Source organism: Pavona decussata, unplaced genomic scaffold (genome assembly GCF_977016875.1).
Source record: "Pavona decussata unplaced genomic scaffold, jaPavDecu1.1 SCAFFOLD_98, whole genome shotgun sequence".
Lineage (NCBI taxonomy): Eukaryota > Metazoa > Cnidaria > Anthozoa > Scleractinia > Agariciidae > Pavona > Pavona decussata.
The window spans coordinates 3,495,654-3,567,742 of record NW_028145514.1 but is presented as its reverse complement, the minus strand read 5'-3'; the positions used below and the strand labels follow the sequence as shown (position 1 = coordinate 3,567,742).

At 36.2% G+C, this 72,089-nt stretch overlaps 3 protein-coding genes and 1 pseudogene across 16 annotated transcripts in view; 3 read left to right on the top strand and 1 right to left on the bottom strand.

The window, feature by feature from the left end:
* Positions 1 to 10,320, top strand: part of LOC146472729 (uncharacterized) — a 70,163-nt gene extending 59,843 nt beyond the window's left edge. For all 14 annotated transcript variants that reach the window (XM_085119450.1, XM_085119437.1, XM_085119449.1 and 11 more), the window contains 14 exons: positions 18 to 82; positions 1,201 to 1,270; positions 1,712 to 2,041; positions 2,692 to 2,822; positions 3,263 to 3,316; positions 3,667 to 3,792; positions 4,358 to 4,381; positions 4,484 to 4,516; positions 4,598 to 4,732; positions 5,534 to 5,617; positions 6,084 to 6,200; positions 8,075 to 8,185; positions 9,253 to 9,336; positions 9,775 to 10,320. In XM_085119450.1, coding sequence (XP_084975576.1) covers positions 18 to 82; positions 1,201 to 1,270; positions 1,712 to 2,041; positions 2,692 to 2,822; positions 3,263 to 3,316; positions 3,667 to 3,792; positions 4,358 to 4,381; positions 4,484 to 4,516; positions 4,598 to 4,732; positions 5,534 to 5,617; positions 6,084 to 6,200; positions 8,075 to 8,185; positions 9,253 to 9,336; positions 9,775 to 9,864 — 1,454 coding nt within the window. In that variant the 3' untranslated portion in view covers positions 9,865 to 10,320. The remainder of the gene's footprint in view (positions 1 to 17; positions 83 to 1,200; positions 1,271 to 1,711; positions 2,042 to 2,691; positions 2,823 to 3,262; positions 3,317 to 3,666; positions 3,793 to 4,357; positions 4,382 to 4,483; positions 4,517 to 4,597; positions 4,733 to 5,533; positions 5,618 to 6,083; positions 6,201 to 8,074; positions 8,186 to 9,252; positions 9,337 to 9,774) is intronic.
* An 8,546-nt stretch (positions 10,321 to 18,866) lies between these two features.
* On the top strand, positions 18,867 to 43,935 carry LOC146472728 (uncharacterized; annotated as a pseudogene).
* A 10,236-nt stretch (positions 43,936 to 54,171) lies between these two features.
* On the top strand, positions 54,172 to 55,356 carry LOC146472727 (uncharacterized). The gene has a single exon (XM_085119510.1). The coding sequence runs from the start codon at positions 54,237 to 54,239 to the stop codon at positions 55,203 to 55,205; it is 969 nt and encodes a 322-aa protein (XP_084975636.1). The 5' UTR covers positions 54,172 to 54,236; the 3' UTR covers positions 55,206 to 55,356.
* A 965-nt stretch (positions 55,357 to 56,321) lies between these two features.
* Positions 56,322 to 58,095, bottom strand: LOC146472726 (adenosine receptor A3-like). Its single transcript, XM_085119204.1, has one exon. It carries the CDS (start codon positions 57,665 to 57,667, stop codon positions 56,774 to 56,776), a length of 894 nt encoding a protein of 297 aa, XP_084975330.1. The 5' UTR covers positions 57,668 to 58,095; the 3' UTR covers positions 56,322 to 56,773.
* Positions 58,096 to 72,089: the final 13,994 nt, after the last annotated feature.

Sequence of the window (72,089 nt, the reverse complement as noted above, 5' to 3'; positions counted from 1 at the left end):
TTTGCGTTTTATTTCAGGTCAAACAGGATTTGTTCCTGGTCACTTGGTAGAAGAAGTTTCTTCATCTTCCTTCCTTCAGCCTGTAAGTCCAGTCCGCGTCCTCCATTTCCCTTTACCTTCTTGTAACGGGTACTTTTACCGTGTGTAAATAATGTTTTGTTTTTGGTCAGTTGTTATCGTCGTATGTTTTCTAATGTTTAAAGAAACTTGGAGGGGTTTATTCTAGAGTGCATGATTGCGGGATCACCTTAAATAAAAAAAATGTTACCGCATAAAATTTGTAGAAATGGCTCAAACATTACAGAAACCTGTAAAACTTTAGAACAAAATTTCATCTTCCAAATCGGTACTCTTAACGAACGCTTTTCATTCGATTAACTTACAGTCGACTCCCGATAACTCGAATCTTCAAGGGAAATTGAAAAAGGTTCGAGTTATCGAGGGTAAAATTATATAGAAAATGACCTGAAAGGAACGGAAAATTGGTTCGAGATAGCGCGAGGTTCGAGTTAGCGAGGGTTCGCCGAGTTATCGGGAGTCGACTGTATTCTTGTTGTCCTCGTTACCATGCTCCCACCAATAGCGTAGCTCCACTGCTCACCATATAAACACATACAACCTACAATTCCTTAATTCGCTCTGATGAAGGCCTAACGTCTGAAACCTCAGCACTCGAACCTCTTTATGATGGCCAATTTACCTTTAGTTATCAACTCTGTTGTTAAACCGACCAGCCAGCCGCAGCACTGCAGTTCCTTTAGAAACTAACCACTCAAACGTCGCCTGCGAGAGCAAGCGCCTTTTTGAAGCATTAGCCGGAAAAAGTGTCTGCTCTCACAGAGTAAGGTAAACATGGCGCACACATTTCGGGAAGGCTATGTTCCTATCATGGTAGTATTCTTTTCAAATCCTTCTATACTACACATGCACCTGAAAATGCTGCGCCACAAATGCTTTCTACTATCAAAGCACTGACAAAAAGTTCCTATCTGCTAAATCTTAAAGTATTAACTTTACAGCACCAATTTAACGTTAATGCTTACCTTCTGTAGTAGAAGCTGAAATGTCTTTGGTCCCTTTTAGTGAAAAATCCCCTCTTAAATCTCCAAAGGAAGGAGCTTATGGGCCCTAAGCATCTAGTTTCTAGAATAAACCCTGAACTTGTGCCCGTTTTGACTTCTTTCTTTCTTTTTCTATTAGACCAACAGCCGAGCTCCAGAAGAAATTTTAGGAATGCTGGACAACATCCAGGCCCGGAGACAGCCGAAAGGTTGGTTAAAACGGGCTGTTGAAACTGGTTGTAAGCATAGGTAGTACTGTATCTCTTTATGCACATGTCATGAAGTGATAGTAAAACAATAAAAATGAAGAAGCTTAACGCTAGGGGAAGGTGAATTATTGGTCTCGAAAATTCTTAACTACAAAGGGGTTCATTATACATCAACTTTTACGTTGAGATTGCTGTTTTAGCTTAGCCAATTAAATTCAACGACTTACCGCGTTAAACGTTTGTGCAGAAAATGACGAAAGTTGAAAACTATGAAAAGAAGACTTCCAAAACCCTTAGGCTTATGCTAGATCCTCAGAGGGAAAAATCGTCTATTATTGTTGAAGGAAAACAGCTTAAACTGATTTCATAGTCAGTTTTCAATGTACTTTTTAATTCTTTACTGTATCGTTCAATTCTTCTATGTATCTTTAAACTTCCTAGCCTCTACAAAAGACATAGTCACCCCTCCTGCTGTCACCACCAATGGCTATTCAACGCATGCGCACGGTGACGCTGCACCACCTCGTCACGTTCGTCTTCCCGGTAGCCCTCTGCCAAACGTCGGTTTGACAAGATTCAAACCATCACCAGAAGTGGCGAATCTAGGCCCTTCACCAAGAACGCCAGTTGTACCTGTGAACTCGACCCAGTCTCCTCAACGGCCTGTGCCGTTTGTGGTGGCGCAGAAACCAGTGACAACACCTTTAAAACCGTCGCCTTCAAAAGAGCTTGTTCCTGTTAGCTCAAACAGGTCTCGCTCTTCCAGGAAAGGTGCGTAACATTATGCATGTTTTCAAGGATGTCATTTCAAACTCCGCGTACGCGTTTTCGCCGAAGGTTATATTTTGGGCGATTGGAGGTATTGTAGGTTTTGCGGGTTCCAAATTTCAAAAAATCTTCTTAGAAAGAGGGATTTCGTAAGGGCATTCAATTGTTTGTGGTGGTGGTTCCAGTTGGTGATTGGCTAATGGTGTCCACAGTACAACATAGCTCAGCTTCTCTGTTCGCAAATTCTTGTATTTTCTTCAAAGTCCTAATATTCCCATTACTTCTCTCCTTATATATCTTATGGTTCTAGTTGGGAGAATCTGTGTAAACATCAAGACATTTTATCTTCAATGATTATTTCTTTATTCCTTTGTACCTGTGTTTTATTTAAATAGTGATATTCCGAGGAGATATTATATACTTGTCGCTATTGGAGCTAAAAGAGTTAAAATAATTGAGTTGTTGCCGGTTTCTGAGCTTAAGGCTTAAGCTGTTTGTATGTGGGCAAATTACCAAGGATTATTTTCTAATTTTCCTGAAAAAAAAAAAGCGGAGTTATACTGCAACTCTTAAAGAAAAGGTGGTTATGTGGTTGAAAACTGATCGAATTCCAGGTTTCAATTTCAACTGATGTGCTCTTTGTCTTCACCCAGTTCGCCCCAGTCCTCCAGGCTTCTTTCGAGTTCTGCGGCCAGTAAACCATGATGCCATGTTGTTGGCCTGGACACTACCGGAAATGGACGAGTTTGGGAGAAGCAATGGTCTGCCAGTCAAGGGATACAAGGTCAGGAAGCACCCCTTCGAGCGTTTGATATACGCTTCTCAAACCATTAAAAATTCTTGGAGAAAGCAGAAGTTCACCAAATTTTATGACAATTGGCCATTTCCTAATTGCTGTGAACCTCGTTATCAAAGCGAGGCTAAGTGCAAAGCTTTTCATATGAAAACTAGTTTTGTTTACATATGAAGGAAAACTAATTTTCATAATGAAAGCTTTGCACACTTTCATAATGAGGTTCAAAGCAACTCGGAAATGGGCTATTAAGATCACGTCTCCAAACCTCCTTCACGGTAGTGATTTCCTTTGTTTTCTTTTCACGAATTATTGATGAGTTTGAGAAAGTTTGATATAGCACAGTTTGAATAATTTCTTCCTCGGCTTCTGTTTCACCCGTCGCGAATCTCATTCGAGATTGATGATAGTTTGTTTGTCATGTCTTCCAGATCTATGCCAATAGTGATGTCAAACTGGATGTGCGGAGTCCTTACATGGCTAAGGTAACTTAAAATTGTGCTTCTTGTAATCGTTCTGTGTCGAAGCACTATTGATGGATGCAAAATTAGGAAGAAAATTAGGCGCCGTTCGTTGGTATATTTTGGTCAGCTTTAGATATTTAGATATGCCTGGATATGGCACCGAACCTGGAAATTGTTTAATTTGTTTTTACCTATTTCCCAATCACACCTGTTATTATTATTATTATTATTTATTTATTATTATTATTATTATTATTATTATTATTATTATTATTATTATTATTATTATTGTTATTATAAAAAGCTAAATTACTGTTGTTGTTGTTGTTTTTCGGTGTAACCAATCTTGATTTTTTTGCTTCACTATTTAGGCTTTAGTGGAAGATCTTGAACTCGGATTTCCCATCAAATTCAACATTAAAACTGTGGCTGAAAATGGCGTTTCGTCCGAGGCCGTGTCGACTACGTTTAACGAAACAATCAAAGGAAGTATAATGGTAAGGAAACAGGAAAACTTTTAAAGGCAGTGAAACATTGAGCACAAAATAAGTAATGTTCAACAAATAACATTGCAACATTGTCTTGTTATGTTGAACAAAAAAAAACCCTAACCCATTAAACATGTCCAACTCAACCGAATGTTCAGCATGTTGAACGTGAATATTAAGAGGTGTCGGCAAGCAGTCATGTAGGCGCAACATTGTTCAAAATTTGTGGTGCAAAGTTTACTAGAAGTACCCAAAAGTTGATGATATTGCTGAATTAATAAGATTTGACCTGAGTGGTTTTGAGCGGCTATCCTGGCATGCATTGCATGCCTGTTGTGATCAAATACAACCTTGATTTGAACGTGAAATTTTAGGAACGTTAAACAACGAGAACGTTAGCCGTGTCCTTTTTAAGCGCGCTCACGGTTAGGAAAACCCAGCTGTGGGTGCACAGGCTACCGTCAGAGAACGCAGAAGGAAAAACGACCTACTTCTGGTCCCATTGTTATCGTCCGTTGATGCTGTTGTTGAAAATAATGGTGATTTTGACCCATTTTTTTTTCCTTTTTGGCAGGATTCATATGGAGAATCATTTGAGGTAGGCGTTCTTTCCTGCAAGGTTTTGGGCAAAACTAATAAATAGAAAACATTTAGACATAATTTGCACAATATTCATTTGTTTTTCTCTCTCCCCTTGAAGGATTCGGGAGACGAACAACAGCGCTATAGAACGGTAAGGCGTTGTTGTTTTATTATCACGCTATCCTTTTTTGAAAGGAAAAAGTAAGGCATTGTTGTTCTTTTGTTTTTTTAGTTTGTGGCCCTGTACGACTACGATCCATTCAAAAGCTCGCCGAACCCGAATCCTGCGAGTGAATTGGCGTTCAAAGAAGGAGACATTCTGAGAGTGTTTGACACATCAAGGAAGGATGGCTTCTACGTAGGAAAGGTATTGTTCATTGTTTTGCGCTGAGAGTCAAACCTTGGAAGTGTGGCATTGTAGATGAGCGCATTGATAAGTGGTTGCGTTTGTAACGCTATATAAGGTGGTTCTAACTTTTGAAATCCTAAAGAGAGCGTTGCATTAGATGGTGAAGTATGCCCACCCAAGCGTAGATATCTGTACAGTACTCACTTATGGTGCTGTTTTATTGTACTGCACAAGATGAAAATACCTTTCGTGACAAGCCGAGTATACTTTTGTTCTTGTTTACGTGTGTTGCGTTTCTTTAAGAACTCTTGTGTCTCTTCGAAATCTGCTTCTATTTTACTTATGGGCGGGGTGTTCTATTAATTTTCGCGTCGGTTTTTGCATATGAAACTTCCTTCACATTTTCTCTTCCTGCCCAGTCTCTTACCCAGCGTCCTCAGTGAAATTCTTTGACCAGCGGCTGGTCGCCTGGAGAGAACCTGGGGTACTGGAATTTGATAGTCCCTAGAGTATCTCCAGGCAACCAACCGCTGGCTAAAGAGCCTGAGGACTCTAGGTACCAGATTGCTCTCTTCCCAGTTCCAAATGGTACCGGCGACATACTGCTGGGGTAATCGTGCGATGGACTAACATATCCTCTTGGGGGGAGGGGAGGGGGAGGAGGGAGAGGGATTAGGAGTAGTTCTCTTAGTTACTTCATACTATGGAGACCGACGCTTATAACGCCAGTAGCTGTGGGACACTAGGGTTCTGAAGACTCCATTTTGCTGCTGCTGCTGATCCTGTGTGTTTTGTTGACGATTCCTTTTGTATTGACAGCTTAAGAACAAGAGCGGACTCATACCATCCAACTTTGTAGAGGAAGTAGCTGTCGCTACGCCTCGCAGACTGGCGGCTGCTAAGGTAATCACTTGACATTGAACACTTCGCATTCCTGTTAAGCCTGCCTGTAGTTAAGGCTGCAAAAGTAACTCCCCATTTCTTCTTCTTTTTATTTTCAGATCAGTTGTTGTTCAGATATTCGATAGAAGTCTGTGTTTGACGATTGTTTTGTTCATAAAACTGAACAATTTTCCACTTGCAATATTTGCAGTTAAGTGCGCACCCAAAAGAAAAAAGTTGGGTCGAATGAAAACAAAACGAGGTGTAAATCTTAGTCAAATTTTTTCTGTTGTTTCGAACACTTTGGAACACCTTTGGACGAAGGATCACAGTCGGCTAACATTCAAACCTTTTCAGAAAATTCGGCCGCTACATTTCTGAGCAAAGTGAATAGATTTTTCACGTTACAAATTCGTGTACATACTGTAGGCAATAAGTAAAACAATTAATGTTCCCAACTCTCTCTAATTTGGACATTTTTCTGCAGAAACGACAAGCAGCTCTCCCCAGCCCTACTCGGCCCTTCTCAAGAGAGAGTAGTTCTAGTGGAGGTGTCGGTTCACCATCCCTCGTAACAAAAGATTCCGCGCCACCCAGGAGAAAGGTAAACAAATCTGATTTAGTTTGAGGGATTTTTTTTCTTTCTTGTTGCGTAGTTAAGGAAAACCATAGATAGAGGTGCGACACTTTGTCTTAAAGGACCCTAGTCAGCCTCCGCCATTTTCGATGCCATCGAAATTATTGATATTGCATGGTGAAGCAAAATCTTATTGCTTAACTATAAGTTGTGTTCCTGAAAGTATGTTTCATTATCTTTAGTAGTTTCACAGTGATTTCTTTCATTTCGACACGCTCCGAATAAAATATAATAGCCAAACTCTCATAAAACAAAGATAACATATATTCATATATAACAAAAACAAAGGTGTGGCTGACTAGGGCCCTTTAAGTGGGACAATAGAGACCTTAAGATTGAGGTTTTTCGGCATTTCCCGCGAACCGCGAACGTCAAGAAGTCATGTGACCAGTGCCTTGCCGTCAGGTTTGCGGTTTGAGGTTCACGTTTGTACGGCAAGACCACGCTCTAGAGGTAAGTGATTTACCGCAAGTTTTTGTGCACCCTAAAACATCACAGTCCCACGTTTGAGAGGAAATACTACTATTTAGGACTATTTCGCTTATTAATTATCGAGTTCTTTTTCATAGAAATGTAATTTAGTTTATACTGCCATGTAGTGTCTTAATAAACGTATCTATCTATCTATCTATCTGAAGACGATTTCTCAGCTAAGTGAACGAACGAATGAATTGAAAACAACTGAACATGGCAGCCGGCTATTTGTTGCTGGAACTGTTTTGCCAGCCGGATTACTTTGTGGTTAAACTACGATAAACAAAGTAAAATAAAAGCAGATTTCTGATGATATGTGAATGTATACTAGAAATAAGAAATCGAGATCTTCATCGCTCGAAGACGAGCCTTCAGAGCTGCTATCATCCAGCTGCATAACGTCCAGCAGATCTTTATAGTCTTGTCTGATTTAAAGAGGGTCAGTGATTTAGTGTTCTGCTCTCATTAATCAATAAAATCCAACAAACACATCAAAATTCACATCTCTCCTTCGAGCAGCAGCCATCTTGTTTTGCACTAATTTCTCAGAATTCACCGGTGCTATCACCCGTGGATCTTAAGTCTCAGAAATGGTCAGACGGCTAACGTGAAACCGCTAACCGCAAACCGCGGTTTGGCGTTTGCGGTAAGATGGCCAAACCTCGATCTTAAGGTCTCTAATTATCCTCGTGGGGCGCCTCTTCACGCTTCATAAAAAACAAAGACAAAAACAACACTTTTCAGTGGTTGTCCTTCGTTTGTGGGCGCATGCGCAAACGAATCTTCTGGTTTTAAGATCCAGAAGTGATCAGTATCTTCAGGGCCCACTTGTTCGAAGCCCGATTAAGCTAATCCTGGATTAACGCGAACTTTGATCCGAGTTTAATTACTAATCTATAAAGATTCTTCCAAAAGATTTTTGTCCTTCTGTACTGACTTAGACTTTTCTTTACCTTAAGCTTGACATTAGCCTATAAACCCTTTTTTTGATGAAATCCTCGATTAACTTTCAATCGTTGATTAGCGTTAATCGGCCTTCGAACAACCGGGCCCTGCAGGTTTCTGTCAATATCTCTACGGTTGTGTTGTACGATTACAACCCAGGTGTTAATTCAGTTTCTCTCAATATCTCCTGTGATAACCAGTGAGGAGAACTTGTGTTTTGATACAGGGGCTTAAAGAATTTTGTGCGTACATAATACTGCTGAGCTCGCGAACAACTGAAACTCTGACTGTGGTTCTACTTTCGTTACTTGTATTCTTTGAGTCCTGTGCACCATTGTGCTAGTTGTGAAGCCACATTAATTTGAGATGGAGACTCTGTAGGAAAAATTAATCTCAGGCTTGTATTTTATCCCTGTTTTCAGGTAATGGTTGCGTTGTATGATTACAACCCAGAGGTTCAATCACCGCAAGATAACCCTGACTCTGAACTGCCTTTCAAGAAAGGACAAATGCTTACTGTTGTTGGAGAGATGGTGAGCGGGCAATTACTCAAGAAAAACACCGTTACATATATCTTATCAGATGGGTTATTGTATAGTGTTGCTGTATATTTTAACGAGTTATGCTGTCAAAATATAACAAAGGAGTTAAAATATTGCGGTGATACTAAACACCAAAACACCTAAAAAGAGATTTATTTCTATCTTAAGTTCTTCTTTTAAGTAGCAAAGAAATCTATGGGGAAAACTAAAGCAAGATGAGCGAAACCGAACCGGTTTTTGACAGTACAGACAACTAACTGCACAAATATTGCGTCTTATTATTCAACACATTGTAACACTGCTGTAATGTGGTCATGGTGCTCTCAATATTCGTCGTCCGCACACAACAGATAGCTTGCGATATGCGTAATTTCGCGATTTCTAAGTATCAGGCAATATTACGCGCGACTTAGCAGGATAATTGTTAAATAGTTGTCATGGTTTTCTTTTGGGCGTCATTCAAAGAGTACTAGCTGGAGTTGGTTAATGATAACATTTACTTCACTTAAATTACAGTAAATGAGCTGATTAGGCGAAAGATGGTTTGTCCTTAGTAAGATCTGTGGTTCGCATCCCCCCCGCCCCCCTGAATAACTACGAAATACCAATTTAATTTCGTTAGATATCAGATCTAGTCAAATACGGTATGCAAACTACGTCATGCACAGTGCTTTACACAGCCGACTCCCGATAAGTCGAACCTTCAAGGGAAATTGAAAAAGGTTCAAGTTATCGGGAGTTCGAGTTATCGAGGGTAAAATTATATAGAAAATGACCTGGGAGGAAAGGAAAATTGGTTCGAGTTAGCGCGAGGTTCGAGTTAGCGAGGGTTCGAGTTATCGGGAGTCGACTGTGTTACTCAGTGTTATTCACTCGTTAGTGTGTATAACTGAAAATAAAACTTACTGGTTGGCTGTGCTCTGTCATTTATTCTATGCTACTACTCAAGTCGTGAATAAAACTCGCAAGTGACTACTTTCCATAATGTCACCTCAATAAGAGGAAAGTTTATTATGGGACAGTATTGATGCATATTTCTTTTCTCCTCTCCATTTCAGCGTGCGGATGGTTTCTTTCACGCAGATATGAATGGTCAGCTGGGGCTTGTTCCAGGAAGTTTTCTCGACGAGTTTATCAACGGGGTATGATTTAACAAAAGAAACGCTGATTTCGAGATCTAGCTCTGTGCGCCTGGCCTATTAACCAATTGAAGGGCTAAGAGCATAATAGTCTTTTGTCGAATTTTGGGCCGATTTTTTATTTTTCTCAGATTTGCCTGAATGTTAGCATGTGGCTTTCAATTTACTCAGACAACATCGTTCTGTTTTTTCTTCTGGTTTACGCTTAGTTTTCGAGAAAACCCAGGTCAAAATACCGAGTCGACGTAGTCAGTGAAATAAAAGAAAGCAAAGAAGCGGAGCAACAGATGCTTTGCAGGGACAAAATACAGCGATGTTCTTTGTTATGTTAGGCGCTGAGTTTCAGATTTAGCGCGGTGCTCCTAGCCTATTAAAAAAATAGAGTATACACCACATGCTTTTTATATAATGGAGTCGCTTAACATTTTTGTTGTTTTGCAGGAAATCGACAGCGGTCTGGAGTCAGGAAGACGCGTGTCATTTGAAAAAGGAAGAACGCAACGCCTTCTTGGGGAACTGAACCGAGTGTAGACCATGCGTGTGTCCTAAAAGAGTTCTCATTTCCAGTAAGACAAAGTATGGCTTATACTGGTTGTGATTACGGACAAACCTCCATCATTGAAATTAAGATTGAAGAGTAAGACTTTTGCCAGCTCTTAAAGAGTTGAAAATGAGCAGTTTTTACAAATTTTAATTCCCGTTTTTTTTATATCTGAAAACTGCTTTACAGGCTGTACATTGCAGTGGTACGTAAATAGCATATAAATAGGAAAAGATTTTTTATTCTGTACAGGAAGACATCTTGATATCACAACAATCGGTGGATGTAAAGACAGTTTACTTTAGAAAGTGCTTCAATATTATTATAATATATTATGACATTTATTGCAAAGTTATACGGTAAACGATATTTATGAAAGATGTCAATGAGCGAATTTTTAAAACCAGCCACGTTTTCTTTTATCAGTAAAGAACTAATTATCCGCTCAGTTGCTTGGTTTATTACCTTGTAATTTTATGTAGAAGTTATTTTTTCGTTTTAAATTTTTATTGTTTGATTATTCATGAGCGATTTTCTCCATCTCTTCGAGAACAATTGTACAACACGCGCTCTCTTTTTAACACGCCACATCGTGGCAAATATACCAGAATTACTAAGAAATCAACGTATTTTAAAAATTTCTTTATGAGCTTGATAAGGGATTATTGTCTTATGCCAAGCTACAACAATTTACTTATTTGAAATGTTCTATTGTTTGAGTAACATAACCTATCACACTCTTGTCCACTTTCTCGCATGCTTAAAACATCCCGTGAAATCCCCCTTTTCATTACTCAGAAACCAACGCCTACTCGAGCTATATCAAAGCCATCGAAGGGTGTCTCGGCGTGTTAAACAGTTATCAATTCTTTTGCCAAAATTAAAGTCTTCATACAGTTCAATCCTTGGGGAAAGCGTTTATCAGAAAAAAAATATAATGAATACGTACAACGAAGTTTGGGGAAGAAAAGGGGTCTTCACCTTTGCAAAGTAACAATTGAGACAGCATATAGTCCCCATGATCTGGCGTTTCCAATGAAGTTTGTTTTGTTTGATCAGCAAAATCAAAAATTTCCTTTGAAGTGGGGTGAATCTCTTAACTGTAACAAGAAAAGATATTTTGCATTATATTGATGACAGAGTGTCTAATGTGTCCCATCTTCCAGCGTAAATCAAAGGGTTTAGCGATGAATTGAGTAGCATCACCGTGAGGGAGTAATACAAAACATGGAGCTGAGTGGTGTTAGGTCCAGAGACAATCACAGCAATATTAATGCAGGCGCCTGGTAAGGGTTAGCGATGAATTGAGTAACACCATCGTCCCAGAGTAAAGAATAATATGTCTTGTAGTTATGTTCGATCCAGAGATGATCTCAACAATATTAAGGCAGGCGCCTGGTAAATAACAAAGCAAAAACACCAGATAAACGTAAAATGAACCAACGGCTAATTTTACATGCCTTGCAACAGTCGCCATCATTTCCCGGTCCTGTCCTTCGTCTTGCTGCGATTGTAGGGATCGAATTTGATTTCTGTGGCGTCGAACAGTTGAATAGATCTTCAGTAAACGACTGTGTTCAATGCTAGACAGACAAATTGAATCGCGATATAAATTTTTCGCCTGTCGTGTGCCGGGATCCACCAAGGGAAAGACGAAGAAATGAGGTGAACATCATTATTAAGGTCACAACAGCAACAGCACGCTTGTGATTGACAAACTCCTGATATCTGAGTTTAAGATGAATGGCTAAGAATCTGTCAACAGTCAGCGCCAACACACCAAAGTACGAAGCCCAGGATAAAATAATACTAGTGGACATTAGAACTGCGAAAGACGTGTTCCTTAAGGCTGCATTATAATTATCTTCCGCATTGGTTTGTTCCAAACCCATGGCAAGGAGTGCGATATTTAAAGGGTGAGCCAGTAACCCAACACTAAGATCAGGAACAGCGAGACTAAGGAGCAATGTTTTCAAAGGCTTTGGTAACGATGAAGTTTTTCTTATGGCGTGGATTGTGATACTGTTCAACATGATGGCGGTATAACATAAGAAAGCGTTGAAAATGATATTAACAACGTATGTGAAAGAGAATTCTGCTTTGTTCATTGTATAGAACGTTCTAACAGTACAGTGATCGTAAAGATTTTTAGAAATCCAGTTACTTTCCAAGTTTTATATGCAAAGTGAGAGTTTAAGTTACGTCTGTGAGTTTGGACAAAAGACGATTCCCTTCAGGAGCCCGCAGATGGTTCAATAATCAATGATATTTCAAAAATTATAGTTGCAAGACATCGGATTCGTCAAATTTCTGTGGGTTCTCTGTGTCGTTCACTTCGACTTTGTTAAATCTGTAGCTACAACTTCGCTTCAATGCAACGCAACAAGGAACTTGTTCTTTGCAGTGGCGTAGCCAGCCTATAAGCCATTAAGCCCGGCTTGACAGGATTCTGCATGATTTTATGCTTTCGTCAGCCGAAAGGCTCACAATTCAATAGTGAATCCCCCTCTCTTTCAACACCGTATTTTTTTTGTTACTTTTTCTGCTCACCATTCAATCGTAAAACCCCGCTATTATCAAAGTGTTTTAATTTTCTTTTGACAAATAAAACCATAACTTTAAAAACAATATGTATGAAAAAAAAATTGCTCAAAGGTTGTACTTTAAAGAAAGCAAAGACGAGTCACGGAAAGTCAGTGACAGTTACGCTCAAGATGTTTGTCATTAACGAAGGCCGTTATGAACCGTTACTTTTCTTGTTAATTCATATAATCCGAGTAGGAATCAGCTTTGCTTTTGTACAAAGCAAAGGATTAGATTTTCGACTGTCAGCGATAAAAGCAGTATAACCACCTGTTCAGTGCATCATGACCATATTTGGGCAGTGTTACAATGTGTTGACTAATGAAAGTTGATATCAGGCTAAATTTTCGCTGTCCATCAAAATAAAAAATAAATAAATATTAAAATATGAAGCATAAATCTGTCTGGATTTTTAAGAAAGTAGCTAAAGAAATTTCAGTTTTTGTTTACTTTTCTTGAGATATTAAGCATTTTCCATTGAATTTCAGGTCAATAAGTACATAGAATACAAGGGTCATTAGTAGACGTTTCCAAAATAGAGATATCCCCCCCCTCCCCGCTCGTCCCTGTATATGGACTCATCTGTTTTACTCAGTCAGCCCCATTCTCTCTCAAGCGTCTATAAACTCCACAACGGATCTTGTCGGCGCGAATAAAGTCATAACATCTGTTTTTTTTTTGTTTTTGTTTTTGTTTTTTTTTGCTTAGTATTTTTACTTGGGTGTCCTGTAGAGCCCAATTTTTTCGTAGACCTCAATAGTGCAATAGGGCTCTACTGCGCATGCGCTAAATGTAGGCAAGAATGGGCATGTACTGAGCCGGTTACTGTATCTGTTGATGGAACGCAAACGTAACAAAGTTTAAGTTGTCGTATAATTTTTTTAGAAAAAGTGCTTAAATAAGTATTTTCGAGTGAGCATAACTCAAAAACGAGCTTGATGACCCCATTTTTTTAACATGTATTGTAATCAGCATGCCAAGATGCGACTTTTGTCACCAATTTTTCGGTTTCTGTTTGGGAACTGTTTATCATTATTATGCAGCATTGTAAACATCTATATGCTGATGATCCTTAAAAGGCACTATAGGGCGCTATAGCGTGACCTAAAGGCAATTTTTCCAGTGAAAATTTTTAAAGTTACTTGATAGATAAAATCAACCGAATCCTAATTATTATTATTATTATTATTATTATTATTATAATTATTATTATTATTATTATTATTATTATTATTATTATTATTATTATTATTATTATGACATTTATGGCAAAGTTAGACGGTAAAAGACATTAACGGTGAGCGAATTTTTTCTTTTTAGAATTACCATCCACTGTTTCTTATCAGTAAAGAACTAATTATCCGCTGGGATACTTGATTTATTATATTGTAATTCCTTGGTGTACCAGTTTATTTTTCTTTTCAAAATTTCATTGCTTGAATCATGAGCGATTTTCTCCATCCCTTCGAGAATACTTGTACAACATATTTACTCGCGCTCTTTTCTTAACAGGCTTTCATTATCGTGAGATTACTAAAACAATCAATCCATTCGTACATATAAAATAATTAATTATGAGCTTGATAAGGGCCCACTTCACTTATGCTTAGTTATAACATTTTACTTACTTACGACATTCTATTGTTTGAATATTCATGACGATAGTCTCCGCTAGTACAAGAGCTCTAACGGTGTTACCTATAAAACATATTTACACGCCTTCCCTCCTCTCTAACACGCTTAAAACATCCCGGGAAATCCTCTTTTTCATCACTCAGAAACTGACGCACACCCGAGCTATGTCAGAGCCATTGAAGGGTGGCTCTGCATGGAAAAAGCAGCAGCTGTGAAAAAATTCTGAAAACTGCATTTCCCGCGATAATCAATACAATGTGACCGAAAACCAATACATTGCAATGTTTATATGAACAAAATTTAGCGGACAAAATTCTCACCTTTTTTGACAGCGTTCGTTCTCGAAACTGTTACACAGTTACAAACTCTTTAGCCAGAATTAAAATCTTCATGCCAACCTCGGGAAAGGCTTTATTAGAAGAAACATTGTAATGAACAACTACAAAGGAGTTTGGGCCGGAGAAAAGGTGGAGACAGTCACCTTTGAAAAGTAATAAATATAGACGGTATATACTCTCCAAATAAAGAACAAAGTCTCCTAAAACACGCATGCGAACATAGCCCAAGTGAACCTGGCGTTACCTTTTTCGAAAGGTTTTATCCGTTCCTCTGGCAAAAGTAATAATTTCTTCAGAACAAAATAAAAGTAAATAGAAAATTTCAACACACAGAGAAACGAATTAATTTAACAGCGAAAGATATTTCGCATTATGTTGATGACAGAATGTCGAATGTGTCTCATCTTCCAGCAGTAAATTAAAGGGTTTAGCGATGAATTGAGTAACACTATCGTCCTAGAGTAAATAATAATATGTTTTGTAGTTATGTTCGATCCAGAGATGATCTCAACAATATTAAGGCAGGCGCCTGGTAAATAACAAAGCAAAAACACCAGATAAACGTAAAATGAACCAACAGCTAATTTTACATGCCTTGCAACATTCGTCATCATTTCCCGATTCTGTCCTTCGTTTTGCTGCACTTGTAGGGATTGAATTTGATTTCTGTGGCGTCGAACAGTTGAATAGATCTTGCTGTAAAGTAACGCAAGAATTACAAACGAGAAAACATCAAAAGCGACATAAATTTGTTTATATTTTCCTGAGATCCACCAAGGAACAGACGAAATAAATGAGCTTAGCACCAATATTGAGATCACCACAGCAACAACACGCTTTTGAGTCACAAACTCCTGATATCGTAGATGAAGATAAATGGCCAAGAATCTGTCAACAGCTAACGCCAGCACACCAAAGAACGAAGCACAGCACAAAAAAAATGCAACGATCTTGAATGCGATTAACGTGTTCCTGTGAGTTGTATTATTTTCAGTGTTTTGTTCCAAACCCGTGGCAAGATACGCAATGTACAAAGGGTGAACCAGTAATCCAGCACTAAGATCAGAAACAGCGAGACTCAGGAGCAATGTTTTCAAAGGCTTTGGTAACGATGAAGTTTTTCTTATGGCGTGGATTGTGATACTGTTCAACGTGATGGCGGTATAACATAAGAAAGCGCTCAAAGTGATATTAACAATGTACGTGGACGAGAATTCTTCAGCTTCGTTCATTGTATAGAACGTTCTAACAGAACAGTGATCGTAAAAAATTCCAGAAGTGCAGTCACTTTCCAAGTTCAATATGCAAAGCGAAAGTTTGACTTACGTTTTAGTGTTTTCGACAAAACAAGATTCGTTTTAAGGATCAAAGCGCAGATGGTTGAATGATGATGTTTCAAAAATTTCCCTTGGCCAAACATCGAATTCATCCAATTCTCTTAGGCTCTCTGTATTTTTCACCTCGACTTCGACGGCCGCAACTTCGCTTCAATTCAACGCAACAAGGAAATACAGTTCTTTGAATCTATTCAGTAAAAGTTGTGTCCGCCTTTGCCTAAAGGAGATGGTTACAGACGTCTTGGATGACACCAACGACTAAAATTTTAGAGGTGATTGACATTTCCTTTATCTTTAATAAACATGAGACACTCGAGGCCTCAAAATAGCATTAAAGCTTTCTCAGTGAGTAGGCAGCGATATTTTGTTATACAAAAAATTCTAAAATATGGACGCAATTAGGACCAATTAGAGATAGAAGAGACAGTATGCTGATACCGTCGTTTGAAAAAATAGACTTCAATCATTTCTTGTGTGTTGCAAGACCCTCACGTACTTATACTAAAACCTGAATCCGCTTCGGATCATTTCTTCTAAGTTTTTTCGGGTTTCAAGGGTCAAGGTTTAAATTTAGCACAACATTCAAGTTGAATTGAACAAGAACTGACAAGTGAACTCTTTACCGAAAAACAAACACCATAGTAAGAGATATTCTACCTTTTAATTTGGGAAAGTGACTTTTATATTTATTGAATGTTAATCGAGGGAATAGCAAGACTTTAATGACATCACTGTCAAACCAATTGATCAATCAACTGAAAACGGGTTATCTTTCTACCGCTTTTTTTTAATTGAGACGGTGTTTTTCAAGAAAACCGACGTAGCTGTAGGTAGGTAGGTTATTTTATTTCCATTTCGATTTACAGAGTAGCAATTAAATATGCTGATATATCTGAACAAGAAACAAACGATTGATAATAAAACAAGAAAATAAAATGCTCATAACAAAAGCGACGTAGCTGTAGGTAGGTAGGTTATTTTATTTCCATTTCGATTTACAGAGTAGCAATTAAATATGCTGATATATCTGAACAAGAAACAAACGATTGATAATAAAACAAGAAAAGAAAATGCTAATAACAAAAGAAATTAACAAAAACTGAAATAAATATGAGTTACTAAAAAGATAAGCCAAGAATAGTGTTTAAAAACTATCAAATACGGGCTTAAATTTTTTTTATTTCTTCAAAATTTATTACGTACACCTGCTTCTGATGCACTTCACTTTGCATAAATTCGGATAATTTTTGATTAAAAAATGGCGGCTGGGTTTCTGATGGCGGACAGGATATGCAAAAAGTGAAATTTTATCGTAAATTTCGATTTCAAGAAGAAAGGAAGAACAATACAACAAGTTACTTCAGTTGTTTGAATTTATTAAAAGGTTTGTGTCTTCGCCTAAAGCAGATGCTACGGAAGTCTTGGAAATTGTCACCAGCAATTGAAACATGTTAAGAGCCGATTTGACATTTAATAAAGATGTGTCATCAGGCCTCAAAATAACATCAAAGCTCGCCCAGTAAGGAGGCAGCGATATTTTGTTATCCAAAAAAAGGCTAAAATATGGACGCAATTAGGACCAGTTAGCTTGATGGAAGAGACAGTATTCTGATACCGCTCCGATCATTTTACAAAAAGATTTTGCTCATTTCTTGTGCGTTGCAAGACCTTATCATGTACTTGTACTTAAACCTGGTCCCGCTTAATTCGGATATTTTAAGTTTTTCGAGTTTCAAGCAATTTTTGGTTTCTCAAGCGAACACCCGTGACGGTTAAAATTTAGCGCAACATTCAAGTTGAATTTAACAACAACCTGACAACTAGCAAGTAAACTCTATACCAAACAAACACCGAAGATACGTACGATATCATTTTACTTTGACGTTTATTACGCCAGGCCAGTTGCCCGTTTTCACTGTCAAAATATTCAATACAAATTTATAGAGCTCATGGACGCAAATATAAAGTATACGGCCGGAAAATAAAATAATAAAAGATCTGGAATCTACTTTTGTTGAAAAGACGATTAGTTTTCTCTCGTAAATGTTTGCATAATTATCCGCATCAACATTTATATCCAAATATTTAAGAGCGGCTGCCTGTAAGAATCGAGAACTGCATTTCAGCGGCCCCTTAGTCGAATTTCTGATATTTCGCCTGAAGATACCCTTGGATTAACTTTTTTCGAAAATCATATTTTAAAGTTCCAAGGTATTTTATTTTTTGAGAAAATTGCGAGAGTTTGAAATGCGGCCTAGGTGCGGTCACGGGCCGATGAAAACCGCGAAAATTTAGGTCAAAGGACGAAGCCCCGTTCACGGTTTAAAATAACCCAATGAACTTGAAACTTTACACAAACCTAGACCAACCATCTCACAAGACAATTAATACAATAACCATTCCAAACTCGCTGGCTGCTTTCTAAAGCATGCAGATTTGTGTACGCTACTCAAAATGGCCTCGAAACTAATGCCTATTTTCATTAAAATAAAAGTGTTTCTGGTATGTCATTTTCTCTAAATTAAATCTCATATCTCAAAAGACGAAGAAAAGAACTTTATTTGTTCCAAGTTTCAAGCTCTGATTCAAACTCTTTCCACTCAAGAAAGATCGAATATGCGTGCGATCACGCTTGCGGCTCGCAATCACGTCACGAATTATGAGATCAGAAGCGATTCACAATCACTTGACATCTGGAGCCCGTGAATGTTTCCAAACATCACATATTGGGCCCTAAAACTAATCAGACTGACTGAAGACAGCCATTCAATGTTTTTCGATCCCAGATTTCTTTCCTATTCTGCTCTAAAATAATATAGTTATTCTGGTCATATTAGCCTACGAAACATGTGCAACAAATTTGCATACCATTTCGATGTCGTAGGAAAAAGTAGTGCAAATCAAACTTTACAGCTCCTTTATCTTCTTAAATGAAGCAGTCGATCAGTAAAATGGAGAAAAACGTGTGACTTTGTTCCTGCCGTGTTGTTTTGAGCGTTCGTTTTTATCAGCGACCGGCTGATAAAATTATTATTATTATTATTATTATTATTATTATTATTATTATTATTATTATTATTACCGTTATTATTATTATCGTTACTCTTCGGGCCGATCGACGATGAGTTTCCGGAATCGGTGTACTTAGAAATTAATGGTGAGATGGTCTTTGAGAGCAAAGGGAGCAGGAGGCCCCTCTGGGGTTGACGCAAATGGTTTCAGAAGAATCCTCGCCTGTAAGTCCTTTAAACAGTCATCTTTGAGGCTATGTGAGGCAATCGCAACCATGATAAGGACTCTATGTACACAATACATCGACCCTACGACCATAGAGCCCCTGGTGGCTAGCCGCCTGATTCCACTGGATAAAGGCGAAGGCGCTGTCAGACCTATAGGAGTCGGAGAGGTAATTAGGAGAATCTGTGGAAAGTGCGTAATGATGGTCGCCAAAAAGGATGTTGTCGAGGCTAGCGGCTCACTTCAGCTGTGTGCCGGACAAAAATCTGGAAGCGAAGCGGCAATACACGCTATGCATGCTGTATTTGAAGCAGATGACACGGATGCTGTACTTCTCATTGATGCTTCTAACGCATTCAACGCCCTTAACAGAGCAGCTGCACTGTATAACATCCGCGTTCTATGCCCTGTAATCGCAGCCTACGCCATTAATACCTACAGACAGCCAGCTCGGCTATTTATCACTGGCGGTAAAGAGATCGTGTCAGCAGAAGGAACAACACAGGGTGATCCCCTTGCTATGGGTCTGTATGCCTTGAGCATTCAGCCCCTAATTACAAGCCTACAAGTAGCGTCCAGTGTGAAGCAATGCTGGTTTGCAGATGATGCCAGTGGAGCGGGCTCTACAACAGAAATTAAGAAGTGGTGGGATGTTCTTAGCACCCTTGGTCCAGATTTTGGGTACTTTCCAAACGACAAGAAATGCTGGATTATCGCAAAACCAGCCAAGGAAGAAAGTGTCAGAGAAGCCTTCAAGGAAACGTCTATTAATGTCACAGTGCAAGGGCAGAAACATCTGGGGGCGGTGATAGGTTCCCGAGGGTATTTAGAGGAATATGTCAGCGAAAAGGTGTCCAATTGGGTCAATGAAGTAGCAGTAGTTAGATATATGAGGGTATCAGCACACGTTTCAAAAAATGATAAAAAATCCCATACAAATCCTTATAAATCCAATATTTTACCCAACCCCATACAAATCCTTATAAACCCCAATAACTACATAAAATACTATTTCAGCCTTTGAATTCAACAATGAACTCCTGCAACGGAGACGTCAAAAACCTAAAAACCTAAATTTAGCTTTTGACCTAAAACCTAAAAACCTAAATTTTCACTTTCATAAATGACACCAAACTCACAAACAATCATCGATTAAATCCAACCAACTCATCAATCGCTGATTTGAATGATGAATACAATATTTTTGAACACCAATTTGGATAAAAAAATAATCATTATGGATGTTGTGTGACTGGATGCCGTTACTGTCACGCGTGACGTTGTGTGACTTGTCACGAAAATGGACAAAAACCCTGAACGTGGGGTGCTCGGTTGGCTGTTTACTTGCCTGGCCCCAGCCAGGTCTTTTTCCCGCCGCTGACAAGGCGGCTGTCCCTTTCCCAGTTTACCTCTGGGACAGAGGTTGAGTTCGGGAAAGAACTCTGAGCACCCCGCTGTAAACCAGTAGGGCCTGAGCGGGCTCACCCTGGAGGTACCGTCTACTGGAAGACATCCCACACTACTCAGTAATTCACCATCTGCACAAGCCGTTAAACAGGTTTCAGTCAGGGGCCAGCTGACACCACCCTAAAGCTTCACCAGAGTTTGTGAACTAATATAATAATGGCCCGATTACCTGTATATTACACTCAGTTCTGAAATTTTTACACTTGTGGTGCTATTTTTCTGTATATTGCTTGATTTGGATTAACACGCATGCGCTTTCATGCACACAACCCAAAGCGGACTGGACACTAGTTTGTTTAACACACGTGTCGGCCATTTTGTTGCCATTTTGCGAAGAGGTTGTATTTTAATGTTTATGGCTCCTGTTTTGGGATTTTTGAACATTTATTTCTCCACTTTCATCGTTCTGATGTTTGTAGACGCTTTTTGAGGTAAGAATATCATTTATCTTGCACACAACAATAGATTTTTTTATTGAATCGACTCGCTATCGAATACTCGTGAAACCGTGACTGTATGATAGAATGATTACACATCGACTAAATCCTTGATTGGGATCCAAGTATTAAAGGTATCACTGTATCCTTTCCACTTTACCAAAGCTTGTTTCTTCTTGTAATCTCTCCTGATAACTTTATCGATTCTGAATATCTCCTGATTAGCTTTCAATAATTCTGGTTCATAAAAACTCCCTTTAATTTCTTCATTATTGAGATCTCTCAGTTTGTATGTGATTGGATTAGTGTATTGTATTTTATCGATAAAGAAAACCTCTTCTGTGAAATTGGGTGTATAACCTCGATCAAACAACTTTCTTTTATACTTTGATATTCTAACCTTTTCACCAACTTTAAATTTTGGCAAAGATGATAATTGCTTCAAATTGCCAAATAGATTGAAGTAAACCGTTCCTACATTCTTTTTCTTAGATGCTTCTGTCGGTGTCATTTTTATTGAACTGTGTTTAGTGTTATTATACTGCTTCAATATTTTAGGCAAAATATCCAGATACATTGTATTGCCTTGAGCAGTGAATCGTTTCCACATTTTATTTTTAATCGTTCGGTTCCATCGCTCAACAACTGATGACTTTTCTTCATTTTCAGTCGAATACAGTGTAATGTTATGTTTACTGAGCAAGTCTTTGAAATGTTTGTTGTAGAACTCTGAGCCTTTATCAGTCCACAGATACTTTGGTTTTCGACCCTCTTTGAATATGCTTTCAAATGCTTTCGTTATGGTCTCACCTTTTTTATCTTTTAATGGGACAATCCAGCCGTATTTACTGAAAACATCTATAGTCGTGAGAAGATACCTATTACCTTTATTCCATTTACTGAATTGTTGCATTTCAACAAGATCAGCAGCCCATATTTCATCAATATTATTTACAATAACACGCCGCCGAGTAAAGTTACGTCTTATGGGTTTATGCAGCTCATTAGCTAATTCTTCTTGCCAGTTTTCCTCTTTACCCGACGGCTTTTGACGTTTTTTGGAACCCCAAGTCCCAATTTTGATTTTGTATTTATTGCATTTCTTGCCAACCAATGTCCCCATTGTCGTTCGGAATATGGAACAGCATCCAATGACTTTACCATCTTTTTGTCAGCTTTTGATTTACATTTTTTATCATCTTTGCAGACTGAATAATCAACATCATGTTGCATGGCTATTGCATCTGTTTTGCCTGTTGGTTTATCGTATATTTCCAGTATTTGCCCTGTTTTGGGGTTATATTTGACTTGATTTTCCAAATCATTGTATGGACCAGTGTATTTATGACCAGGTAATACCCACCCAGCTTTGGGCTTTGGGAGCTTACCAATCATTTTGTGTATATCAATTGAACCACCGCTTTTGGGTCGTCCTTTGATTCCCTTTTCATATTCACCCCAATTTGGTGGGTGCCAACCAATTGAATCATAGCTTGAGCATTTCGGTGTGTTGTGAAATTTGCTCCCAATTTTTACCATGCTTTCACATGGATAATTTTTGTATTTTTCTAATGTCTTTTTCCCAGCCTTGCCAGACCAAAATTGACTCGACAATATACCAGTATCTGTGCTAAATGCACTTTTGGCAATGTCTCCAGATTTGTATCTATCAAAGACTTCATTTGTTGATGGAATTAATGTTCCAACAACATCCATTGACTTCGACGCAACCTTACCTGGTGTGCCAAATTGTTCTAAAATTGTATCTAAATTACCACCATCAAGTTCTTTTCGGTCAGTTTTGTACCTTCTTTTTGGTCTTACTTTGGTTGATAATTTATCAAACATCTCTGATCCAGTCTTTTGAACAAAAGGTGTTGCTTTAGAGATAGCATAATCAATAGCTTTTTTCTGCAATTTAGGGTTTCTAAGTGCTTCAGAACCATAATATCGACCCATTTCAACTGCTTTCTTTCCCATCCATGGTAATGCATGTTGAATTAACATATCAGCACCAGTTGATGCTAAAGTATCCATTATGCCCCCCCCTTCAGAGGGGCTATTTAGTTTCCCTGTTTTTTAACAAATTTGGTTTTAGTTATCCCACATTCAGCACATGTACAGAAGAACATGAGCCGACCATTTTTGGCTTCCTTGTAACCTGCAGGCTCAATACATTCAGTTTCTTTCTTTTGTTTAACACAATATGATTTGACCATTTTATATCACTATATTAGATTAATTATCATCAGAGTCTGACTCAGAATCTGTTACCAATGTACACCATAAACATAATTTTCCTGAAAATTCTGTGTATTCATCACACTCTTCACAATATCTTATATCAACCATTATACAAACTAATTAGATAATTTTTTAAAATATTGGATTATAAAATTATGATTGACACTTTGATTGTTCATGTCAAAATGTGCATTGTGGATTGTTTTCAATATACTTGTACCCTTTTGTCTCTCAAATAAATAATACAAACACCAATAGCCACATAATACTGAATCTCTTTCCTGGATTTCATCACCTGAATACATTAATCGTTTGCCACTTGTTGACATGAATTGCATAATTTCTTTTGGCATAATTAACCCAAAACTATCAAAATATTCTACATATTTGTCTCCGTTTCGATACGCAACCCAATGTGTACCTGGTCCAATCTGTGAATCCAGGTTAATGATACCAACTTCATCTTTTTTCATCTTTTGTGGTAGATTATCTCTGCTGTAAATGCCTCTGAAGTGTTTTATTTTGAGTTTTTTGACCCAGTCAATGAGTTCAAAGTTACTGAGTGGTTTATTTATGAATTTCACAGAATGTCTCCGATTAATGGAATCCCCTTGAATGGACTGTTTTTGCCTAACAACAGACCTTTTCCTTTTTTGGTTTTTTTTTTCCCTTTACCATACTGATCCCATGTACCGAAAAATGGAGGCGGTCGATAATTAACTGGTAGGACCAAACCACCATCTTTTTTGGTTGTGTTTGGAACAAAAACTGGGACCGATCTTCTGGATCTACTTCTATCCACCTGCAAGCCTTTACCCATTAATGCATTCAAAACCATTGGAATGCCAATTGAAGCCAGTAAAGTACCCAAAAAACCTCCTGATTGTGTCTTAGTTGGTTTAATTACAATCTGTCCACCAGTATGTATTGCATTGACAATTTGCTTCTTTTGTGCTTCAGTGAGCCAATCTTTGTATTTTATTAATTGATCAATTTTATTTTGAGGAATGAGGAAACCACCAACTTGTCCTCTACCAAATATTTTATTGACACCCACATTTGCAAGCCCAGAAAGTGCTCCAGTAGCTAATGGTCCAACTGCTTTTGCTGCCATTGGTAGTAATTTTGTGCCAATTTTGAATAATGATGACCAAAGACTGCCTCCTTGTTGTACAGCTTTTCGTATCTGTGTTTTGCTTATTTTAATATCTGCTCCAGTTTTGTTTTGCATTGCCTTTTTCAGCCTATTTATTTGTGTTTTGGTTAACATCAGCTGATCCGGTCCAGTTAATTCAGAATTTGATAATCTTATTGTTATTGCTGAATTGTTTTTTAATGCTTTTGCTAGTCTATCTTTTTGCCCAATTGATAGTGTTACTCCATGTGAATGATAAGTTGTCATATCTTTTATATAACTAACGTTACATTAATTATCGAAACAATAGTTTGCCATCTTTTTGAATGAGCTCCGCGTCTTGCTCGTATAATGTCAATGCATAAACTGAATATGCAGTTGCAGTTGTGCCAGATAATTCATAGTGGAATGTCAGCTTTGTGGTACCATCTTTGATATCCATTTTTTGTTTTGTTAAATCGAAATACAAGAATGGGAATAGTGTTTTGAAATTGTCGACATTCAATAAAGTTCCTTGACTGTACTCATTGTTTGCATGCACATATTTGAGGACATCTCTGTAAACTCGAGTCAAATCAGCCTCTGGAGTGTAATGTACATCAGGATATTCATTGCCATTAGCCACAGATAAATGACAATTTAGCAATGTTCTGGGATCTGTTGATACACTAAATGTATTGTACAAAAATGGATTTACTGTTTGTGCAGCAAGATTTGCATCATTGATAATGAAAACAAATACATGCCTTGGTTTTGAAATCCCACTTGTTATCTGAAAATGACCACTTCTTTGTGTTGAAGAATTACTTCTCTCAATATTTTCTCGCAAATAAACCCATTTATGTGGCTTCAAAAACTGACTCATATACAGTGATTGTCCTTCTGAATTGAAAGTGATTCTTGGTACAATCAACTCCATTCTGGTAATAATTACACGACAATCAGCCCCAGCTTGCCATATTAGAATAGTATCAGATTCAATCTGCAAATTTAATTCCAATCTTGTTGATGGCAATAACTCATCCATCAATGCTTCAAAGAATGAGTATCGATTCAATGGTATTTCTGTATTGACAACAACTGATAGACCCAAAAGTGCTTTTCTTACAGCAAATCCTTTATTGTAGTTATCTTCAGCCGATCGTTCTTCAGCGTGTCGGTTTGTATCCAGATAGAAAAACTCATTTGTTGCTGTCGATTGAGCATATCCTGGACTATATTCCAATAGATTCTTGATATTTACACAATGATTTGCATCATTACAATCATATACCATTTTACCATTCAATCTTACATCGAAATCATGTATAAGACTGTGTGAACCATTAACAATACCATTATGGTCTTCAGCTGCTATATTTGCATTCTGCATTGTTTGGACTTTAAAACCAACTGATATTCTTGCATTATACCAATCAAATGGGGTCACTTCTCCTGTGTTGTCAACAACAAAACGATAACCATCTTTCTTTTGTGACCTATTATTTCCTGGATTACCAGTATTCAATGGTGTCTCCAATTGGAAGAAGACATCTTCATATCTCTCAATGTATTTTGGATTTCTGAATGATTTCATTTATACAGATATGTTACATTATTTTCATTTCCTCCCTCTTTTGAGTTTTCCACCAGATATCATCCTATTAACTCTCTCAGCTATTTGAAAATCAGTCAGTGGCTGCTCCATTTTTGGTTGGCTCATTGTCACTGATTTTGTTTTGGAAGGTTGTTTTTTGCTCAATAATTGAATTATTTTATCACCTGCTTTATTACCAGCAAACTCACCAGTTTTGGTGACTGCTTTTTCAGCTGCAGTTTTGGCTCCTTTCTTAGCTAATTCTTTTGCTGTTTTTCCGAAAAGTTTTGATCCAACTGATCTGAAAACATCCATAATTCCTTCACCATGGATATGTTTCATCGCATAACGACCCAATTGTGGGTCAAAACGTGGCTTAAATTCACTTTGTCGTACCATATATTGATATATTATATTAAACTAGACCTGAGAATCAAGCTCATGAACCAGTCAATGCCATTCAAGTCAATTGGCCGACCCAAAGCGTCAGTCACTGTTATTCCCATTTCTGAAATAATTGACTTGGAAACTGGACTGAATAATGCTCTTTTTGGCTCAAAAGTAAAGGGATAACTCCTTGTTAAATTGTCAGTGGGTATCATTATCAGTGTATTTGTGAATCGTCCATCACTGAGGCTATCAGTTATTATATCACAATTAATGTCCAAAACGTCAATATCATTGGTAATATTTGGCAATTTTGTCCCATGTTCAGTTTGGCTAATTAACTTTGGTTCAAATCCAATAAGTGCTCCAAAATTAGAGTTTCTAATATCAAGCTGCCATTGGTTGTCCAGCTCAATGACAACTCTATATGATGAAAGCACAAAATATAGATTGATGCCCTTGCTGGAAGATGGTTTATCTCCATTTTGAATTATTGATTGAGTGATATAATCATCAAGATCATCATATGAATACATTCCATCAACAAATGTGATTGTTTCCCATTTTGTACCATTATCTGGGCTGTATTTTATTGTATTATTGTTGTATCCTGCATTGACATTATGCCACGAGTATGTCATTGAAACTCGATCAACAGCTAGCTCATGTCTCATTGTTGTGTCAAGCTTCAATGGTGGATCAAATTTGATAATAAAGTCTTCAGGCCGACTTCGACCTATTTTTTGACGGTTAACAGATGAAATATGTATCGCTCTTTCTTGCATATATTATTTGATTATATATTATGCAAGAATAATCCACGTCCTAGCGAATTATATATTGTTGCAATAAATCAATGAGTTGTTTGTTGTTTATCAAGCCAAGTTGATTCAATTTATGGGCTATTTGTGAAAATTCCTCTTTGACTCCATTATTGCCAGCCAAAATGGATCCACCAAGCAATTCCATTCTGTCAATCAAATCATTAGCATCATTGAAATAAACAACACCAGAGCCCAATTTCTTGAATTTTTTGCTGTATTTCTTCTTTGGTTGCGTATAACCAGAACCTTTTTTGATGGTTTTCATTCCTTCTGGGATTATTTTAATGCGCCCTTTGTATTTTTGTAATAATTTTATATCTTCATCTATTTTATCAATTTTGTCTTTATTCTTGGTCTTTCCTTGGCCCTTGGATAAAGGACCCTTCTTTGTTCCAAGTTTTTTCAACATTTTGCCAATATTAGCATCGTAATCCTTGATGTCAATATCTCCTTGCATAGAAGCTTGGAGAACAGAACTCGGAGGTGCAAGATCGTATTGCATCAATTTTTGGATTTCATCAATATCAAAACCAGCATCCAAATTTGATTCAACATCAGGTGACATCATTAATGGTTTATAGCCAATTGGTAGCTTTGCTTCTGGTGGTTGTGTTTCAGGCTGATAAGTTAACATAGCAATGTCTTCCAAACCTGAAGTCAACGCTTTTTGGTTTTTCTCCAATTGTTCAATCAGTTTGTCTTGTTTTTCATCAATTGTTTGTTTTGTTTCCTCTTGAGCTTTAATAATTGGTTTGAAAGTTTCTGATAAACCTTGTTGTAAATCTTGTTTATCATGCTTGTACTCCTTCAATGTATCTCTAACTTGTTTGGTTATTGTTCCAGCCTTAATCTTGGCTTCAGATAGTTGTTTTAATCTTTGTAGATCCATTATATTATTAACTTATATAATGTATTGATATACATGGAAATCCCAAATTATGATAGACATGATAAAAACACTAATTTCAAAAGATTGTATGGTTACATGCCAAGTGACACGTTTCGGATGTTAATATGTGGTAATTCAGGATCTGGAAAGACAAATTTATTGTACCATATGCTGATGAAACCACTTTTGTATTATGATAGAATACATTTGTATGCCAAAAATTTGGAGCAACAAAAATACAAGGATATGCTACAAACATTGACTGATATATCAAATAGTGTCGGGTATAATGTCCTTGTTTGTAGCAATGATGATATAATTCCAGTGGAGGAATTGAAGGATGAAGATGCCCAGAAGATAGTAATATTTGATGACTTTATTTGTGAAAAAAACCAGAAACCATTGATTGATTATTTTATTCGTGGCAGACACAAGAACTGCTCTGTTATTTATCTGAGCCAATCGTTCTACAAAACACCAAAAGATATTCGACTCAATTGCTCTCATTTCTGTGTCTATGACTTTCCTAGCAGCAATGAAAGAGGTTTGATATCCCGTGAGTTGGGTGTCGAAAAGGATAAATACATTAAAGCAACCAAAGAGCCATTTTCATTTCTATATGTTGATAAGCCCATGAAGAGAATTAACAGGAATTTTTATGGAACAATATAACCAAATGATATAAATGGGAATATTCAACGAACATAGTTCATCGTCTTCTTTCACAACGGTTCCTCTTCAAGGAGCCGCTGGGCCTCAAGGAATAGGGTTTAAATTAACCCCAAATGGAAATTATGATATACAAAACAAAAAACTTGTTAATGTTAAACAAGGAGCTGATCCCAATGATGTTGTCACAAAGAGCCAAATACAATTGTTGGATAATGCTCCTGGTGATGTGCGAGCTAATAAAGCAGTAATTTACAGCAACAGTGGAAGTGTTCATACCAATAGTATTTATCTACAAGACACGCCAGACGGTGCTGGCAGCTTCAATGATGTTCGATTATTGACTGAGCATCAGTCTTATGAAAACATTCATCTTAATATACCAGATTTGAAAAACTTTGATGGCCATGGTGGACGAGCTAAAAGTGAAATAATGGTTACATCAACAGAACAACATATTACTGGACGGAAAACATTTTTTGATATTAGTGTTTTAAAACCTGATAATAACGATCAAGCGGCGAATAAAAAATATGTCGATGATGAGATTAAAAAAATACCATCACCTGATTTGTCTACATATTTGAAAAAAGATGGCACTGTTGAAATGACTGGAAATCTGGATATGGGTAATCAACAAATTACTCATCTTGGAGCCAATATACAAAATACATATGATGTCGTTAATTTAGGTTTCTGTGATACTAAATATTTACAAAAAGTCTCCAATAGTGACCTTGATATGGACAATCATAAAATCAAAGATATGGCTCAACCAACTGATGATAACGATGCTGTTAATAAACACTACGTTGATCATAACTTTCTCAACAGGTTAACACCGAATGCTCTTGGTGGTGAATTAGATATGAGAGGTCATAAAATAATCGTTCTTGGAAATCCTTCCAATCCCAATGATGCTTCCACTAAAGCATATGTTGATACAGAAATAGCTAAAATACCATCTGTTGGAAGTGATTTGAGTGTATATTTGAAAAAAGATGGAAGTGTTGCTATGACTGGAAACCTTGATATGAATAATAAACAAATCAAAGATATGGCTCAACCAACTGATGATAATGATGCTACTACCAAAAAATATTTTGATGACAAATTGGAGCAAAGTCATCTTGTCAGCAGCCATAAAACAAATGAATTCAAATATCTTACAGATACCGATGAAAGCAGTTCAGAATATAATATCACAGTGTATGGAATAGCTGCTTTCAATCAATCCCCACATCAGAATAAAAAAGCTTATGATATCACATTGATTAAAGACAGTGGAAGTAATGATTACAGATCAAGGATAGGTTTCAATATTTATACTCTTGCTATTGGAACATACACAATTGTGTTTGAATTCTACCCACCAGAAATGACTAATATTCAATTATCATGTACTGCTTCTGAAGCATACATCCACAAAGCTGTACAGCGTGATTTCACTGCTTATAGCAAGCTATTGGTTCAATTCAATAACAACAGCAAACAAACTCCAAATTACATCTATTTGACGATGCATGGAACAGCTACAGCGACTCCAGTACAATGTCATCTGGTTGTTTACGGTGTCAAAGATTGGTCAGATAGCGTTTATCCAGGAGTGTATGATGGCTTGGACAATGTCATGTTTGAATATAAAAATGGAGATATGGAGATGAAAGTCAATATGGATATGAATAATAAGATTATTTCTGGTTTAATAAATCCAATATTTGATTCTGAAGCAATGAATTTGGGTTATTTTACCAACTTATTCAAAACGAAATACACTGGAACTATTGCCAGTGGTGTTTTTCACAATTTCAGTATTCCTGTCTCAGGAAATATTTATTTCAATTTGTATTCAGTTGTTTTGGTAAGCAATATTCAAGTTGCAAATGCACAATTATTAATACGTGGAAAAAAACAAGGGCAAACATCAAACACTGACACATATCACAGAATTGGAAACATAATAAGTGGAAGCAAGACATTTGATTTGCCAAAATCAACAACATTTGTTAGTATTGATTCTATGTCAATATTGGATAATATTGGAGCAGGAACTGCTGTTAATGGAACTTTTGAATTGAAAATATTATACTCTGATTATTTTGAAAGATATCATGCTGTCAATAAAAGTTGGTTGTCAAATATTGAAACTTCAAGTGTTGTTAACGGCACCATAAAAAATGGAGTTTTTGAAAATGTTCATGGTTTCCAATTTGGAACATTAGGGCCGGTTAAAATAAAAAATATTGTAATTAATACAAAAAATCATTACCAAGTTTCTTTTATCGCCATTGCTAACAGTAAAACTTTATTTTCCCATTTAATACAATTTAATATGAAAATTGGGAGAAATTTTGTAACTACAAATACAACAATCAAACCCATGATAATTCAAATGGGGATTTTTAAAAGACGTCCAGGGTTTACTTCTCCAATTATAAACCATGAAGTCACAGGAACTTTTGAAATTTATTTATCAACACTATTAATATAATGCCATACGTTGAAGATGAAAATGGAAACCATATTCTTGATGAAAATGGAGATAAAATAGAATACACAGTAACTTATGACAACTTACCAGATGGATTCAAATATAGAGAACCAATACATCTGAATGATGATGGTCATTTGGATACAGAAAACAGACATTTGGTGATAAAAGATGGAGTTAATTCAAATCATGCAATTTCACTCCAACAATTAATTAACAACAATGAAGACATCATCAAACCATATATTGAAACACAAATACAACAAGCTCTGGCTCAGTTTAAAGCTCAACAAGCTCAGGAAGCTGTAACGTTTCTCAACAATCAAGTTGCAATGAGAATAGGAAGAAAAAGTGGTACAATACCAAAAACAAATTACAAATGGATAAAATTATTGAGTAAAGATGACATTAAAGGAATCAATACATTGCAAGAGATTATTGTGACAAACACATATATCAGGAGAAATGACAGATATCATCATTCCAAATCCGATTTGGTGTCATCATCATTTGATCAATTGGAATTCTTCTTTGATGTGTCATTTGAAAACTATTATTGCTACTTCAACAATCATCCATCTGATTGGACAATGAAGTATTTTGTTGAATATATTAGGATACAATTACCTGACAATAACCACTAGGTCGTGGACTCCGTTACTTTATTTCATAAAATAACTAAATAAAAATATTGTAATCAAATTGTATAATGAAAGAATTGTCAGAATTGCAAGAACACATTCGAACATCGATGATAGATTTTCACCGTAAATTGAGTCTTCCAATATTACCCAGACAGGAATGCATGATAAAAAGTATCGTAATATTCACATATTTGTATGAAAAACATTACAACACAGGTTTACCTGATGAAGTTTACAAAGAGTTAATTCATGATGGAATCGGATTAATTGGGCCTGGAGATGGATGGTTAACAGCTATTCTCCATCGATTATTTGGTTGGCAACCATATATCAGATCACATGGAATATTACATGATGCTTATGGCCAATTTTACAACAGATATCATCGTGACAAAGGATACATGTACACCATTAATGAGAAAAAAACATATCCTTGGATGAAAAAATGCATGTTTTTGGGTCAAATAACTGGTCTCTATTATTGCATCAAAAATAAGATAACCATATAATATATGCAAAAGAAGAAATTAATAATTGATTTCAATCATATTTCAAATCGATTATCAACAGAAGAAATTGATGAATTGAAAGCTTATTACATGTCATATCACAAAAAGATGTGGATGTACAAAAGTGCATACAAAAGATTCAAAAAATGGGAATTCGCTGGTAATATTTCATCCATTGTATTTGCAACTGGTGGTATTGCATCATCGGTTGCAACCAGTGGAGCTTCATTATTGGCAATATCATCGGTGTCTGTCATAATTCAAGCTTATATGAAGCATAAAAAAGTTGAAATCAAACTTTATCAATGCCAATATGCTTTTCAAACTTACGGACATTTATTAAATGAAATAAAAGAAATAATGAGAAGTGGACATTTTGATAGAGATGATTTGACAAACAAGCTTACTCAAAATGATGATTTCATTTTGGATAATTCCCCGATTGTCGATAAATGGGGTGACAAATATGATAAAAAATATCAGATATTCACTTATGTTTGATTAATAATGTGCATGATTTGGGGGCCAATAATGTCCATAATTTTATCCCAATAAACATTGTATAATTTCATTGTTTTTTTGGATTTTGACAACTCAATTTGGGAAGAATCAATTTTCATCAATTGCAATATTCTATGCAAAAGATATTTCAAACTGATTATTCTCTTTCTTTTACCATTGATTTGTGGCAGTATTTTGTTTATTTCAACGAATATTTTATGAATTTTGAAATTGGTTGAACAACTGATTTCAATTTTGTTTTTCAAAATAATTTTATCTAATGTATGCGACAAATGGTATTTTCTATTATACACTGTTTTCTTGTATATTTTGAACAAATTGGCATGAAAATTGATATATTCTGTTTTGTATTCTTCACCAACAACCTGTCCACAAGCAACACACGTTAATTGACATTCCATGTTTTTCAAATTCTGTGATCCACAACAATCAGGCATTGATGGTTGTTTCTCAACTTTGGATTCATCATGATATCCACAAAATTCACATTCATCTTTGCAATGCAGGAATTGGCACAGAGATGATTCCACCTGCTTGGAAACATCTTTTGGTTTTTTCAAAATGGATTTCATTTTTGTATAAATATAGTATATAATATAATTACACAAAAATGTTTTCCAAAAGATAATACAAAGTCTTGAAACCAAATATTCACCAAAAAACAAACCAAATATTCACCAAAAACATTGAAATTAAATATCTCATCACAAAAGATGAGTCAAAGTCTCCAAATCAAATATTTATCAAAAAATCAATAAAATCACAATTTTGTCACAAGTTTTTGTCGCAATGTTTTGATCACAAGTTGATACTATCATTGGATAGCATAATGACCATAGGCCAATGAGTGTATTCCATCAGGATACAAATATCGTTTATCATCAAAACATGACAACGATGTCTTGTTGATGGTGTAACTACCAAGTTCATGATGGTTACTTCTGATTGTTTTCATTTGGTGAAATAATTGTTTCTCATTGAACAACACATCTTTGTAATCAAAATGTTGAATATCATTTTTGATGACATTCTTTTTGATTCCTTTGGCTGTTTTTCCACCATTGTTGTTATCTTTGATATATGAATACATTTTGGATCTCAATCCCACAAATTCAGTAATGGGTACACCAGCGGCTTCATCTTTGAATTTTCCAATAACTTTTTTATTTGTGGAGTCATAAAATTGATGATTTGATGGATAATCCGAGTTATCAAACATTTCTTTTTTATTCCAAAAATCTTGATACACATCTTCGGCTTCAATTTCATATGTCAAACTGTCTGTATCCGTAAACAGTAACTTAGCTTTGTTACCATATTTGTTTTTAACGAAATTGTAATGGAAATCGTACATCAATGTTTTGCTCAAATCAAGGATACACATACCAGCATAGGCTGGTCTGTTAAGTGTCAACGATTCCTTTATTTTATGGACTGCAACCAAGTTTTCATTAAAGATTTTGCTATTGATGAATGTTGGTTTGGAAGTCATTTTCAATAATTGTTTCTCATTAGTCACCAGTTTAATGTCTTCCCGTTTTCTGATATTCTCCATTGTTTTACCGAAGACACTATTGTTCATCAGTTTGAAGAAATCTTTCTCAAAAGCATTCTTTGCATTAGTTCTTTGATGTGTATTGAAATCAATATATGCCTTCAACCAAGGACTTTGATTAAAGGATAATACACGGTATATTTTAGTCAATTTCAAACCCAATTCACGATACAATTGCAGATTACGATAATGTAATACATATTTTGATTTGTTTGCCAATGTTGGAATCAGTTTTTTGACTTGTCCACTTGTTATTCCAAATTTTTCTGCAATTCTTTGGCAATAATCTGACAGCATATTTGGTGCCACTTTGATTTGTTCAGCGCCACATGGATAATCATTATGCAGGTCATGTAATTCATGAGGATATTCCAAATCAACTTCCAATAAATATCCAGTCTTATTATCTTTGGGAATCGTTTTCCAATTAATGTTTTTTATTTGCTGTTTATTCAACCATTTGAAATTCCCAGTTGGAAGATGTTGTGACATAGCCCATCCATATAGATTGTTTGCATCCAAATACATGATATGTTTACTGGGTTCATTTGGATTCCAATTTTGCATGTATTTGTTGTTAGCTTTGCCGTATCTATTGGCTATGTAACTGATTCCTCCACGCATGCCCTTTTCAACAAATTGATACATATCAATATCCGTGATTAATTCAAGTTTGACTTCAGTCATTTTCAACATTGCATCCCAACTCAATCCTGGAGATGTGAAATAATGACAAGGATCCAATCTATAGTATTCCAAACATGTTTTCCTGAAATTTTCAAAAACATCAGCCAGCAATAATACATCAGATTTGAGATATAAATCATGGTATTCACCCATGGTTTTCAATTGAAATGTATTCCAAACATTTTGTGCATGACTGTATTCTTCATCAGTGATATTTGTATTATTCATTTGACTGTAAAATTCATCTTTGGTTGGTAATTGAGTATCATTGAATTTATCAAAATTACTCATATAATCATACGGATAAACTCCTTTTTGTTTCATTAATTGTAATTTACGACCTTTGAAAACTTCACTGGTATATTTGAAGGCATCTTCTGGTAGATTCTTTACAAGATTTGCCAATGATTGATTCATAAACTGAAGACTGTCGATAAATACTAAATTATAACCCAACATGAAGGCCATGTATTGTTCCATGTTATTTGGGATTACATTAATTTTGTGTTGTCTGGTTTCACCTTTTTTATCCACATAAGTATTGGTCTCAATAATTTTACCAATTTCTTGCATTATAAAATGACTATCATATCCTTTCAAATTATGAAATATTACAGGGATTTTGTTAGTTATTGTAAAATCCCTGTTACATTGATTATGGGCTGAGCCACGGAATTTTCCAGTAATATGGCAATGGTCTCTGACACGTTTATCATTTTTTGTGAATTGTTTACCACAAATATGACAAGATGTTGCTTTTTGGAATTTGTCTTCATCTTCTGGAGACATAACTAATGGTTTATTGAATTTGTATTTAATAGTTTGTCTGCAATATTTGACTTCATCAAGCATTGCTTGCATAAATTTGTAAACAGCTTTTTCTCCACGATAATATTTTATTGGTTTGGAATATTTGTCATCATAGCAGCATACAACTTTGTAACCATAACCGCAATCAGTGTGTTTTTGATAAGCTTCAGTAAAAGATTGTTGGTTAGATTGATTACAACCATGAATTGGTTCAGTGATTGCTTCAAAATCTGCGTATATCACGAATGGCGCTTGCATTTGTTTATTAAAATTTTTGAATTCTATTTTGGAACCAACTTCGGGCATTTTGATTGATTGTACACCATTGATTTCAATACATACTTCCTGATGCTTGGTTAAAACTCGTTCTGATGTAAAACATTGCAAACAATGCATACAAAAATGTTTTTTATTTTTATTTCTTGTTTTTCGATACATAAATCTATTAAAATCTTTGATAAGACAGTAATGTTTGTTTTCATCTTCTGAGATTAGCAATAGATTCATCACATTCTCAAACTTTTCTTTGGACACATAAATTGGATAAGTTTGTTTGTTTTCATAACCAAAAACATTGATGTTGATACTGTTTTGGATTTCAATTTTGTTGTATTGTTTGATGGAAACTGGGAATTCAATTCCTTGGTAATTCAATTGTGGCATAAATGCTTTGTCAGTTTTTTTGATTCGTTGTGGATTATTTTCTCGTGGATTCAAATGTCTAACGTGACACCAACGAAAGCATTCATTATCTTTATTCTTGAGATTAATCAATCCACTTTTGTTATGTTGTAGTTCAGTTGGAAGTTTAATGTAAGAACTTCCAGTAAGAGGCTGATATTTGATAATATTAATGTAATGTCCATTGATTGATTTAATTATCCAAGCTGAACCTTCACTAATCCATTTGTGAATATCATTCATAATTTGTTCAACATTAACATCCAAAGATTCTTGAAAATCATTGGCATTAGTTATTGTTTTTGGTTTACTATTAAAATATCCAATTCTGGAGACAGTTTGGTTTCCTTTTTGTTGTTCAAAATAAATTATCAAAGTTTCAATAAATTTAATTCCTTTCATTTGAGTTAATAATTGTTTCAGAAAATGAGCAATAGCTAATCTGGTTGAACTCATTTGTATCAAAGGATCTGTTTCATTTTTAATTCCAACTTCATAAGATTTGTTATATCCCTTGAATGCTCTTGCAACTTCTGTGATTTGAGTTCTCTGTCTAGGAATCGGAGCCATTTTCTTAGTCCTTGGTGCTGCTTTGGGTTTATCAGCAAATTGTTTTGGAGGAGGAATAATGTTGTTTCTTGGTTGAACAATTGGTCGATCTCTGAATTGCATTGGCGGCTTGATGATTGTATTCTCGTAATCTTTTACCATTTGTTTGACTGATTTTCGTGGATAGGGTATTGGTTTCACTTTCTTGGTTCTCGGCATTGGAACCGGTTTTTGTTTTTCCAATAATAATGCTATTAATTGATCTTTCGTTAATTTTGATAAATTATTTTTGTTCATTATAATATTATACGACAGATTATTTTTATTAATGTGTTTATTTTGTGTGTGGATTGTGTTTTGTGATGTTGGGTTTTGCATAGTAGATTGAACACCAACTTGTTCAACCACGATTGGAATTTGCGTGTTCGGAGCACCAATCTTACTCCTATTTCGTGTTTCTTTTGTTCTGGCCATACGACCGAAATACCCAACAAATTGGATACTTCGGACGTCAAAAAATCACCAAAATTCAACGTCTGGAAAATGTTCCTGTAATTGTCTTTTGTATGGGTAATCACCTTTATTGATTTTATTCATCATTGAATTGAATTTTTTATCAATTAATTGTTTCTCATCTTCTGTAAACTCATCATCTGATTCCTCCAATTCAATGTCCATTTTGATTGATTTAATTGGTTTTTCAGATGTAATTTCAATATTTGTTTTATATTTTTTGGCTTCATAAGCATGTTTAACATTTTCTGACCGAGTCATTAATTCAAGGTTGTAGATGCAATTGTTTTGTTTATTGGAGTCAATGTGATTTATTTGCATTTTATCAGGAATTGGACCATTGAATATTTCATAAACTAATCGATGAACATAAAAGTGTTTTTTTGGTAATCCAATTTGTGATAGCAGAATCAAATTATAACCAGTTGGTTGTAAATTTCCAATTGAACATCTCTTGGTTTTTTTATTAAATATTTGGCCATATTTGTTGGCTCCAAAGTTTGTATAAATTTGGTGATAATAAAATTTATCACATTTTATTGGAATATTTTGTGGTGATTTATTTTTTTTACCACATCTTTCGTTATTGGCATATATCATATTTTCTTGTCTTGTAACGAGTTCCAAATTTACAATACAATTGTCTTGTTTATCATTATTGATATGATGTATTTCATATCCAACTGGAATTATTTGTTGATTAACAGCTTCATAAATCATTCTATGAGCTGTAAAAATTTTAGGTTTTCCATTAGAATAAACAGTTGTAACCAAATATCCATTTGGTTGTAATCTTCCTTTACTTGGAATCAATCTCTTGCGATTGATTATATATCCATCTTTTGAGGCAGCATAATTATGGTAAATTGGATGAATATGATATGTTTTTCCTTCATAAAAAACAGTATTTGATGCCAGAATTTTCGTTGATGAATTTTCACCAGCAGAAGAATTCATGTTTGCGTTGTCTAATTTTTTTGTTCCACTCATTTCTTCTATGAAAGTATCTATCACCAAAGCTTTATATCGTTAAGGTTTTCAAATTCATGTCCAAATTACCCTCCAAAAATACATCAACCATTGTTGAATTCAAAATATAGCCAAACAACTCTTGTATTCATTGATGATTAATCATTGTAAAGTGGAAAATTAATGTCATCCAAATCGTTACACATTCTGTAAAACATCTTATTGATTATTTTATTTTCTGTGCGTGTAAACTCACAATCATTGTCTTCCATTGGTGGAAATTCCATTAATCTATTGACTGTTTGCAATTCTTCTTCAGAGTATGAACTGTTCAAAAATTCTTTTCTGGCTTTGTGCATGTGTTTAATATTTTCAGAGGCTGTAACCAATTGCAAATTTACAATTGAATTGTTCTGGCGATTGGAATCAATGTGATTTATTTGCAATCCAGGAGAAATATTTGTCTGATTTACGGCCTCATAGACGAATCGATGAGCGGGGCATGTATTGTTACGTCCCGGAGAAATTATATAATAGCCATTCTCAGATAAGTATCCTTTTCTAGGTTCTAATCTTTTTCGATTGATTATATAACCATCAACTGAGGCTCCGTAATTTTCAAATGTTGGATGAATAAAATATGTTTTATCATTGTGATCAAATTGGTTGTTCATATAAATTAGATTACATAAAATTGAATAACCGGTTTAAACCAGTTTTGAAAAAAGCAAGGAAAATTTAGGTTTTTAGGTTTTAGGCCAAAAGCTAAATTTAGGTTTTTAGGTTTTAGGTCAAAAGCTAAATTTAGGTTTTTAGGTTTTAGGTCAAAAGCTAAATTTAGGTTTTTAGGTTTTTAGGTTTTTGAGTTTAGGTTTTTGAAAACCGAGGATTTAGGTTTTTAGGTTTTTGACGTCTCCGTTGCAGGAGTTAGGGTTAAATTCAAAGGCTGTGTTAGTTAATTTATGCAAGAATTGGATTTATAAGGATTTGTATGGGGTTGGGTAAAATATTGGATTTATAAGGATTTGTATGGGATTTTTTATCATTTTTTGAAACGTGGGTTGATACCCTCATATATCTAACTACTAGTAGCGACGTTAGCAGAATTTGCTCTATCTCAACCACAAGCGTGCTACGCAGCCTACACCTTTGGCTTGAAACATCGGTGGACGTATTTTTTAAGAACTCTCCCCGACATTCAGGATCTACTAGAGCCACTAGAGAATGCAATATCTCAAGTGCTCATTCCTGCGATTACTGAGCGTAAGTGTAATCAGCTAGATAGGACCATTCTAGCGCTGCCAGTCCGCCTAGGTGGTCTTGGTTTTGGAAACCCATGCCTTGAAGCAAGCCGCGAGTACGCTTCGTCAGTCAAAGTAACAACACCCCTCGTTGAACAAATCGTATCTCAGTCACATGAGCTACCAGAAGATTCCCTCGTAAAATCAGCACAACAGGCAGTAACAAGGGAAAGATCAAAGGAACTCGTAGACAGAACAGAGCGTATTAAGGAGATGGCACCATGTAAGACTAAGCGAGCACTGAATCTGGCGGCGGAAAAAGGATCATCGGCGTGGCTTACAGTCCTCCCTCTTAAAGATCTGGGTTTTAACCTCAATAAAAGGCAGTTCCGCGACGCTGTTAAACTACGCTATGACTGGCCAATAGATGACATCCCTTCCACATGTGCATGTGGGGAAGTTTTTACAGTTGACCACTCTATGATCTGTAAACTAGGAGGTTTCGTCATTCAGCGTCACAATGAGCTCAGAGATCTGGAGGCTGAACTCCTGAGTACAGTTTGCAGTGACGTTGAGACTGAGCCAGTTCTCCTAGACATCTCTGGAGAACAGTTAAGTAGAGGATCCAACAAAGCACAAGATGCAAGATTGGATATCCATGCACGCGGGTTCTGGGAGCAACGACGATCGGCATTCTTTGATGTAAGGGTTTGCCACCCCAATGCTGAATCGTATAAGGACCTGGAGCCGCAACAGATCTATCGTATGCATGAGAATGAGAAAAAGCGCCTGTACTCAAGGAGAGTTCTCGACATTGAGCATGGAACATTTACACCTTTGGTCTTCACTACAACCGGCGGAATAGGCAATGAATGCTTGAGATACCATAGTCGATTAGCGGAGCTGATTGCTATCAAGAAAGGGGAGCAATATGCTAAAACCATGTCATGGATCAGGAGCCGAATATCATTTGCACTGTTAAGATCTGCACTCGTCTGTCTTAGAGGCTCTAGGACACTACGAAGAATGCAACGTGACATCAAGAAGGCGGACATTGACATTGAAACTGCAGAAGGGGCCATTTGAGAGATGCGTATTTTGTTTATTTATTTATTATTTTTTCTTTTTATCAAGTAGACCGATTTTAAAATGCCGAATTTGATTTTTTTTAAAAAAACTTCATGACATTTGTTCTTTTTTTCTTTTTCTTTACAAAAACATTGTTGCTTAAAAATATTATCTTTTTTTTAATCGAAAAGAAATGTGAATAGGTTTTTTAATAGCTCTTTTTTTTATATACTTTTAACTTGTAAATAGCAATTTGTGTGGAATATTTTAATAAATTATCATTATTATTAAATTAACATTATTATTATTATTATTATTATTATTATTATTATTATTATTATTATTATTATTATTATTATTATTATTATATATAAGATATACTATTGTAATTGCGAGTTATTTTCTCTCTCAACATCCGAGTCCAACCCATGGACTTAGGGAGGCAAAGAGGGTTTCTCCTCTATGGAGAGGACCCGCCTAAGAAGGTGGGCTGTATAAAAAACAGTTATTTTCTGGAGTTCATGAATGTTAATGTTGCCAGGGATTTTGTTGGTGCATGCCCATTTATTATTATTATTATTATTATTATTATTATTTATTATTATTATTATTATTATTATTATAATCTTTATTAACATATACCAAGCAGCTGAAATTGTTATTTACAAGTTAAAAGTTGAGAAAAGAACTATTAAAACCTATTTACAATTCATTCCGATTTCGAGACTAATTTTCAAGCACAAACTTTTCAAAAGAAAATACAAATGTCATAATAATAATGATAATAAAAATAATAAAAAACAACATCTTAATCCTAATCATTATTATTATTACTACTATTATTATTGTTACTATTATTATTATTATTATTATTATTATTATTATTATTGTTTAGGGACTTAGGGAGGCAAAGAGGGTTTCTACTTGATGGAGAGGACCCGCCTACGAAGGTAGGCTTTAGAAGGAAGAGTTTTTTTCTGGAGTTCATGAATGTTGATGCTGCCAGGGATTTTGTTGGTGCATGCCCATTTATTATCATTATTATTATTATTATTATTATTATTATTATTATTATTATTATTATTATTACAACATTATACAGTACATTACAGTACAAGTCAAAACAATAAAAGAATGATTTTAGTACAATACGAGTACAGAGAGTCGTAATCAAGAGAGAAATGACATAAGATTACATGACATTGCAATATTTCCTTTACAAGAAAACAGATTGGGCTAAATTAACTCATCTGAATTTCCAGCAAGCCTTCTTCTAATTAAGAGACATGCAAAAATTAACGATAAAAACCGACGTTTCGGTGTCTTCATGACGCCATTGTCAAGGAGAAATGAAAAATTACAGAGTCTGCGGCAAGGTGTAACAATAAATTAGCATACAGTGTTTAAGGCTAATTAAATAAATACTTTTGCGCGAATAGAGTCGTTTTGCACGTTCAGAGTGGGTTTTAGGTCTCTGATGAAAAGCATTTCGTTAACCAAACAATCGAACTTACTTCTACACTTTTTCAGAATGCTAAAACGCCTCAGTAGGTCTTTCGGGACTTCGCCATGCTGTTCATGGTAGTGATAAATTATTATTATATCGTTGTATATTCTTTTTTTTTTTTCCTTTGAGGTGAACACATATTCTTATACGCATAAGATAAAAGGTGGGCATTTAAAATGTCGGGGTTGAGGATTCAGGAGTCTGAATTTAGCGACGATAGAAGTGGCTTCCATTTCTTTGTATTCTTGGTTTTCACATGACGTCACCAAATTCTAGAATTCAAAACCGGGAGGCCTTCAAAATTTTTACCTTCATTCAAGGAAAGATTACCTAAAAATATGCCTTTTCAAAATTTCCTAGCTCGATGTCGTACTTCCTTTTGAAAATAGAACAGTTTCAATTTTTGAGGAGGACGGCCGTGACAGAGCTGTTCCGTATCTTAAGAAATGACTCCTCGGGTGATTTTCAGCATACTAAACAATTTAAGTTTGAGAAAAAATATTTATCTTAACATTCGAAAATTCACAATGGAAAACAAACCTCTCTTTTGGCAAAAGTGATCATGAACTCCAGATGTTTTTTCCTATTTCAAGCCGCCATGTTGGTGCCCCTCAGAGGGACACCAACATGGCGTCTCCATACTAAGCTCCATAAATTTGTGTGAAACATATTGTCAAATAACTTGAGTATAGTATACCGCACAGACCTGATACTTGGACAGATTCCTTATTTACTTACCTTCTATAAAATGTCAATTTCTCGGCTTCATTCATGGAATGTTTTCGATTTTTTCTTCAATGGCGTGACAAAAATCGACAGTGAAAACCGGCAATTGCTTGGTGTCTTGTATTCCAATTGGTGCATATGGTTGAGGAAAATCGAGGTTTTGAGTCGGATACAATTCTTTCGAACGACATGTTCGGGACAGTTCGGAATCAGAAAAGGAACAGATAGCGGTTTTCTATCGTTTAACTTCTGTAATTTGCCTCGCAAAGCTGTCCGAGCGATCGCTTTGAACAGACGAAGTGTCTGATAAAATTACATGCGTGTTTCGAGGACGCAATAAAATCACACTTGTTTTACCTTTAAGGCCCATTTGAACGGGTTCAACATTTGCTTCAACATGCGTTCAACTCTGTGTTGAACCAAATGTCGATGGCGTTTGAAAAGGTCGTTCAACATTGTTGAAAGGGTAAAAAAATGTTGGAAGCTTGTTGAAAGTGTGTTGAATCAAATTTAAATTGGTTTAAACATTTCATTCAACATCCTTTCAAAATTTATTTTGTTCTTGAAAACAGTGAATGGCTTTGAAACCGGTTGAACTATTATATGGGCTACAGGAAACATGGGTTTCGACTAAAGAAAGGTTATATTTATCTCAAATACAGTTGAATTCCTCACACTGAAGTAGTCTCTTATATTTTCTAGTCGTTTCTCCCTATTTATTTCATTTAGAATAGCCCTAACAACGTGCCGTTGGATTCAGAACTGCACCGCAAGCATTCGTTAAGTCTTGGTAACCCAGCGTCCTACTCAAATCCCAGGCGCGGGCGCTAAGCGGCCGAGCGTTAACTCATAATTCCCCCCTGGGTATGGAACCAAACTCGATCAATCGTGCGAAGCTCGTAAGAAGTAACTATGCCCACCTCCATATAAGGAAGCAAAGGGTGCCCGCTCCAGGGGGCCCAAAAAGGCGCTGGAAGCCTGGTAACGAAGAGGTGTCGGACAAAGTTCGGGAGCAAGAAAACTGGAAACAAGATGATTAAGAGCCGATTGCTACCAGTTCGAAATACGTGTTTAGTTAGCAGCTTTTTTCACCGGATTATTTCGTTGTTTGTTTTGAATACCGTGCCATGGAGCGACTAACTCCCTTCCAGGTTTGGAAAAAAGTGTTATCGTTTTAATACGTATTCTCCAACTCAGCGCTTGAAAGACGATTTTTAAAAGTGTTCGATTTAAATCGTTTTGTTTTGTTTACTCTAACAATTATTGCAAAATAACTTTCTATATCTCTTTAAGCTTATTAGAAGCGTAAGTAGTTTAAATGTTGTAATAGAACAACAAATTCATCCGAGCTCGACCTCGCTCAATCTGGGAAGAGATTGAGGCTATGTTCACACGGGACCGATTCGAAATGGTTCCGATCTAAAAATCGTGACGGATAGGCCTTTTGTTCGCACGGGACCTGCTGACCGTACCGTCAATCTGTTCCCGATCAGGTCCGATAACTGGACCTCCAAAAAAAGCAGGTCCAGTTTTGGAACCGTTTCGGTCCCAAATGGATCTGTCACCGTGTAAACACCTGGTCCGGTCCTTTTTGGTACTAGCAGCGCAATTAAGCTTGGGTAATAGTTGAATTTATCGTACTTCGGTCTATAAAAACACGAGGAAGCAAAAAGTCGTTGTTTTGGTCAGCACACTTCTTGGTTTTACTGCCTTAAGGCAGCTGACCGTCCTCCAAATGGCTTTTAATACAGTTATCAATCAGAAATCTCGGAAGGGTATTTTTCAAGAAGCATTTCAATGATGTCTTCATATTTCCTTTTAACAGTTTCCCAATCTTTTCCGTTTGAAGCCTGGTAGGCTTTGTAATCTATAATAACTTTTAAGAGAAGGGATAATTCATCGTCCATCCAGCTGAAGGCTTTATCTCCTTCCTCTATCGATTTAACCTTCTTCAGCGCCATTTTTAAAGAGTCAACGTGTATTCCGCGTATGCTTAACAGGTAGAAACAGCTGCTTTTCTTACTTCGATTCAATACCGAACCATAACAGACCAGTCTCGTGTGGCCTGACGTTGATAAGCGGAACGGTGCCGTGTGAACAGAAATGGTCCGTTCCAGGATAGGGTCGGGTCCACTTGGGACCGGTCCCGTGTGAACATAGCCTGAAATGCATCAAGTAATGTTTGGAAACGTCCTGAATAAAATGTTATGAATGGAACATTTTGCTTCGTTTGTCATCTGTCATTGATTTCAATATACAGTTAGGCCTACATTAAACCAGTAAACTAAGCATATATCAAAGCCTCGACACATCAATCCAGTCACAGGTATATTATTTCAAAACTGTTTTCGACTCCTTTGCTGTGGGGAGAGGCATCTTTTTGTCACATTTTGCAACCAGCAGGGGCAGGAAGGAGTTTGCTGTTGCTTTTACCAGCTGCCGACGAATTTAATAAACAGTGATTGGCTCAGTGATTGGCCAGTAGCTGAAATCTCCTAGCAACGGTTAAATCGTTTCCCACCCAGTTAATTTTTTGGGGTTTAACGCTCGCGCGCTTAATGTCCGCGCCTAAGGTTCGAAAAGGACGCTTGGTTACCGAGACTAAACGAATGATACAGGTGTATAGATCTGAATCTGAACCAAAAAGACAAACGTCTACAAACGTTCATTGCTATAACACCAGATTTGTATCAAACCTTAATTTTCATCGGCCGAGGATAATGTATAACTACGGAGCTGCCACTTTAGCATTTGCGTGGTCAAAAATTTGGGAAAAAGTTCCCACTAAATTAAAAAAGCTCTCATATAATAGCTTCTACAAGCAGTACAAATTGTACCTTTTAAATGCCCAATGAATATTGGGTATTTAAAAGGTATTGCCCTCACCATTAATTATCATTCCTATTGTTTTTCATGTAAAAATTGTAGTATGTTTCTATTATTGCACTTTTATTATTCCTTACTTTTTTTTGCTGTTTAGTTGCACGTTATACGCCAGTTAGTTGCACGTGGCAGTGACCAACTCGAAAGCCTGAGCTCCTTTGGTCACTGCGCACATTGTACTTTTCACATTTATGTAATTTAATGCTATCTTTATATTACTTTTCTTATATATTGTAATTTCCTTTTGTTGTAAGCCATTGAATTAGTGCACAATAACAAAAACCTCAAAAAAACCTTAACCTTACTTCATTGTGAGTAATTCAACTTTATTCGAGATAATTGTAATCTTTATTTAGGCGGAACCCATGTTTCCTATAACCCATGATTGAACACTCTGTTCATCCAACATTTACCTAACATCCGTTTAACTTTGTTGCACGAATATTGGGCAAATGTTGAAACCGTTTAAACGGTCCTTTAAAAGCATATGTATTGGTGGATTGCATTGCCGCCACTGTTGGTGGTACAAACAAAAGGAAATTTGCTCACATAGTTTGCATAAATTTGAAGTTAACTCCGTTAACTCCCAGAGGAGAAAAATTTATTGTTCCATACCACCAATATGGCCGCCATGACGTCACATGCATCAACCTATTGTTTATTTGAATATAACGTTTTAGTGGATAAGCTTTTATCGATAATTCTCCTTTTAGTAATTTATATTTGCGTTTGGGAAAGCGACGCGTAAACATTGACAATTTGAACATTAAAGCTACTTGAAAATTTGATATAAACTTGCGCCGCCAATTTTAGCTAGCAATTACGTCGTTTTTTAACAAATATTAGCACGGTAATTTTTGTTTTGTTTCCAATGTTGATATATTTTTAACAGCAGTGTAAGTGATCAGATTCTTTGAGCCGAAATTCTATAACTTCTGTCATTTGCCTCGCAAAGCCGTCCAAGCGATCGCTTATGAACAGGAGGTGTGTACAAAAATTACATGACGTGTTTGCACGCACGCAATCAAATCCTGAGTTGTTTAACTTCTAAAAGGATATATGTCTTGTTTATTTCAAGAAGTAATTTGGCTGGAGAAGCCTTTATCGATTATTCTGTTTTTGGTAATTCATATTTGCGTTTATTGTTGAGTTTTTTTTTTTAAGTTCAGGACAATTGCCAAATAACGTTCCCCGACTGTATAAGCTGCCTTCCGTGCATTTCAATTACAGCAGCAGCAGCAGCAGCAGCAGCAGCAGCAGACACACACACCTACTTTTTAAAAGGTGCCTTTAGCCTTTATGTCTGAATAGTCTATTGATAGTGATCACGCTTCTCCCTTTTACAGGAGCTCTAGCGGTGTGTTCCTGTATAACATATTTACATTCTTGCCCTCTTTCTGGCATGATCTCAAAACTGTTAAACAGTTATCAACTCCAAGTTTGCCAAAATTAAAATCTTCATGCAAACCTCTACATAGCTTTTATCAGAAAAAATGCTTATGAACACATACAATGAATTTTTGGGAGAAAAGGGCCCTGTGAGCCTGGTGTTACTGTTTTACAAGCTTTCTTCTTTCTTTGAACAAAATAAAAGTAAATGAAACAGTTCAACATAAAAACAAATGAATTGGGGGATATCTCTTAACTGTAACAAGAAAAGATATTTTGCATTATGTTGATCACAGCGCGTCTAATGTGTCTCATCTTCCAGCAGTAAATCAAAGGGTTAAGCGATGAATTGAGTAGCATCATCGTCCAAGAATAACAAAACATATCCCTACTGTAAATTTTGGTATGTCCAGAGATAATTACAATAATGTTATAGGAGATCAGAGGTAAATAACAAAGCAAAAACACCAGATAAACGTAAAATGTACCAACCGCTAATTTTACAAGCCTCGCAACGTTCTCCATCATTTCCCGATTTTGTCCTTCGTCTTGCTGCACTTGTAAGGATTGGATTTGATTTCTGTGGCGTCGAACAGTTGAATAGATTTTACCGTAAAGTATCCCGAGAATGACGAAACAAAGAATCTGAATGGAGATATAAATTGGTCTGAAGATTCCTAACATCCACGAAGGAAAAGATAAAAGAACTAAACTTAGCACCAATATTAAGATCACCACAGCAACAACACGCTTGTGAGTCACAAACTCCTGATATCTGAGATGAAGATGAATGGCCAAGAATCTGTCAACAGTCAGCGCCAACACACCAAAGAACGAAGCCCAGGATAAAAAATTACTGATGTTTATAAATGCAATGTACGTGTTACTGAGAGTTGTGTTATTTTCAGGGTATTCCAAATTCATGGCAAGAAGTGTGATATATAAAGGATGAACCAGTAATCCAACGCTAAAATCAGAAAGAGCCAGGCTCATGAGCAAAGTTTTTAAAGGCTTTGGTAACGATGAAGTTTTTCTTATGGCGTAGATTGTGATACTGTTCAACATGATGGCAGTATAACATAAGAAAGCGTTGAAAATGATATTAACCATGTACGTGGAAGAGAATTCTTGAGTTTCGTTCATTGTATAGAACGTTCTAATAAAACAGTGCTCATAAAAAATTCCAGAAGTGCAGTTCAATATGCAAAGGGAAAGTTTGACTTACGTTTTAGTATTTTCCACAAAACACGATTCGTTTTGAGGAGCGCAGATGTTTGAATGATGATGTTTCAAAACTTTCACTTGGCCAATCATCGGATTCATCCAATTCCCTTGGGTTCTCTGTATCGTTCACCTCGACTTCGACGGCTGCAACTTCGCTTCAATTCAACGCAATAAGGAAATACCGTTCTTTGAATCTATTCAGTAAAAGCCGTGTCCGCCTTTGCCTAAAGGAGATGGTTTCAGACGTCTTGGATGTCAACAACAACTAAAATTTTAGAGCTGATTGACATCTAATTTCCGGCTTTATCTTTATTAAACATGAGACACCCGAGGCCTCAAAATGGCATTAAAGCTTTCCCAGTGAGGAGGCAGCGATATTTTGTTATTCAAAAAAGGGTAAAATATGGACGCAATTAGGACCAAATAGAGATAAAAGAGACAGTATGCTGTTACCGTCGTTTGAAAAAAATAAACTTCGCTCATTTCTTGTGTGTTGCAAGACCCTCACGTACTTATACTAAAATACTAAAACCTGAATCCGGTTCGGATCATTCCTTCCAATTTTTTTCGGGTTTCAAGGGTCAAGGTTTCAATTTAACTCTTTACCAAACAAATACCATAGTAAAAGTTATTATACTTTTTAATTTGGGAAAGTAACTTTTATGTTTATTGAATTTTAATCAAGCCAATAGCAAGGCTGTAATGACATCACTGACAAACCAATTGATCAATCAACTGAAAACGGGCCATCTTTCTACTGCTCTATTTTTTTAATTGAGAAGGTGTTTTTCAAGATAATGGACGCAGCTGTAGGTAAGTAGGTTACTTTATTTCCATTTCAATTTACAGAGTAGCAATTAAATATGATGATATATCCGAACAAGAAACAAACGATTGTAATAAAACGAAAATAAAATGCTAATAACAAAAGAAATTAACAAAAACCTGAAAGGAATAAGAGTTACTAAAAGATAACCCAAGAATAATGTTTAAAAACTATAAAATGCGGGCTTTTACTTTTCTGTTTTTTTTTTTTTGTTTTTTTTTTTTAATTTAAGTACACCTGCTTGTGATGTAATTCACTTTGTACAAGTTCAGATAATTTTTGATTACAAAATAGCGGCTGGGTTCTGATGGCGGACAGGATATGCAAAAAGTGTAGTTTTATAGGAAAATTTTCGATTTCAAGAAGAAAGGAAGAACAATACAACAAGTTTCTTCAGTTGTTTGAATTTATTGAACGGTTTGTATCTTCGCCTAAAGCAGATGTTACGGAAGTCTTGGATGTCACCAGCAATTGAAACATGTTAAGAGCCGATTTGACATTTAATAAGGATGTGTCGCCAGGCCTCAAAATAACATCAAAGCTCGTCCAGTAAGGAGGCAGCGATATTATGTTATCCAAAAAAAGGCTAAAATATGGACGCAATTAGGACCAGTTAAAGATGGAAGAGACAGTATCCTGTGCCGCTCTGATCATTTTACAAATAGATTTTGCTCATTTCTTGCGCGATGCAAAACCTAATTATGTACTTGTACTTAAACCTGAACCCGCTTGATTCGGATATTTTAAGTTTTTCGAGTTTCAAGCAATTCTTGGTTTCTCGAGCGAACGCCTGTGACGGCTAAAATTCGGGGCAAAATTCAAGTTGAATTTAACAACAACCTGACAACTAACAAGTAAACTCCATATTAAACAAACACCGAAGATAAGTACGATACCATTTTAGTTTTACGTTTATTACGCCAAGCCAGTTGCCCGTTTTCACTGTCAAAATATTGAATACAAATTTATAGAGCTCATGGACGCAAACATAACGTTAATGGCCGGAACAAATAAAATAATAAAAAAAAAAGATCTGGAATCTACTTTTGTTGAAAAGGTGATTAGTTTTCTCTCGTAAATTTTTGCATATCCGCATCAACATTTATCAAAATGCTTTTTAACACTTTAAACCGCTATAAATCGCCGGAGAAGTTACGTTTAATTTGTGCAGTGTTTAGTGTTTTAGAGAGAGCAAGTGATACATGTTTTATGAGTTAACCAAAGAAAAGCGATAGATGTCAGTATCGCGTTGATCTGAATGAGCGAAAAGGAAATGCATCATTTATTTTACTCTATTTTCGACGCTGCCTGAGAGCCAAAATAACGTTTATCGAACTTTCCTAGAATTCGAAAAAACCAAAGCGCTTCAAGACCTTTGAATATTATTTTCGAAAATAACTCACTATACTGATTATTTGGGCAAAATGAGAAGAAATTCAAATTTTCACGAGTGACGTCTGATTCTCAATATTTGCAGACCTGACCTTTAAGAATATGAATTTTAATTACAAATTTTGGAACTGAAAACTGGTTTACAGCCTATACATTGCAAGGGCAGATAAATAGCATGAAAATAGGAAAATAATTTTTATCCTGCATGTCCTGTACAGAACGACAACTTGTATGTCATAACAACCGGTGGATGTAAAGACATTTTATTATAAAAAGTGCTGAAATATTATTATATTATTATAATGTTATGATATTTATACTGTAAACGATATTTATGAAAGATGTCAATGAATTAATTCTTATTTTTTAAACCATCCACTGCTTCCTTCTTTTATTAGTAAAGAGCTAATTATCCCATGAGTTGCTTGATTTACTATCAGATTATCTTGTAATTCCTAGTGTAAAAGTTATTTTTTTTTGTTTTTTAAATTTTCAGTTTGAATAGCCATGGGCGATTTTCTCCATCCCTAAGAGAATACTAGTTTTGTACAACATGCGCTCTCTTTTAACACGTGGTAATCATCGTAGGCAATCTTCCAGAATTACTAAGAAATGAACGAATTAATAGTAAAAATATATATATTTATGCGTTTGATTTGAACCTACTTCAATTATGCCAAGGTACCAGAATTTCCTTATTTACAACCTTCTACTGTTTAAATGGTCATGGCCATTTTCTCCGTTCCTAGAAGAGCTCCTGCGGATACTTGATTTATTATATTGTAATTCCTTGGTGTACCAGTTTATTTTTCTTTTTAAAATTTCATTGCTTGAATCATGAGTGATTTTCTCCATCCCTACGAGAACACTTGTACAACAAATTTACTTGCGCTCTTTTCTTAACAGGCTTCCAGCTTCGTTCATTGTATAGAACGTCCTAACAAAACAGTGCTCATACAAAATTCCGGAAGTGCGGTCCTTTTCCGAGTTCAACTTACGTTTTAGTATTTTCGACAAAACACGATTTGTTTTGAGGAGCGCAGATGGTTGAATGGTGATGTTTCAAAAATTTCACTTGGCCAAACATCGGATTCATCCAGTTCCCTTGGGCTCTCTGTATCGTTCACCTCGACTTCGACGGCTGCAAATTCGCTTCAATTTAACGCAAAAAGGAAATACAGTTCTTTAAATCTATTCAGTAAAAGCCGTGTCCGTCTTTGCCTAAAGGAGATGGTTACAGATGTACGTCTTGGATGACACCAACGACTAGAATTTTAGAGCTAATTGACATTTTCTTTATCTTTAATAAAGATGAGACACCCGAGGCCTCAAAATAGCATTAAAGCTTTCTCAGTGAGGAAGCAGCGATATTTTGTTAAAAGAAAAAGGTTAAAACATGGACGCAATTAAGACCAATTTGAGATAGAAGAGACAGTATGCTGTTACCGTCGTTTGAATAAATAGACTTCAATCATTTCTTGTGTGTTGCAAGACCCTCACGTACTTATACTAAAACCTGAATCCGCTTCGAATCATTTCTTCTAACTTTTTTTCGGGTTTCAAGGGGCAAGGTTTCAAGTAAACTCTTTCCCTTTTACCTTTTAATTTGGGAAAGTGACTTTTATGTTTATTGAATGTTAATCGACTGAGGCAATAGCAAGACTTTAATGACATCACTGTCAAACCAATTGATCAATCAACTGAAAACGGGTTAACTTTCTACCGCTTTTTTTTTAATTGGGACGGTGTTTTTCAAGAAAACCGACGTAGCTGTAGGTAGATAGGTTATTTTATTTCCATTTCGATTTACAGAGTAGCAATTAAATTTGCTGATAGAGCTCGTGGACGCAAACATAGCGTTAATGGCCGGAAAAAATAAAATTAAAAAAAAGATCTGGAATCTACTTTTGTTGAAAAGGTGATTAGTTTTCTCTCGTAAATTTTTGCATATCCGCATCAACATTTATCAAAATGCTTTTTAAAACTTTAAACCGCTACAAGTTTGTACAGTGTTTAGTCTTCTAGAGAAAGCAAGAGATACATGTTATGAGTTAACCAAAGTACATCGATAGATGTCAGTATCGCGTTGATCTCAACGAGCGAAAAGAAAATGCATCATTTATTTTACTCTATTTTCGACGGCGCCTGAAAGCATGGATCCTAGAAAGACTTTCTGGGATGCATGCTGAAAGACAAAATCACGTTTATCGAACTTTCCTAGAATTCGAAAAAACTAAAGCGGTTCAGGACCTTTGAATAGTATTTTCGAAAATAACCCAATATATTGGTTATTTGGGCAAAATGAGAAGAAATTCAAAATTTCACGAGTGACGCCTGATTCTCGATATTTACAGACCTGGCTTTTAAGAATATGAATTTTAATTACAAATTTTGGAACTGAAAACTGGTTTACAGCCTATACATTGCAATGGCAGATAAATAGCATGAAAATAGGAAACGAATTTTTAACCTGCATGTCCTGTACAGAACGATTACTTGTATGTCATAACAACCGGTGGATGTAAAGACACTTTACTATAAAAAGTGCTGAAATATTATTGTAATATTATTATAATATATTATGACATTTATACTGTAAACGATATTTATGAAAGATGTCAATGAGTTAATTCTTATTTTTTACCGTCCACTGCTACTTTTATTAGTAAAGAGCTGGTTATCCCCTGATCATGAGTTGTTTTATTTTCTATAAGATTATCTTGTAATTCCTGGTGTAATAGTTATTTTTTGTCTTTTTCACTGTTTGAATATCCATGGGCGATTTTCTCCATCCCTAATTTCTCACAACATGCGCTCTCTTTTAACACGTGGTAATCATCGTAGGCAATCTTCAAGAATTACAAAGAAATCAAGGAATTAATAATAAAATATATATATGTTTATGAGCTTAATTTGGGCCTACTTCAATTACAGTAAAAACCCGCGTATAAGAACCTGGGTTTTAAGAACCTGTTAGGCTAAAATTTTCATTTCAAGTCCCCTCCTCATAAGAACCTATTAAGGCTAAAGTTTTAAGTAAGGTTCTTATCAGTGGAGTTGCTGTAAAAGTGTATAGGTAGAAACTGTTGAATTAAGATCATCATCTGATACTAATTAACTGTAGGTTGATTGCTTGGAACTGGTTATGAATGTACTGTATTTGTCCCAAGATTTTCTTGGTATCAACTTTGAAATAGCATTTCAGAGAACTGATGAGTTTGTTTGACCATATTTTTTGTTAAGAGCATACCTGCACTGTACTGCCTTTAGGCATTATAGTGTAAATGATTTATATTGTATTTATTAGATGATATTTATAATAATTATATTTGGTTATACATAGACAAGTAAAGATAAACGATAAAAAGGAACAACGTTTCGGGGTCGTCATGACGGGCCACTCCTTGCCAATGTCTTCATGGGATCCATTGAAGAAACCCTAGAGCTTGCAGGAAAAATGCCTTCTTTCTACAAGAGGTACGTCGACGATACTCTGACCATAATGCCGGACACAAAATCAGCGGCTAATTTTCTCCAGGTTCTTAACAACTGCCACACATCTGTGAAGTTCACCATGGAAACAGAGGTTAATGGTCTGCTATCCTTTCTTGGAATGCAGCTCCTTAACAGAGCTCCCCAAATTGAGACCAAGGTCTACATAAAACCTACTAACACGAGTCTTTTGCTTCACTACCAAAGTCACGTCGATATGCGCTATAAACGAGGGCTTTTGAGAACCATGCTCGATCGTGCGTATCGCTTATCATCGTGTTGGTCGTACTTCTCTGAAGAATGTGACCGTTTGAAAGCTGTGTTCACCCGGTTGAAATACCCACAACAACTTATCAACACCACCGTTAGGAGTTTTGTAGCCTCTAAGGCTGAAGGCACTCAACCAATACCTGCCCCAAGAGACAGTCCAACTGTCCGAATAGTCCTGCCTTTCAAAGATCAGGCTTCTGCTGACCTGGTACACAAACAGCTCAAAGATCTTAGCCAGAAGATTGACACAGTCATCCAACCGATTTTTGTTGGTAACAAAATCCAACAAGAACTAAAGATAAAGGAGAGAAAACCATCTATTGTAAATCAGAATTGCGTTGTTTATAAATATCAATGTGACTTGTGTGATGCAAGTTATGTAGGGTTTACACTTCGGCATTTACACCAGCGCGTCGTCGAGCATAAATACCAATCTTCTTCCATTGGCAAGCACCTTCTTAATGAACACCGTAATGTCCCTAAAGACCTTGACAGAAATTTTTCTGTCCTTAAGAAGTGCATGAATAAGTTCGATTGCTTAGTTTACGAAATGTTGCTAATTAGAGAGTTAACACCATCTCTCAATGTCCAATCGGACTCAATTCAAGCTAAACTATTTACGTGACATTATATATTCAGACATTATGTTAATTTTTTGGTGAACTATTTCTGACATTGACTTCAATTATTTCTATCACTTCTAACTTGATAATGGCGTCATGACGACCCCGAAACGTTGTTCCTTTTTATCGTTTATCTTTACTTGTCTATGAATAATTATATTTAAATGAAAATATAAGAACCTATTTTAAGAACCTTGGTAGTCTAAATCTGCCATTAAGTACCATTTATATAAGAACCTGTTTAGGCTAAATTAAAAAATCCAGGTTCTTATACGTGGGTTTTTACTGTATGCCAAGGTACCAGAATTTCCTTACGTACAACCTTCTACTGTTTAAATGGCCATGACCATTTTTTTCTCCGTTCTTTGAAGAGCTCCAGCGGCCAACATGTGAATATGTTACATAAGTAACACTTCTTTTCTGACACGGTTAAGGTGGCGCACGACAATTTCCGGCACTTCCCTTCAATTATAATTTGATGGATCATTACTATTATTTTTTGCCAGTGGATACTATAATATTGGTATCAAACCAATGCCTAAACATTGGTAAACAAAATATGTTTATTTTTCGACTTCATAGGTTACCATAGCAACAGAGTAACCTGTTAAAACATACTTAATCTTAGCTTTAGGTGAGTCGATAAACCCATTTTTATAAATATGGCATTGTAATCAGCTTGTGAAGACGAGACATTTTACAAATTTAAAATAAATGTAGGTTGGCCAATTTTCGAATTGTGTTCGGAACTGTTTAAACGTTAACACGTTTCCGTGTTTTGTAATAAGTTGTGAGAAAGGAACAGTTATCTGTTTCTTTCTAATCAATAACAATCCCTTGTCATAAATAATTCAAATAAATTCATGGGTTTGCCATGAGGGCCGTGTTCAACTGATCACCATTGACCTTTTTTTTTTGGTAACCGGTAATGGCTCTTCTCTAGTTACTCAAAGGAACTGTTTTTAGTGTTCACATTAAAAATTCGTCCATGTTTATTTGTTACACACTAGCGAGAGACTCCTGTTTCGACCTTCTTCTTGTGGTCTCAATACTTGGGGGGGGGGGGGGGGGGGGGCTACTAAATATGTTGCACCCAGTCAATTTCTAAAGGAGTTTGGAAACAGGAAATGCGTGCCCTTTGAAAATGGAGCAGCTCTGCGTGATGCTGAAATACTGTATTTTCCCGCGATAAGCAATACAATCTGACCGCAAACCAATACTTTAGCGGACAAATTTCTCTACCTTTTTTGACAGCGTTCTAGAGACTGTTAAACAGTTATGAACTCTTGGCCAGAATTAAAACCTCCATACAAACCTCGGGAGCCTTCATCAGAAAAAAAAGTTCTAATTAACAACTACAACAAATTTTGGGCGAAAAAGGGCGGACAGTCACCTTTGAAAATTTAGACGGCATATAGTCCCAAACTGAAAGAACAACGACTCCTAAAACACTCGTGACCCTGCCCGTTACCTTTTTAAAAGGTTTCGTCTTTCCTCTGGCAAAAGTAATAATTTCGTTTGAACAAAATAAAAGTAAATGAAAACGTTCAACACAGAGAAATGAATTCATTTAACAACGAGATATGTTTTGCATTATGTTGATGACAGCGCGTCTAATGTCTCTCATCCTCCAGCAGTAAATCAAAGGATTTAGCGATGAATTTAGAAATATCATCGTCCAAAAGTAATGGGCAACATGCTCTGTAGTTTTGGTAGGTCCTGAGATGATCTCAACAAAAGTAAGGCAGGTGTATGGTAAATAACAAAGCAAAAATGCCAAATAAACGTAAAATGTACCAACCGCAAATTTTAAAAGCCTCGCAACATTCACCATCATTTCTCGATTCTGTCCTTCGTCTTGTTGCACTAGTAGGGACTGAATTTGATTATTGTGGCGTCGAACAGTTGAATAGATCTTGCAGTAAAGTAATGCAAGAATCACGAAACAGAAAATATCAAATGCAGTATAAATTTGTCTAAAACTTCCTGATATCCACCAAGGAAAATATTGAGCAGACGAAAGAAATGAGCTTAGCAGCATTATTGAGATCACCACAGCAACAACACGCTTGTGAGTCACAAACTCCTGATATCTGAGATGAAGATGAATGGCCAAGAATCTGTCAACAGTCAGCGCCAACACACCAAGGAACGAAGCCCAGGATAAAGAATCTCCAATGATCGTAAATGCGATATCCGTGCTCCTGAGAGTTGTATTATTTCCAGGGTTTTGTTCCAAACCCATGGCAAGAACTGCGATGTATAAAGGGTGAACCAGTAATCCAACACTAAGATCAGAAACAGCCAGACTCAGGAGCAATGTTCTCAAAGGCTTTGGTAACGATGAAGTTTTTCTTATGGCGTGGACTGTGATACTGTTCAACATGACGGCAGTATAACATAAGAAAGCGTTCAAAGTGATATTAATAATGTACGTGGAAGAGAATTCTTCAGTTTCGTTCATTGTATAGAACGTTCTAACAAAACAGTGCTCATAAAAAAATACCAGAAGTACAGTCACTTCCCAAGTTCAAAGCGAAAGTTTTACTTACGTTTTAGTATTTTCGACAAAACACGATTGGTTTTGAGGAGCGCAGATGGTTGAATGACGTTTCAAAAATTTAATTTGGCCAATCATCGGATTCATCCAATTCCCTTGGGTTCTCTTTATGGTTTACCTCGACTTCGACGGCTGCAACTTCGTTTCAATTCAACGCAACAAGGAAATACAGTTCTTTGAATCTATTCAGTGAAAGCCGTGTCCGCCTTTGCCTAAAGGAGATGGTTACAGACGTCTTGGATGTCACCAACGACTAAAATTTTAGAGCTGATTGACATTTAATTTCCGGCTTTATCTTTAACAAAGATGAGACACCCGAGGCCTCAAAATAGCATTAAAGCTTTCTCAGTGAGTAGGCAGCGATATTTTGTTATACAAAAAAGGCTAAAATATGGACGCAATTAGGACCAAATACAGATAGAAGAGACAGTATGCTGTTACTGTCGTTTGAAAAAAAAAAGACTTCGCTCATTTCTTGTGTGTTGTAAAAATTTTAGCACACCTGCTTCTGATGCACTTCACTTTGTATAAATTCGGATAATTTTTGATTAAAAAATGGCGGCTGGGTTTCTGATGGCGGACAGGAGATGCAAAAAGTGTAGTTTTATAGGAAAATTTTCGATTTCAAGAAGAAAGGAAGAACAATACAACAAGTTACTTCAGTTGTTTGAATTTATTAAACGGTTTGTATCTTCGCCTAAGGCAGATGTTACGGAAGTCTTGGAAATTGTCACCAGCAATTGAAACATGTTAAAGCCGATTAGACATTTAATAGGGATGTGTCGCCAGGCCTCAAAATAACATCAAAGCTCGCCCAGTAAGGAGGCAGCGATATTATGTTATCCAAAAAAAAGGCTAAAATATGGACGCAATTAGGACCAGTTAAAGATGGAAGAGACAGTATCCTGTTCCGCTCTGATCTTTTTACAAATAGATTTTGCTCATTTCTTGTGCGTTGCAAGACCTAATTGTACTTGTACTTAAACCTGAGCCCGCTTGATTCGGATATTAGTTTTTCGAGTTTCAAGCAGTTTTTGGTTTCTCGAGCGAACGCCCGTGACGGCTAAAATTCAGCGCAAAATTCAAGTTGAATTTAACAACAACCTGACAACTAACAAGTAAACTCTATACTAAACAAACACCGAAGATAAGGACAATACCATTTTAGTTTTACGTTTATTACGCCAAGCCAGTTGCCCGTTTTCACTGTCAAAATATTGAATACAAATTTATAGAGCTCATGGACGCAAACATAACGTTAATGGCTGGAAAAAATAAAATAGAAAAAAAAAAAAAAAGATCTGGAATCGACTTTTGTTGAAAAGGTGATTAGTTTTTCTCTCGTAAATTTTTGCATATCCGCATCAACATTTATCAAAATGCTTTTTAACACTTTAAACCGCTACAAATCGTCGGAGAAGTTACGTTTAATTTGTGCAGTGTTTAGTGTTCTAGAGAGAGCAAGTGATACATGTTATGTGAGTTAACCAAAGAACAGCGTTAGATGTCAGTATCGCGTTGATCTGAATGAGCGAAAAGGAAATGCATCATTTATTTTACTCTATTTTCGACGGCACCTGAAAGCCAAAATAACGTTTATCGAACTTTCCCAGAATTCGAAAAAACTAAAGCGCTTCAGGACCTTTGAATAGTATTTTCGAAAATAACTCACTATACTGATTATTTGGGCAAAATGAGAAGAAATTCAAATTTTCACGAGTGACGTCTGATTCTCGATATTTACAGACCTGGCTTTTAAGAATATGAATTATAATTACAATTTTTGGAACTGAAAACTGGTTTACAGCCTATACATTGCAATGGCAGATAAATAGCATTAAAATAGGAAAAGAATTTTTATCCTGCATGTCCTGTACAGAACGATTACTTGTATGTCAAAACAACCGGTGCATGTAAAGACATTTTACTATAAAAAGTGCTGAAATATTATTACATTATTATAATTTTATGACATTTATACTGTAAGCGATATTTATGAAAGATGTCAATGAGTTAATTCTTATTTTTCAAACCATCCACTGCTTCTTTTATTAGTAAAGAGCTAATTATCCCATGAGTTGCTTGATTTACTATAAGATTATCTTGTAATTCCTGGTGTAAAAGTTATTTTTTGTCTTTTTAAATTTTCATTGTTTGAATAGCCATGGGCGATTTTCTTTATCCATAAGAGAATACTAATTTTGTACAACATGCGCTCTCTTTTAGCACGTGGTAATCATCGTAGGCAATCTTCCAGAATTACAAAGAAATCAACGAATTAATAATAATAAAAAGAATTTATGAGTTTGATTTGGACCTACTTCAGTTATGTCAAGGTACCACAATTTCCTTATTTACAACCTTCTACGGTTTAAATGGCCATGACCATTTTCTCCGTTCCTAGATCTAGAAGAGCTCTATCGGCCAGCGTGTGAATATGTTACATAGGTAACACTTTTTTTCTGACACGTTTAAGGTGGTTCACGACAATTTCTGGCTCTTCCCAACAGTTATAATTTGATGGATCATTACTACCTTTCTTTGTCAGTGGATACTATAATATTGGTATCAAACCAATGCCTAAACATTGGTAAACAAGTTATGTTTATTTTTCGACTTAATAGGTTACCATAGCAACAATATAACCTGTTAAAACACACCTAATTTTAGCTTTGCGTGAGTCAATAAACCCATTTTTATAGATATGGTATTGTAATCAGCTTGTAAAAACGAAACATTTTGCAAATTAAAAAAAAAAATGTAGGTTGGCCAATTTTCGAATTGTGTTCGGAACTGTTTAAACGTTAACACGCTACCGTGTATTGTAATAAGTTGTGAGAGAAGGAGCAGTTATTTGTTTCTTTCTAATCAATACTTTTAACGCATCAGATGTTATTTTTTGTCTTTTTAAATTTTCATTGTTTGAATAGCGATGGGCGATTTTCTCCATCCCTAAGAGAATACTAATTTTGTACAACATGCGCTCTCTTTTAACACGTGGTAATCATCGTAGGCAATCTTCCAGAATTACAAAGAAATCAACGAATTAATAATAAAAATATATATATATATATTTATGACTTTGATTTGGACCTACTTCAATGCACCCAGTCATTGTTTTTCGAATATCTAAAGGAGTCTGGAATCAGGAAATGCGTGTCCTTGGAAAAAGGAGCAGCTGTGACAAAATGCTGAAATACTGTATTTTCCCGCGCTAAGTAATAGAATCTGACAGCAAACCAATACTTTAGCGGACAAATTTCTCTACCTTTTTGACAGCGTTTGTTCTCGAGACTGTGAAACAGTTATAAACTCTTGGCCAGAATTAAACTTTTCATACAAACCTCGGAAGCCTTCATCAGAAGAAAAGTTCTAATTAACAACTACATCGAATTTTGGGCGAAAAAGGGCGGACAGTCACCTTTGGAAAGTAATAAATTTAGACGGCATATAGTCCCAAAACTGAAAGAAGAAAGTTTCCTTCAAAATCCAGGAGCCATAATCAGGGATGGAGACCGTAACGAGATGCTATTTTGACTTGTGAGCTTGTCCCCATGTGTTGTACCAAAAAATCTTTTTTTTACAAAAAATTGCGCCATACGCGCGTGCGCGCATGCGTGTAAATGTCCAGGATCGCGCATGGAGAAATTGAAATTAATTCTACCCGTTCAAAATGGCGTCCAAATCAAAATTCTTCCAGGGAATATCTTCTCTGTGCCCACATTTAAGGAACTAGACTCTCACAACGAAAAGGTAACAATTGAAAGAAGACGGGGAAAGTTGGAAGAAGCGATCATATGACTCTCACAGTAAAGTCAAAAAGGCGCCAATACGGTGGCACTACATGCGTTGCTACAGTTGAATGAATGAAAAAAGCTTACAGTTTACGAATATGTACTCAGACACGTAAGTACTTGACTTTAGTGAATTTTTTCTTAGCTACTTTCCGTATGATATGGCTCAAACAGTACCCGAAAAAGGGCTAAAGTTTAGTTATTTGTTGTTGGAGAAAGTCTAGACAGTTGTGAAAAGTGATGATGCTGCAAAGGTGTTACGCAGTTTTCGCAACCTCCATATTGAACTCTGTCAGCTTTCACTGTTTTCTTGCTCATGTTGAACTGGAAAAGGAGCTTTTTGCTGCTTGGAATCAAGTTCCGTGGCCATGCAAAGGAAGAAGCAAAACAACAACAGGCTACATGGATGGACTTTCTGACCAGGAAAAAAAATATGCTAAAAAAATTATACCTTCTCCCATTCGTAAAACCGCAGCCGGTTTCTTGGCTATAAACAAAGTCTATTACTGATGCCGGGATATAAAACAGTGGAGGATGCATTTGACTGTGACCGACACCGAGTTGAAACATTTGGATTGGTTTCTGGGTTTGAGTCTAGATGCGTACTTCAAAATAAGGTTAAAAAATATCTTCTGTCATTTTGGCTTAATGTTTGTTTTCACTCCCGTGAACATGCATGAAAACTTGTCGTTTGTCTGCTAGTAGTTTTGTTTCACCTCTTCAGTTTATTTTGATGTTAAAGTTGCCAGTTTGATGTTGAGGAAATTTATCCTGCGAACTTAAAAAAAAAAGAAAGAGTTTGAAAACAGATAAGAACGCTTTCTTGTCCTTTGGATAACCATAGAACATTAATCTCAAGTCTTACGTGTTACTGAAATACTTCTTGAAAGCAGTAGGGCAACAGCCGTAGTATAAAAGAAGCAGTAAGCTTTTCGCAAGAAAAGAGGTAATCGACAAATTCACTTCTGACCGATGTTGAAAAATTTGGCACTGATCTGCTCAATTCGACAGCTTTTGGCTTGACTACGTAATTTCTGCCAATAAACTGAATTCTTGTTAACCTTTTGCTCGGTAATCCCTAACTTGTTTAACCATTACCTGTTTCACAGGCACTTGGCATTAAAATTTTTTCATGCTAAACTTTGGCCGGCTTATGACGTAAAACCATACACTCGTAAAATGACAGTTTACAAAATTTGGTGTAAGCGCCGAATATTCATGTCAGTGAGCGCGAAGAAAACGTTTGCGACGATGGCCTTAACTCGTCTCCTGAAGGATTTACCACCAATTTGGAATTAATGGTTGAAAGTGACTTCTCGAATAAAATTTTAGTTTATATATATCAGCATCGCGGAGAATATTTACTGTAAGGTTTGATGTTTTCTACTCAGCCTGAAGTTGTCCCCAATGATTTAGTTTGCAGCTGTAGTTTAGTAAGGTTTATAGACGGAGGAACTTAAACATGTACCGGGTAACAAAATGTTATTTTCACATTTAAAGTATTTAAAAATTACAGTGTAATTTTGTCGAAACCGAACTGGACTTTTTTCTCTTCCATTTTCCATATGAGAACCCCACGCAAATTTGCGTGTATCCGCGCAGGTTTATGACGCAATTTTTTTCTAAAAATAGACTTTTTGGTACAACACATGGGGACGCGTGGACCCCACGTTTCAGTCTCCATCCCTGATCATGGCTCCTGCAAAAACTCATTACGATTTATAAGCCCATTGACCAATCAAATGGTCGATAAAACATCACGTGCAGTGGTTTTGAAACCCGATAAAACCTCCTTCTTATTGGTATGTAAGAGATAAATACCGAGAACGGAGGTATTAATCCATATACATCCCGAGGGCCGTAGGCCCGAGGGATGTATATGGATGAATACCGACGTTCGAGGTATTTATCTGACTTATTTCATGAAATTATTCCTTTGTTAAAGGGGACAAACGCCGGCTAATTAGTACCGTCACACTTAGGTGAGAAACGGAGAACAATAGAAGCAACCTGATGTGTGCGTTTCTCGCAGTACTGCTAATGTAAATGAGGGATTTATACAGTAAATGAGGGATTTATCTGTATAAATCCCTCGTTTCAGTTAGTTTAATATTCATGAAGTATGTAAGTTAAATAAAGGATGTTGAATAACAAAAGAAAATGTGTGATTCATGAAATAAGCGGTGTTAAATGTTTTTCTCGTATGCTACTTTCCAACGTTCACAAAAGCATCATTGTTATGGACACTCTTGGCACACGCTTTTCCAGGAATGTTTTTGAAGCCGTTCATAAAACTCGCAGCACGTTTTATCCCGATAAAACACTGCTGTTAGTGTTTTAAACATTACTAAAACACTCGTGACAATGCCGTCACCTTTTTAAAGAGTTTCATCCCTGGGGGGGGGGGGGGGGGGGACTCTCATATGAAAAGGGGCGGGGATGCTCGTCGTCTCGCTTAGGGGTGCAAATTTAGGATTTTGGTCTCACTTAAGGTGTTCTGGGCAAAACGCCATTATATTTAGCTGTGAACGTCTCGTTTAGGGTTGCACGCGAAAAGTTACTGTATTTTTTATTTGTCTGTGTTTTAACATGGTCTCTTTTAGGGAGTCAAAATATATAGTTTGGGCCATGCCCAGATTGGTCTCCTTTAGGGATTTCATTGAAAATTTCCGACGAGCATCCCCGTCCCTTTCATATGAGAGTCCCCACCCCCCCTCCCGGGGTTTCATCTTACCTTTGGCAAAAGTAATAATTTCTTTTGAACAAAATAAAAGTAAATGAAAACGTTCAACACAGAGAAATGAATTGATTTAACAACGAAAGATATTTTGTATTATGTTGATGGCAGCGCGTCTAATGTGTCTCATCTTCCAGCAGTAAATCAAAGGGTTCAGTGATGAATTTAGAAACGCCATCGTCCAAAAGTAATGGGCAATTAGCCCTGTAGTTGTGTTAGGTCCAAAGATGATCTCAACAAAATTAAGGCAGGTAAATGGTAAATAACAAAGCAAAAATGCCAAATAAACGTAAAATGTACCAACTGCAAATTTTACAAGCTTCGCAACATTCGCCATCATTTCCCGATTCTGTCCTTCGTCTTGTTGCACTTGAAGGGATTGCATTTGGTTTCTGTGGCGTCGAACAGTTGAATAGATCTTGCAGTAAAGTAATGCAAGAATCACGAAACAGAAAATATCAAAAGCAATATAAATTTGTCTAAAACTTCCCGAGATCCACCAAGGAACAGACGAAAGAAATGCGCTTACTACCATTATTGAGATCACCACAGCAACAACACGCTTGTGAGTGACAAACTCCTGATATCTGAGATGAAGATGAATGGCCAAGAATCTGTCAACAGTCAGCGCCACCACACCAAAGAACGAAGCCCAGGATAAAGACTCTCCAATGATCGTAAATGCGATTTCCGTGTTCCTGAGAGTTGCATTATTTTCAGTGTTTTGTTCCAAACCCATGGCAAGACCGGCAATGTTTAAAGGCTGAGCCAGTAATCCAGCACTAAGATCAGAAACAGCCAGACTTAAGAGCAGTGTTTTCAAAGGCTTTGGTAACGAAGAAGTTTTTTTTATGGCGTGGATTGTGATACCGTTCAATGTGATGGCGGTAAAACATGAGAAAGCGTTGAAAATGATATTAACAATGTACGTGGAAGAGAATTCTTTAGCTTTGCTCATTGTATAGAACGTCCTATAACAGAACAGTAATCGTAAAAATTTCCACAAGTGCAGTCACTTTCCAAGTTGCATATGTAAAGCGAAAGTATTATTAACTTACGTTTCGTTTACACGTTTCGTTTTGAGGAGCAGATGGTTGAATGATGATGTTTCAAAAATTTCACTTGGCTAAACATCGGATTCATCAAATTCCCTTGGGTTCTCCGTATTGTGTACCTCGACTTTGACGGTTGCAATCAACGCAACGCTGAAGGAACTGCAGTTCTTCATGAATCTATTCTGTAAAAGCCGTGTCCGCTTTTGTCGAAAGCAGATGGTTACAGAAGTCTTGGATGTCATCAACGACTAAAATTTTACTGAGAGCTAATTGACATTTTCTTTATCTTTAATAAAGATGAGGCACCCGACGCCTTAAAATAGCATTAAAGCTTTCTCAGTGAGGAGGCAGCGATATTTTGTTATATAAAAATAGCTAAAACATGGACGCAATTAGGACCAATTAGAGATAGAAGAGACAGTATGCTAATACCGTCGTTTTAATAAATATACTTCGCTCATTTCTTGAGTGTTGTAAGACCCTCACGTTCTTAAACTAAAACATGAATCCGCTTCGGATCATTTCTTCTAAGTTTTTTCGGGCTTCAAGGGTCAAGTTTTAAATTTAGCACAGTGTTCAAGTTGAATTTAAGAAGAACTGACAAGTAAACTCTTTACCAAACAAACACCATAGTAAAAGTTTGTCTGCCATTTTAATTTGGAAAGTAACTTTTATGTTTATTGATTATTAATAGCAAGGCTTTAATGACATCAGTGTCATTAAAGTTAAACCAATTGATCAATCAACCGAGAACGGGCCATCTTTCTACTTTTTTTTTTTAATTCAGACGGTGTTTTGCAAGAAGACCGACGCAGCCGTAGGTAGGCAGGTAGGTGGGTTATTATTTCCATTTCGATTTACAGAGTAGCAATTAAATATGCTGATATATCCGAACAAGAAACAAACGATTGATAATAAAACAAGAAAATAAAATGCTAATAGCAAAAGAAATTAACAAAAACTGAAATAAATAAGAGTTACTAAAAAGATAAGCCAAGAATAATGTTTAAAAACTATAAAATACGGGCTTTTAATTTTTTTTATTTTTTCAAAATTTATTAAGTACACCTGCTTGTGATGCACTTCACTTTGCATAAATTCGGATAATTTTTGGTTAAAAAATGGCGGCTGGGTTTCTGATGGCGGACAGGATATGCAAAAAGTGTACTTTTATCGTAAATCTTCGATTTCAAGAAGAAAAGAAGAACAATACAACAAGTTACTTCAGTTGTTTGAATTTATTAAACGGTTTGTATCTTCGCCTAACGCAGATCTTACGGAAGTCTTGGATGTCACCAGCAATTAAAACATGTTAAGAGCCGATTTGACATTTAATAAGGACGTGTCGCCAGGCCTCAAAATAACATCAAAGCTCGCCCAGTAAGGAGGCAGCGATATTTTGTTATCCAAAAAAAGGCTAAAATATGGACGCAATTAGGACCAGTTAAAGATGGAAGAGACAGTATCCTGGTGATCCTGATACCGCTCCGATCATTTTACAAATAGATTTTGCTCATTTCTTGTGCGTTGCAAGACCTAATCATGTACTTGTACTTAAACCTGGTCCCGCTTAATTCAGATATTTTACGTTTTTCGAGTTTCAAGCAATTTTTGGTTTCTCGAGCGAACGCCCGTGACGGCTAAAATTTAGCGCAGCTTTCAAGTTGAATTTAACAACAATCTGACAAGTAACAAGTAAACTCTGTACCAAAGAAACACCGAAGATACGTACAAAACCATTTTACTTTGACGTTTATTACGCCAAGCCAGTTGCCCGTTTTCACTGTCAGGATATGCAATACAAATTTATAGAGCCCATGGACGCAAATATAAAGTAAACGGTCGGAAAATAAAATAATAAAAGATCTGGAATCTACTTTTGTTGAACAGACGATTAGTTTTCTTTCGTAAGTGTTTGCACAATTATCTGCGTCAACATTTATATCCAAATGTTTAAATTTTAAACCGCTACAAATCGCCGGAGAGGTTACGTTAAGTGTAGTGTTTAGTGTTTTAGAGAGAGCAAGAGATACAGGTCATGAGTTAGCCAAAGTACTTAATTCGATAGATGTTATCGCGTTGATCTGAGCGAGCGAAAAGAAAATGCATCATTTTTACTCTATTTTCGAGTGAGTATAACTCAAAAACGCGCTTGATGACCCCATTTTTTAATGTTGTATTGTAATCAGCATGCCAAGATGCGACTTTTGTCAAAATAAAATATAAAAACAAAATGTAAAATAAATTAAAATAAAAAAAAAATCTAGGAAAGGGTTAGGAGCCATTTTTTTTGTGATTCAAGGCGCCTAATTCCGTGGGGTGGCCAATTGTCGGTTTGTGTTTGGGAAACGTTCATTATTATTATGCAGCAGTGTAAACATCTACATGCTGATGAAGCTTAAAAGGCACTATACGGCGCTATAGCGTAACCTAAAGGCCGTTGGGAAATTTTCCAGTGAAAATTTTGAAATTACTTGATAAATAAAATCAACCGAAACCGAAACCTAAAGTATAGAAATCATATCTTCGCATTATTATTATTATTATTATTATTATTATTATTATTATTCATTATTACTACAACATCATACAGTACATTACAGTACAAGTCAAAACAATAAAACAATGATTTTAGTACAATAGGAGTACAGAGAGTCGTAATCAAGAGAGAAATAACATTAGATTACATGACATTGCAATATTTCCTTTACAAGAAAGCAAATTGCGCTAAATTAACTCATCTGAATTTCCAGCAAGCCTTCTTCTTATTGTATATTCAATTTTTTCTTCTTTGAGGTGAACACATATTCTTATACGCATAAGATAAAAAGTAGGTGGGCATTTAAAATTTCGGGGTTGAGGATTCAGGAGACTGAATTTAGCGATGATAGAAGTGGCTTCCATTTCTTTGTATTCTTGATTTTCACGTGACGTCACCAAATTCTAGAATTCAAAACCGGGAGGCCTACAAAATTTTTTACCTTCATTGAAGGAAAGATTACGTTAAAATATGTCAAAATTTCGTAGCTCGATGTCGTACTTCCTTTTGAAAATAGAACAGTTTCAATTTCTGGGTTTTCATCTTACGTGACATCGGGAGGACGGCCGTGACAGAGCTGTTCCTTATCTTAAAAATGACTCTTCGGGTGATTTTCAGCATTCTAAACAATTTAAGTTTGAGAAGAAATGTTTATCTTAACATTAGAAAATTCACAAGAGAAAACAAACCTCTCTTCTGCCAAAAGTGAACTCCAGATGTTTTTTCCTATTTCGGGCCGCCATGTTGGTGCCCCTCAGAGGGACACCAACATGGCGTCTCCATACTAAGCTCCATAAATTTGTGTGAAACATTTTGTCAAATAACTCGAGTATGGAATACCGCACAGACCTGATACTTGGACAGATTCCTTATTTACTTACGTTCTATAGCATGTCAATTTCTAGGCTTCACTCATAGAATGATTTCGATTTTTTTTTTCAATGGCGTGACAAAAATCGACAGTGAAAACCGGCAGTTGCTTGGTGTCTTGCATTCTAATTGGTGCATATGGTTGAGGAAAAGCGAGAAGTTGTTTTGAGTCGGATACCGTTCTTTCGAACGATATGTTCGGAACTGTTCGGAATCAGAAAAAGAACAGATAGCTGTTTTTCATCGTTTAACCTCTGTAATTTGCCTCGCGTGCTTCGAGGACGTAATGAAATCACACTTGTTTTACTTTTAAGGCCCATTGTAAACGGTTTCAACATTTGCTTCAACATGCGTTCAACTCTGTGTTGAACCAAATGTCGGGGGCTTTTGGAAAGGCCGTTCAACATTGTTGAAAGGGTAAAAAAATGTTGGAAGCGTGTTGAATCAAATTTAAATTGGTTTAAACTTTCATTCTACATCCTTTCAAAATTTCTTTTGTTCTTGAAAACATTGAATGACTTTGAAACCGTTTTAACTATTATATGGGCTAGCGGAAACATGGGTTTCGACTAAAGAAAGGTTATATTTATCTCAAATAAAGTTGAATTCCTCACCCTGAATTAAGTAGTCTCTTATATTTTCTGGTCGTTTCTCCCTACTTATTTCTTGTAGAATAGCCCTAACAACGTGCCGTTGGATTCAGAACTGCACCCCAAGCATTCGGTAAGTCTTGGTAACCGAGCGTCCTACTCAAATCCCAGGCGCGGGCGCTAAGCGGGCGAGCGTTAACTTATAATCCCCCCTGGGTTTGGAACTAAACTCGATCAATCGTGCGAAGTTTGTAAGAAGTAACTATGCCCATCTCCATATAAGGAAGCAAAGGGTGCCCGCTCCTGGGGGCCTAAAAAGGCGCTCGAAGCCTGGTAACGAAGAGGTGTCGGACAAAGTTTGGGAGCGAGAAAACTGGAAACAAGATGATTAAGAGCCGAGTGCTACGAGTTCGAAATATGTGTTTAGTTAGAAGCTGTTTTCACCAGATTATTTCGTTGTTTGTTTTGAATACCGTGCCATGGAGCGACTAACCAACTCCCTTCCAGGTTTGGAAAAAGTATTATCACTTTAATACGTATTCTCCAATTCGGCGCTTGAAAGACGGTTTTTGAAAGTGTTAGATTTTACTCTTACAATTATTGCAAAATAACTTTCTATATCTCTTTAAGCTTATTAGAAGCGTAAGTAGTTTAAATGCCGTAATAGAACAACAAATTCATCCGAGCTCCATCTCGCTCGAGCTGGGAAGAGACTGAGGCTATGTTCACACAAGACCGGTTCGAAATGGTTCCGATCTAAAAATCGTGACGGATAGGCCTTTTGTTCACACGGGACCTGCTAACCGTACTGTCAATCCGTTCCCGATCAGATCCGATAACTGGACCTCCAAAAAAAGCAGGTCCAGTTTTGGAACCGTTTCAGTCCCAAATGGATCTGTCACCGTGTAAACATTTGGACCGGTTCCTTTTGGTACTAGCAGCGCAATTAAGCTTTTATCGTACTTCGGTCTAGATAAACATGAGGAGGCAAATAGTCGTTGTTTTGGTCGGCACACTTCTTGGTTTTACTGCCTTAAGGCAGCTGACCGTCCTCCAAATGGCTGTTAATACAGTTATCCATCAGAAATCTCGGAGATGTATTTTTCGAGAAGCATTTCAATGATCGATGACTTCATATTTCCTTTTAACAGTCTCCCAATCTTTTCCGTTTGAAGCCTGGTAGGCTTCGTAATCTATAATAACTTTTAAGAGAAGGGATAATTCATCTTCCATCCAGCTGAAGGCTTTATCTCCTTCCTCTATCGATTTAGCCTTCTTCGGCGCCATTTTGAAAGCTTCAACGTGTATTCTGCGCATAATCTCGTACCCAGATCTCCCATGGTCAGGCGGAGGGGAGATCTGGTAAAGTTCGATTTGAGGCCCGGAATACGGGCCTGCCCATCATCCTTTGTCCACCGTGCTGAATGGCCGCCGGCTCGTAACTGTGATCATTCCTGGTGAGGTTTTCGCTTTCGAGGGTGCTCTTCGGGACGTTCTTCGGTCGAGAGGACAACAAAACTTGAAACTTAAACCAAAACGAAAAAGGCAACAGGAGAGATTGCAATCAACAAGCGCGGTAAATCACTTTTTTACTAAGATTAGTTCCTACCCTTTGTGACCATCTAGACCATCTTTGTAATGAAAACTGTTCCAAGAACAAATCCATCGTAATTGTGCTTTCTCCACTCAAGATCAACGTGCTTATCGACGATCAATTAAAAAGACTTAAGTCAAGCGGAGTAAGCTGTACCAGTTTTCGCCTTAGATGGTAACTGTATTGAAGATACTGTAATTTACAGGCAGGGAAATGTCACATAATTTTTGTGCACCCCAAGGTAAAGGTAGCAACAGACAGTGCAGAGAGTTTTTGTTGTCGAAGCTTTATCAGAAAAATTTTGTGGTCGTTGTTGTAGATGAGGCACAATAGAGTTACTGATTGGCATCTTGGTGTTAAATTTCGCATTGGAAAGTCAAATGGTTCATGTAATATTTTCATTTGCAAAGTTTCAGAAATTGTGGTCTACCAGTGATACGTAAAAATTATTTCTTCTCTTTGTAGTCTTTCAGCTGATTTGGTCACACAAATTCTCCTTCTTCCATAAGTTAATGGTTTAAATTTCCAAACCAAATGGATTGTGTAAATGCGGCAGGTTTCTTTTACAGGCCAAAGGACACAACTCAAGGTCACTGTAATAATATAATTTTATATGAACCAGCTAAACAGGGCCTCCTCCTACCTACAACAACTGTCCACTCCTATAACACCAGAAATTCTGCCAAGCTTAATTTCCACCGACCACAAGTTAGAACTAACATAGGCAAATTAACTTTTAAGTACTCTGCTTCTGTCATATGGGAAACTGTCCCCATGGCATTGAAAAAAACAAAAACTTTTAACAGGTTTAAGAAACTTTATAAGGCCCACCTGATCTCTTGTCAATCGAATAATATATGTTCTGTTTAATAATCAAATATAATAGTATGTAACTTTCTAATAATAATAATAGAGTTAAAAATAATAATAATAATAACAATAATAATAATAATAATAATAATAATAATAATAATAATAATAATTGTCTGCTTATATTTTGATCTTTGTTGTCGCTGCTGTTGCTGCTGATGATGTGTTGTCCTTTTCCTTTCTTTTTGTTTGTTGTTGTTGTTGTTTGTTTGTTTGTATGTTGTTTTTTTGCTTTTTTTTTGTTGTTATTTATTTATTGTTTTGTACTTCTTTTATT

What these genes read in the sequence shown, in the direction of transcription:
- LOC146472727 (XM_085119510.1), top strand. Translation starts at nt 54,237, where the DNA reads ATGGGATCCATTGAAGAAACCCTAGAGCTTGCAGGAAAAATGCCTTCT.
- LOC146472726 (XM_085119204.1), bottom strand. Translation starts at nt 57,667, where the DNA reads ATGAACGAAACTGAAGAATTCTCTTCCACGTACATTATTAATATCACT.